The sequence below is a fragment of the Pongo pygmaeus genome, chromosome 1, assembly GCF_028885625.2.
Source record: "Pongo pygmaeus isolate AG05252 chromosome 1, NHGRI_mPonPyg2-v2.0_pri, whole genome shotgun sequence".
Taxonomy (NCBI): Eukaryota; Metazoa; Chordata; class Mammalia; order Primates; family Hominidae; genus Pongo; species Pongo pygmaeus.
Genome location: NC_072373.2, coordinates 161,004,381 through 161,076,469, shown reverse-complemented (window position 1 = coordinate 161,076,469; position 72,089 = coordinate 161,004,381). Strand labels below are relative to the sequence as shown.

Genomic DNA, 72,089 nt, shown 5'->3' with positions numbered 1-72,089 from the left:
GAAGTACAAACTAATGAACCAATCAGCAATGTCTGCCACACCATGAGACCCTAATTTAGTGAAACATGTTTCGAATGATGTTGATTCAATTATAGTTTATCTTTTACAAATAGAAATGCCTGTTAATTCTACCAAACACACCACAAATGTCTCCTGCTTTATGTCTTCCAACATAGAACCTTATGCCTCCGGACTAGCATTTTAATTCACGAGTTTATTTTTTCATTTTTATTACTGAACTGTGAACTCCACAAGCACAGAGAAAGTTTACCTCTGAAGCAATATTATCTTGGTAGCTAAATCAGATTCTGATTATGGGTCACTTTAGAACCTCCTTGCTTAATTCTCCTTCTCTCAAGGCTGTAGCCTGCTTTCCTCTCAAAGCAGCACTCCCAGTGGCTCACACAGTTTGCTTGGTCATCAGCCAACCTACTGGGGAAGCTGCCTGCTGGTTTGAAAGAGCACCCAACGATCTGGAAGACTGTCTACTGCAACTGTACGTGGTTGCACCAGATCCACAGAGCCCTTGAATTGCCCTTTGGCAACCTTAAAAGGACGTAGAAGTATGAAAAAATCATCAATGTCACTTGGGATGGACTTTGAACAAGGTAGGAGACAGCCAGTGGATACATTTGTTTCTTTTCTCCCCTGGACAACCTGTTCAAAGATGTGATACTTCACAGTCACTCTGAAGATGCTCTCCATGAGAGAGCATTCATCTGCCTTTAGTGGGAAGCTGTGGTGAGTTCAGTAATGCACACTTTTTTATTCCCTTCTTCTCTGTCTCACTTCCCTTCTCCCTCACTTCAGTTTTTATGTGATTTCATACCCCAGTAGCGTGTTAACTCATAGCTTTTGCCTCAATCCTATTTTCTAGGGGGACCAAGCTAAGACAATATTTGCTGAATGAATACATGAAAGAATAAAGAAAGTATAGCTAAGAGTATAGTATTGACCTGCTTAAGGTCCAAAGACAGCTAGGGAAAAGCCAGAACACAGTCTCCACTCAATTTTAAGACCACTGAGGAGGGAGACATTGGTTATGATTTTACATTCAACATTTTACACAGGGCCTGGCAGATAGCAAGAACTGGAAAACAGTTGATTAGTAAAGGAAGAAAGGCAGGTAGTCAGGAAGGAAAGAAGGGCAAAGAAAGGGAATAGATAATCAAAGTAAGAATTAAAAATGAAGCTCAGAGAACTCCAGGATTTGAGAGGTGGGATCTAAGTAGCAGGTTGAAGTGGACTCCACCTTAGCGTTGGATCAGGCTATGGTTTAGAGTTTCAGGGCCAATGCTCAGGCTTATAGGGGTTATAATACATCTCTGAACTTCCAGAATATAACAAAGGACTCCAGACACTAGCAATCTCATGAGAACAAAATGCCCAAGTGTGGAATTACAGAATAATACAGGCTGAAAGAGCTTAAAAAATGCGTGGAGCCTCCACTCTACTCCTCCTTTCCCCACCACATCTCCAATACATCCCAGATTCTAATTCCATGTCCTTATTCTTTTCTACTAAGCTCCTAGGGATCCTCAGAATCTTTCACAGAGTACTCAAGGCAATCATGTACACAATCATTTGGCGTTTGTACGTAACAAGAATTTTATCTGTCTTCCTGAATCTTACATAATTTGCTCATTTACAGAGGTCAAGAATATAGACCAGAGATGGGAGGAAAAAATCCCAGTATCACACCACACACATCCTACTTTAATATCAGTGCCTTCTCTTAGTCTTCTGAAATATTTTGTTTATGATTTCAGCCACTTAGAATTTTGTGATAACTGACTTATCTTTCATTGATGATCTCCTTAAAATGTAGGCTGTCATCTTAACCTATACTGAATTTAGAGTTCTCTTCCATCAGTTATTTTTTTCTGAAGGTCTATTCCACTTGAAGTATAGAGATGAATCTGTTCAGCCTTTCAGATTTTCATAACTTGACGTTAGTTTACATTTTTAATAATCTTGTTTCAAGGAAAGATTGGTGATTCTGGATCTTCAATCTGGTGTTTTTGTTTTATTTGAGTCTCATGCTAGAATTCTCTTTTTTTTAAGATTTACTATGTTTTATTTTATTGATACATACTATTTTACATATTTATGGGGTACATGTGAGTGTTTGTTAATACATGGCATGTGAAATTATCAAGTCAATCACGGTATTTGGGGTATCCATCACTTTGAGTATTTATCCTTTCTAAGTGTTGGTATCATTTAATGCTAGAATACTTGAGCAATTTGGAATGGGGATTACTAGACTTCTGGTCAATTGGCAACTGAGCGTCAGATATAGTTTTGAATATATTAGGGAATTATACTCATATAATTACATCTATATAATACATATAACATACTGGAGTTATTTCTTTATTACTTATATTATATATGTACACAATATATATTACACATATTGTATATATGTTTATAGATATACACACACCAATAAAAACAAGGAGGAAGGAAGGAAGAAAGGAAGGAAAGAAGGAAGGAAGGAAAAGAGGAAGGGAGGAAGGGAGGGAAGGAGGAAGGGAGGGAGGGAAGGAAAAGAAGAAAAGGATAAAGCCAGGATGTGGTAAAGACCATCGCCATCTCAAATACATCCATGCTCCTCTACGTTTCTCACCCTCATTGAAATTATGTTCAAGGAACTTGTGATTGGGTTCAGCCTGATGAGATGCAGATACAATTGATATCAGCTGCATACAGACCAGGACTTTCTAAAACCACAGAAAATATCCAGCCTCTTTTGCAATGATTTTGTAATGATATGATTGAGAACTAAACTTTCAGTGTGGTAAACCACTGAAATTTCAAGGCTAATCTGTTGCAGAAGCTAATGTTAATTGCCTTAACTAACATATAAATTGCTTTCTGGGAATTGGTGCTGGCATAGAAAGACCCAAAATATTTGTCAGTGGCTTTGCAGTCATGGGGCAGGTGGCAATGAAATTGATTTTGGAATCTGAAAGGTAGTGATATAAGTCAGAGACAAAATATTTAGTGAAGCCATCGCCTGTGATAACTCAAAGTCAGGCTCTATATCTATTGAATTTTTATCTCTGGAGGGCTAGCATGGAAAACAACATGCTAGGAATGTGCTCTGGTTACTTATGATTTCATTCAGGAAGGACTGAGGAGAAAGATATGAGCTCAGGAAAAAATTAGCTGGTTTGCAAGTATAATCAAAGTGAATAACAAGAGACCAAATTTGAGATCTTGCCCAGTTGGAAAATCTATTTGGCATGTTTTCTGAATTTTTAAAAATGTCTTATATTGAACATGAACAGGCATACCTTGGAGATAGTGGGTTTATTTCCAGACCACTGCAATAAAATGAATATTGTAATAAAGTGAGTCACACAGATTTTTTGGCTTCCCAGTACATGCAAAAGCTATATTTACACTATACTGTAGTCTATTAAGTGTGCAATAGCAGTAGATCTTTAAAAACAATGTATATACCTTAACTGAAAATACATTATTGCTTAAAACAACAACAAAAAAAGGTAACAACTATCTGAGCCTTCAGTAAGTCATCATCTTTTTGCTGAGGGTCTTGCCTTGATGCTGATACCTGCTGACTGACCAGGATGGTGGTTGCTGAAGATTTGATTGTTGTGGAAATTTTTAGAAATAATATAGTAATAAAGTTTGCTGCATCAATCAAATCTTCCTTTCATGAAACATTTCTCAAGAGCATGCAATGCTGTTCGATAGCTTTGTTTTTTAACATTAGAACTTCTTTTAAGATTGGAGTGAATCCTCATAAACCCTGCTACTGCTTTATTAACTAAATTTATGTAATATTCTAAATCTTTTATTGTTGTTTCAGCAAAGATTATGACATCTTCAATAGGAGTATATTCCATCTAAAAGACCCACTTGTTCATCAATAAGAAGTAATTTCTCATGCATTCAAGTTTTATCATGAGATGACAGCAATTCAGTCACTTCTTCAGGCTCCACACCTAATGATAGTTCCCTTGGTATTTCTACTACATCTGCAGTAACTTCTTCCACTGAAGTCTCGAACCCCTCAAAATTATTCATGATGATTGGAATCAACTTATTCAAAACTCCTGTTAATGTTGATATTTTTTATCTCCTCCCATGCCATGAACCATAAATATTCCTAATGATATCTAGAATGGTGAGCCCTTTCCAGTGGGTTTTCAAATTATTTTGCCCAGATCCATCAGAGGAATCATTATCTATGGCAGTTATAGCTTTAAAATTGTTTTTTTAAATAATAAAACTTGATCAAAAGTACTCCTTGATTTTATGGGCTACAGAAAGGATTTTGTGTTAGCAAGCATGAAAATAGCATTAATTTCCTTGTACATATCCATCAGGCACTTGGGTGCATCAGTGTATTGTCAATGAGTAACACTATTTTGAAAGGAATCTTTTATATTCTGAGCAGTAGGTCTCAACAGTGGGCTTAAAATATTTAGTAAACTATACTGCCAACAGATGTGCTGTCATCCAGGCTTTGTTGTTCCATTGATAAAGCACCAGCAGAGTAAATGCAGCATAATGCTTAATAGTCTTAGGGTTTTTGAAGTGGCAAATCAGCATTGGCTTCCCCATAAAGTCACCAGCTGCATTAGTCCCTAATGAGAAAGTTAACTTGTCCTTTGAAGCTTTGAAGCCAGTCATTGACTTCTCCTCTCTAGCTATGAAAGTCATAAATGCCATCTTCTTCCAATAGAAGGCTGTTTCATCTACATTGAAAATCTGTTTATTGTAGCCACCTTTATCAATGATGTCAGTTAGCTCATCTGGACAACTTGCTGCAGCTTCTACATTAGCACTTGCTACTTCACCTTGCACTTTTATGTTATGGAGATGGCTTTTCTCCTTTAAACTCATGAATCAATCTCCGCTAGATTCCAACTTTTCTTCTGCAACTTTCTTGTCTCTCTCAGCCTTTATAGATTTGAAGAGGTGGAGACTTGCTCTGAATTATGCTTTGGCTTAAGGGAATGTTGTAGCTAATTTGTTCTTCTATCCAGACCACTAAAAATTTATCCTCATCAGCCAAAAGGCTATTTTACTTTCTTATCATTCATGTGTTCAATGGAGTGGCAATTTTAATTGGCCAAATTTCAATATTGTTGTGTCTCATGGAATAGAAAGGCCCTATGAGAGGGAGAGACAAGGTGGGGACATCTAGTCAGTGGAGCAGTCAGAACACACAACGTTTATGGATTAAGTTGACTTCCTTATATGGGTGCAGTTTATGGTACCCTATAACAATTACAATAGTAACATCAAAGATTCCTGATCACAGGTCATCATAACAGATAATAATAATGAAAAAGTTTGAAAAATTGTGAGAATTATTAAAATGTAGCACAGAGACACAAAGTGAGCATATGCTGTTGGAGAAATGGCACCAATAGACTTGCTTGATGCAGGGTTGTCACAAACCATCAATTTGTAAAAAAAAAAAAAATACCTGCAAATTGCAATAAAACAAAGCACAATAAAATGAGGTATGCCTGTATTGCTTTTATGATGTAGAAAAATATTTGGAAAGTAAGGAAAGTTTATTTACAACAAAATAAGTAGTTTCCAGAGCACAGAGATGGTGAAGTAGAAGTAAGATTGAACAAAGTAAGGTGAAGAAGAGAAGAAATAATAAGGTAACAGGAATATCAGGTACAGGTCATTGGGAAATGAGCTGGAATAATGATGGACAATACAGTGTTACTACTGAATAAAAGGGAAGTACACAGACCTAATCAGTACTAGCTACAATGACTGGTGGGCTATGTTAGGAAGTGATCTCCTTTAACTCATCCTTACAAATTAGAGTCCTTGACAGCATGGTGGTCAGTCCAGCTGGACCCTAGTTCAGATGCCAAAACTTCAAAAATGGCTCATAGGGCTGGGAGCGGTGGCTCAATCCCATAATCCCAGCATTTTGGGAGGCCAAAGTGGGCAGATCACTTGAGGTCAGGAGTTCATGACCAACCTGGCCAACATGGTGAAACCCAGCATCTACTAAAAATACAAAAATTTGCCAGGCTTGGTGGCGTGTCCCTGTAATCCCAGCTACTTGGCAGGCTGAGGCAGGAGAATTGCTTGAATCGGGAGGTTGCTGTGAGCCAAGATTGTGCCTCTGCACTCCAGCCTGGGTGACAAAGTGAGACCTTGTCGCTCAAAAAAAAAAAAAAAAGTATAGGAAACTGTTATCAAATTCAAGCTTGGGGCAAGGATTTGTCCTCTGTCTCTAAAGGGAAGAAGTGCAAAGACATTTGTTAAAGGTTCTGTAGAAAAGTAGGTTGAAGAATAGGGAAAAACAATGCAATCTACCACATCTGCTTCATTTTTATTTCTCTCCCCAACACTAGAATGTAAACATCATTAACAGGATTGGGTATGCTATATACATTGCCATTTCCCCAGCATCTATAACAGAATCCATTACAACCATCAACAACATTTTTAAATGCATGATATGATCTTGAAAGTGAGCTGGATTATCAACCTGTGAAAATGAATCAAAACTTAATCTTGTAGTTTAAAATTACAACAGTTAAATAAACCTCAATTTTTGGATTACTTTGAAAAACAGGATTTTAGGGTAAAATGTCTATTGGTTAACACGGAAGAGAGTCTAAAAATGGAAGTTTTGATATTGAACACAGACTAGTTTCTGTAGCAATGAAGCAGCCTCAATTCAAGCTTTTATGATTTCAAATTAAAAAGGGCAAGCATCATATTGTCATATTTTATATGTAAGTGGTCAGCATCAAACACATAAAAACATAAATAAACACATCCACAACTTATAAGCATTTATAACATATCATCCAGAAGAAGCAACTTTCTGCTCATGCCCTTGCTATTAATCATTATGGCCATTGTCTTACATTTTATTGATTACATTTTATAGCCTTCTTGTGAGGGAAGGATTTTATGGTTTTCACTGTCTTAGAGAATAATATAGCTTGTGTCCACAGTGATAAGACCAACATAAATCTACCAGATGATTGGTTGTGGTTTTAAGAGGTGGCTTTAAAGAATCTATGTATTTTTAATTTAGCATGCCTCTTCAATACAGTCTCTGTGAAATATAGAAGTATAGAAAATCACTTTTCTGTTGCTCTTATACATAGATTTTATGTGTAGTTCTGTTATAATAATAACAACTGACATTTATTAAGTGTTTACCATATGTTGGGCACACCTTTAAGTACTCTTTATATAAGTTTTGTAAATTTTCATGCTGACACTGAAAAAATGCTATATTTTCCTCTTTTAATAGATATAGACACTGAAGGAGAGGGTTTAATTAAGCTGCAAATGATTTACATGTCTATCATTTATTCACTCATTTAACAAGATTATTGAATACCCCTTTTTGTTAGGTATTATGATAGAGATAGGGAAGCAAGATGTAAATAAGCAGGTAAGTTTCTGGATTTTGGAATACTTAAATGTTTGTGATAAAGACAATACATGAAAACAAACAGCAACAATAAAGAAGATAACTTCCTCTACTGATATATCTATGAAAAACAAATTAAATATAATGATAAATATAGTAAATATGGGTATAGAGTGTGGCTTTAGATAGGAGAGTCAAGGAATGTTTAACAAAGTGAGAGTTGAGTTGAAGCTAAGTGGAACTGAATCCTCTAAGACAAATTAGGCATAGAAGATATAGGGAAAGAGACTTCCAGCCAGGGTGAAGAGTGAGCAGGAACAGAAAGGAGGCCAGTATACTTGCAGCATAATGCATGAAAGACAACAACAAACAGAGGTCAGTCAAGTAAACCCAAGTCCTCTCATTCTGGAGCGTGCCTTCTTATGTAATAACTAAGATTTTGAACTCTTTCAGCCATAGAGTATTCCCAGCTTGGGAATGAACTGAAAGGCCAAGGTAGCTGTCCCAAAGCGTAAAATCTCTGAGAACTCTCCAGCATTCTTAAAACTCATATAAATTTTACATTCTATTTCTAATATATATTTAATTTATCATGAGAATAATACCCCCTTCCTCTTGAATTTCTTGGAAGATGAGCCATATTTCTTCTGAGACTCTGCAGGGAACTGCCTGGAACATTTCTGAGCATACCCGAATGTATATAGGATACATTTTGAGAAACACGATTACCATAGCTCATGGTAAGAACTGGGTAAATGCTTAATGAACAAATGAATGAACTTATTCAGTGTGTTACTCTCTTCTGAGCACATGAAGTGTCACACCATAGCCTTAAAAGTCTTGTTGGGAGGTAGCAAAGAATAGCGTTAAATATGCATATGAATTTCTTATTTAGGTTTATTTAGGTTTGAATTTTGACTAGCATTTGCTAGTATGTGATCTAGGACAGATTATTTAAATTCTGTGTGCCTAAATTTCCTCACCTGTAATAGTTGGGATAATAAAATACTGTAGTACCTTTGAAGAATGAGGATTGTGTAAGAAACTTAGCATGGCACATAGGATACTGTATGAAGCAATGTTAGGTACTGCACAGGGAATTGGAAAATCTCACCATCTGCTAATAACCAGAGAGGAACTTCTTTCAAGGACACATGGATGAGTATTTGGAGACTGAAAAGAGTAAAACTCAGGCAATGCTTACATCTGGGAGTGATATCAGGGGACAATATTAAACTATAGTGTCTTAATCTAGCAGAGCCTGGTCATAGTAGGCTTTTGAACATGTATTAAATCAGTTAATCAGCAAGTAAAGGAATGACCAGTAGCGTGGTGTGTCACATGTGACTGGAACATGAAATAGTTGATACAATAATATTTTAATTCATTCTTTTTTTGTAACTTACAGGGATTTCAATTTTATCTTAACATTGCATCACTGCCAAAAGTATTTCATAGCCAAATATTTTAAAGATATCATGGATATGTATGGATATACTAAAATCTGTGATGACAGTACTCTCACCCTGGCCTATTTCAAAGTACCTATGTAATATCACTGAATGCAGAGATGGAAAAAGACAAATAGAGTTAGCTCTTTTGAGCTGGTATGAACGAACTACAGCAAACCACCACTTTATTCTATCAGGATTTTCTACATGTATATGGTGACCTAAACTCCTCCCATCTTTTGTTACACAGCCTGCCTGTTAGCAAAGTATGGAAATGTTTTGCAAGGCATCTGCCTTATGTCGTATTGCTTTTTATACACTTTCTTGAGTGGGCAACAAGGGAAAACGTTATAGCACATGCATACTTCCTGGGGACAGTATTTCAGGTCCATGAAATTGTTCTATCATGTGTATCACACATAAAATGCATTGAAACCTGATGGTGTAAGAGGAGGCCAATCTAATTTGATCCTCTTTTTTGAAGACACAGAGACTTGCTCATGCCAGTGCCCAGAGAAGATGAAGTCCTAAGAGTTTGACTAACTTGTCCTAACTGAAGTTTCTATGACACGGAGACAGACAGAAAACTGCCATGTCTGCATGACTAGAATAGAAAATATTCTTTTATTAGAAAGCAAAAATGAACCATCAGCTACCAACTGACTTACTATAAAGTTAAGCAAGAGATGCTGAAAGTCCATTGATCAAATGTTTGTTTTTTTTTTGAGTTAATAACTCCACACTTTAACTGGATCAAAACAAGACCTGATGCTCCCATTTCACTTTAGGGTTAGTCTCACCAACGACACTGTTGGTTAAAGTTGCCTTTACCGCAACTAACAGTGGAATGGCTCCTGCCAGAAATTGCTTCGGTTTTCTTTTTCAGTGATCCCATGGCTGATCACACTCATTCCCCAAACATCACTGCACTATTTATGTCTTTTTATATTTTTAATCAACTTATAATCTAATCCTAGGTGATAAAGTATTCTCTCTCAGAGTTACTGAATATCTCCACTCTGATCCATTACATTATACAAGTTAGCCCTTGAACAACACAGGTGTAAATAGTGCAGGTTCTCTTACACACAGATTTTCTCCTGCCTCTGCCACTCCTGAGACACCAAAACCAACTCCTCCTTTTTCTCTTCCTCAGCCCACTCAACATGAAAATGATGAGGATGAAGACCTTTAGGATGATTCACTTAAATATATTTTTGCTAGGCACAGTGACTCACACCTGTAGTCCCAGCTATTAAGGAGGCTGAGTCAGGAGGATTTCTTGAGGCTAGGGGTTCAACACCAGCCTGGGCAACATAGTGAGACCGCAGCTCAAAAAAAAAAAAAATCCTTTAAAAATTAGCTGGAAACAGTGATGTGTGTCTGTGTCCCAGCTGCTTAGGAGGCTGAGGCAGAAGGATCCCTTGAGTCCAAGAATTTGAGGTTGCAGTGAACTGTGATTATACCACTGCACTATAGCCTGGGCAACAGAGTGAAAAACCTGTCTCTTAAATTTTTTTTTCTTTTTCTTATGATTTTCTTAATAATTTTTTTTTTTACTGTAGCTTACTTTATTATAAAAATACAATATATAATACATATAACATACAAAATATATGTTGATTGACTTTTTGTTGTCAATAAAGCTTCTGATTAACAGTAGGTTATTAGTAGCTAACGTTTTTGAGGAGTCAAAAGTTATACATGACTTTTCAACTGCATAGGGTGTCAGCCCCCTTGACTCACATGTTATTTAAAGGTCAAATTTATTTTATTCTCACAAATTCACTGTCAGATGATAATCTTTTCCCATAATTTCCAAGCTGTTGTGGGCATCTCACCATTGCTAAATTTGTAGCAATGTAGAGTTGCTACAAAGTTAGTAGCAAATATAATATTGGAAGGAGTTTGGTTCAGGGTTTTATTTATTCATCCCAAAATACTAACTGTTCATTTACTATGTGCCATATTTTGTGTGGGGCATTGGGAATACAATTATCAGCAAGACAGATGATCCCAGATTTCATGCACATGTAGACCCACTGATTTTACAACTTACTAGCTGTCTAAATGTGCAAATCAGTTCATCTCTTTAAGCCTTGGTTTCCTAGGCTGTAAAAATGAGTATAATATTTACCTTGCAAAGTATATTGGGGAAATAATAAAAAACAAAATCTTCCTTCAACCCAAAGATCCTCTGTATGAAGGTAGTACAGAAAGAAAATAGTTTTATTATTAATTAAACATTAATCCAGAATGTGATTATTCATCATATGAAATCCACTGAGAGGCTGCAAAGACAGGAAGAGCTCTCACCATTTTATATAGCCAAGCAGATACAACCTATTATATACATGTTCACATGATAAAGAACTGGTTCTCAAAAAAGAGGATTTGACAGTACCATTTGTCACACATAGTTCATCCTAACTTTACCTAATAATTGGGGTGACCATCTGAGTTAGGTAATTGGCTTTGGCCACAGCAAAAACAAACTTCTCCTAACTTTCTGAAAGGAACTAGTTCTACAACTTGGAGCAAGGTGCTCAGGGAATTTAGGCTGTTACTCTCTCATGGAAACTGGGAGATAGGAGTTCTATTTCTCTTGATGGTTACATTTCAAAGAGATGGTTTTCAGGTGTTTGAGAAAGACATTGCTGTGTCATTAATTTGACAAAAGCCTAGTTTTCAAAATAATTTATGTACATTTTAAAGAGAGGAGAAAGGTACTTATAATTTTAAGTATTCTAAAGTAAATGCTCCAAGCAAAAGAAGGGGGGAGGGCTCTTCCTTTGTTTGCAATAGGGAATATTAATCCTGTGGTTTTTAATTTTTATTTGTCTTTACAGTTGTTGCCAGAATTGACTAATGTATGTAGAAATGCAAAGGCACTTTGTAAGCTCTTAAATGCTTTTACAAACTGAAAGTATAATTAACTGGAGTGGACATTTTGGTTCAGACATCTAGAAGGCAGATGGGTGAAGAGGGGCACTGTTGGAGAGGACCTAAATTGAGATAGCGAAGCGGGAAGGAGCAAGCCTCTTGAGAACATGGCAGAGCACTTCGCACCATTAGAACAAATGTATTGGGAAAGAGTGGAGAATAATACTGTACCGAGAGTATGTTGGAATTTGAATGTCACTAGGGTAATGTAATATTTTTCTGGTAGTCAAGAGACAAGATGAAGCAATGGTAATTTCCTCACAGAGGAATGACATGAAATTCTCTCTATTACAGTTTGGATGGTTTAGACTTACGGAATGACTGACAGTTGAGAGCCCAGGTGTTATCATCTGATGGATCTGGTTTTAAATTCAAGGTTCAATACTTACCAGCAAGACAAATTCAGACTGATCTCTTAATCTCTCTGCATCTCATTTTCCTTATCACTCTGTGCCTTGGTTTGTTTCCTCATTTATAAAACTGGGATAATACCCACTCAGTAGAATCACTGTAAGATTTCTAAGTGTTTAGTCAGTGACATATAATAAATGTCAGTAATGATGACTATTATGACCACTATCTTCATTATGAATAAAAATAATAAATGAGTTTAGAGGGTTTTGGAATACTTACCTGATCTGTATAAAGGCTGTTGAGTGCCTGGTTTGGTTTCTAGTTTTCTACATTGTATAGAAAGGTAGCAAGTATTGCTGATAGGTTGAAAGTTTAATTAACAGAAATTGGACAATAATTTGGTGAAATAAATAGACAAGATTGTCATCTGTGGTACATGGGTTGCTTTATTGGGCCCAATTCTTCACCCTTTGTTGTGGAACCTTGAAGCTCCTTTTTGTAAGAGGCAGAGTATATTTTGTATATGCATTACTGTGTCCAATGAGGTGTTGATAGAAATGAGCTAACAGAGACTTGCGAAAGCAACTGCGCATTTCTGCTCTCTTACAGCTTTGCTATTACCGTGAGAATAACGTGTCTGGAGTGAGTAGAACAGTCAAATTGCTCCAGTCATCCCAGCTGACAACCAGGAAACCTCCAGACCTGTGAGAAAGCCCAACTAAGAACAGGAGAGCTAATTCCATATGCATAAGCTGTCAACTTTTTGTTGCATATCACTGAGATTTGTGGTTGTTTGTTACTCAAAGGGGACAGCTAACTGATACATCAACAGACAAATATAGTATCAAACCTTCATCAGAAAGAAAAGAAAAAGTAGCAGCTACCTTACAAGATAATTTGTTGTAAATATTAAAACAGAAAAAGTACACAAAGTCCCTGACACTTAGGAGACATTTAGTAAGGTCTAGTTTCTGAGACTAAAAGAGTCAACTTCCAATAAATATCTATAAAATTTTCAAAAAGCATTGCATTTTAAAATTTGTGATTAGTCTTTATTAGACCCAACAAAGAAAAATATGGATATGCTATTTTAGAGCCCTTAATGCTGGATTTCTGTATGTTTATAACTTTGAAAGAGACTTTTTTTCTGAATTTTTATGTATTGCTTTAAAATATCCATTTTATATGACAGACATTAAAATAAGTCTCTCTTTTAACAATGCAGTGCTCAAGATGAGACTTTATTTCCCCCTATTAATGCAATGGCCTTATTTTCCATTCCCACAATGGACTCAAGCAGTCAATGATTGGTTAAATTGTTCATTCTGCCTCTTGGCCTGGGAGGCTTTTGCTGTGAGCAAGCATCAAGCACAAAATCTGACTGCCATGGAACATTAAACAGGTATTCTCCTTTTTAAACTTTGTGATCTCAATTTCCTGGAGTTACCCAATAGAAAACAGATGCAAATTAAGAGCTCAATTCACAAAAATAATAAGTAGCATTTATATTGGCTTCCTATGGAGATACTGCAAAAAAAGTGCAGAAGGCACAGTTAGCACATCCAAATGAAATGTGTGTTCCTGCAGTTTCATAAATAATCTTGTTCTCTTCCAAATATTGACCTTTCTGGGCTGAATGCAAGGTAAGCGTAGTTCCAAACAGGGTAGAATCATAGCCAAAAGCCACCTCTCTTTAGAACATGTCAATGCTTTTATGTGCTCTACTTCTTATTTTCTAGACATACTGGAGAAGAGGAGTATTTTATTCAGTCTGACTCATGCCTACTGAAGAGTGAATTAAAGGGCTGGGAAGCTGACCAGTTTCTGACTCTCTCTCAACTGATAAAAAGACTCTAGCATCCTAGAGAGTCCATTAAGAAGGAGATTCTTTGGTTTGCTGTGTGTGTTTGTGTGTGTGTGTTCATTTTTGTTTTCTGTTTGGTTGTTCACTAGCTTTAGTTTTGCTTTATGAAAGAAAAAGAAAAAATCCTGAAAAAGATAGACTATGCTGCTCTGCGATGATGCATTTATGTCACTCTTTAAGAAAGCTGCGATCATGTATTACCCTACATTAATTAGTGAGAGTTGACACATACACTTTGATTTTCCCTAGAAATTTTGTAAACTTTGGTGGCAATAATGGAAAAAGAAATAGATGCGTGAACCCAAAACGTTGCCTATTATTTAGGAAACTGGAAAAGCAACAGGAAGATTGAATATAGCACCAACTTCCACGTGGAACTTGTTTTAGATGATCATTTGGCCTGAACAATTTGTACAGTCATATCAATTTTATTGAGGACTTTCATCAGGAAAACCTGTTACATATGTAACACAACTAGGCACTCAATACTTACTTATTGAGATGAAGTGAGGCTGAGCCGGGGAGATAGTAAAGCAAAGTATTGGTCACTCGCACAGTAGGACAAGATGGAGATAAACAGTTGGATTCTTTGACATATCCGAGTAGTTGGCTTACAATAGGTGGAATGGCCCCTGATTGTTCATTTTTCTTATAATTATTTTGGGAAGACAAAATCATTAATAAAGAGATCTTGGGTATAAGGAAGGTGTCAACTTCCACTCCAGCTCTTGCATCTTAGATGTCTGCTGGTATCTTATGCCAAAGTGAACTCAATTTATAAATGCAAGAAACAGACTTCAATACCTGTTCTGTCAAATTTCCCCTGACCAGTTTTTATTTATTTTCAATGCTTCTTTTCTGCTTTCCTTTCCACAGCTCTCATACTCCAGGCTCAAAATTTTACTGTTGTTGAGAACTGGCCTATGTCAAGATGTCTGTGTATAATTACTAGGTTATTTGTAGTAGACTTTGGTAGCACCTAAAATTAGATGGAAATGAGAGTTAGCTACTTTCTTTCAAAATCAGTACTTGGATATCAGATTATCATAAAAGCAAGTGTCAGCAAATTCAGCCATACTTAGAGATATTTCTTAGAAATGATATGTATTTCTACATACATATGTATGAGTGAGAACATGTGGTATTTGGTTTTCTCTTCCTGTGTTAGTTTGCTGACAGTGATGGTTTCCAACTTTATCCATGTCCCTGCAAGGACATGAACTCATCCTTTTTTGTGGCTGCATAGTATTCCATGGTGTATATGTGCCACATTTTCTTTATCCAGTTTATCATTGATGGGCATTTGGGTTGGTTCCAAGTCTTTGCTATTGTGAATAGTGCTGCAACAAACATATGTGTGCATGTGTCTTTATAGTGGAATGATTTATAATCCTTTGGGTATATACCTAGTAATGGGATTGCTGGGTCAAATGATATTTCTGGTTCTAGATCCTTGGAGTTGAACAATGAGAACACATGGACACAGAGAGGGGAACATCACACACTGGGGCCTGTTGGGAGGTTGGGTAGGGGAGGGATAGCATTAGGAGAAATACCTAATGTAGATGACAGGTTGATGGGTGCAGCAAACCACCATGGCACATGTATACCTATGTAACAAACATGCATGTTCTGCACATGTATTCCAGAACTTAAAGTATTAAAAAAACTCGAGAGAAAAAAAGAAATGATATTTATTTTAAATGCAGTTCCACAACAGCAGCTCAGTAGCCTATTTCATAAATTCAGAGATGTACCAATTCTCTGTCCTTTAGGTGCTATGAACATAACATACCAAAGAGGTTTACTACAGAACATGCAACAATATAGAAACAGGATACAGCTAGGCTTACAGGCATCATTAGGCAAAGAGAATACTCAGATGTCATAGCTGGATGCAGATCCATTTCAGAATCCAGCCCTCAGTACCATCCTGGGGAGTGATGGGCAGATACCTCACTGGACATTTTCTTCATGCTAGGGAGAGGGATGCCTTCAAATATCTTGAGCAATGCATGGATCTTGAATACTACTAATTCATCACCATTGGGAACCTATTTTAATATTTAAGTTAATTAGCGAAGCCTTTTGTATTAATTGATGATAAATATGGCTGACTCATAACTGCCTCTGAAGACACCTATGAATTCCTAAGTTAACAACTACTCCTAGATTATGAATTGAAACACACACACACATCCATATTGTCTGCAAGTTCATAAATTAAATAACAGAGCTATATACAATACATATATACAATATAATAGTTATCAAACCTTTTTCTGGCCCTCTCAGCTTTTTTAACACTCACCACATTTTGAGCCTGGCTGTTTGGTTAATGAACGCTGGTGTTCAATTTGGGACCTGCTGTGGTTTACAACGTGATTTCAGAAAGCATACCCCCATTTATACCCCTCATCCAAAGTCTTCTGTATCTCTAGCCACAAAAACCCCCTAGGCAATGCCAACCCTCTAGTAGAGGAGGGGAGGCTAACAGAGGAGGGGAGGCTGGAGAGAGTAATACTTCCAATTATTTCCAGAATGTTGAAAAGTGAAGTAGATATGATTAAGTAGCAATGAGAAGTGGTATTGAACAACAGCAACAAAAATTTCTGATTGAGTATAGTACAAATAATATGCAGAGGTTTTGGATTGAGTTTTCTTTGTATTTGAAATCTGACTTCTTCTTTTACTCTATATGGCCTAGTATATATTGCTTAACCTCTTTGAATCTTAGTTTTCTTACCTGTAAAATGGGGGTAATTTTTACTACATTACAACACATATGAAGTGCTTAGGTACTGCCTGAGCATATCTTACTTCAATAAATGGTATTAGTGGCAATGTTAGTAGTACTCTATTATTATTGTTGCTGTTGTCAATATTATTGTACATCCTAAGAACTATATGTGAATTTGTAAGAAATCATTGAGACCCATAAAGTGAATAAGGTTTTTAAGGAGCACATGGAATGAATGGGTATGTGCGTTGGTTACCTATAAACACTAGACACTACTAGTAATTAGTATAAATGAGCAATTCTATGTGCACAGATTGCTTATCACATATGGGTCTTAAAAACCCTACCTGTATTCTGGATTGTCTTCAGTAGTGCTGTTTCCATTCATAAAAGACAGCAAATGCAGATTTATATGTGCATATAAAGTATAATATATTTTTCACATGTGTTTGATCCCAAAGAGAGGAATGCCAAAGGGGATCTTAAGAATCTAAATTATAATCCTAAAAGGAAACAATTCATTATTTTCACAGTAAGTATTCTAGCTCAGCAGTTACTAATTTTAAGTTTTGTGTAGACCAGACCTTTGTTGTAATCTAAAGTCTACCTCTTACAGGCCATGAAACCTCAGTTGTAACATCAATAAAATGGGAAGAACAAAAAAGTTGCTGTGAAGATAAAATGAGGTAATGCATGGAAAGCATTTAATATAGAAGCTGGCATAAAGTAAATGTTAACTATATCAACTTGACAGCTAAGTAGAAAAATAGAAAATCTCTCAAATGTGCCTCTGATATGTTAAACCTGATTTTAAAAAATATTGCTACATGGCATATTTGGGTCCATCAAAAAATTATTAACATTTTGGCTACCGGGAAAATTTTTGACCATGAACACACACTTTCAACAGGCACAATGAAGGTTTGTGATTAATCTCAGATCACTGTGTAGGAGAAGCACAGTGCCATAATCTAAAGATGATCTCGATCGGAACTGAGCTAAAGACCATCTGACCCCACTTAAACACAGCCTCCACCTTAGACTGTCATGTCACCATGAACCACAGCTTAATTTTTCTTCTCAGGCAGGTCCTGTCAACTGATTGTGGAAGGAAAATGAGAATTTCAGATGCCTGCTGAGATCTGTGGATGGAGTGCTGTGTCCATAGGGCACTGAGCTCTGGCCAAACCAAAGACTTGAACTGCATAGATGTTCTTCAATCTCTATAGCTGGGAACTCTCTTCTTTTTGTAGTGCTTGCCCATTGTAGATGTTTAATAAGTTTGCATTACGTACAGGAGAAACTATGAAAGTTCCTTATAAATATAACAACCATAATGATAAAAGGAAATGTGTTTGCTTTTCCAGATACATTCCAGGCCCTGGGCTAAACACTCTTTTAATCCCCACAATGACTATACAAAATAAGCACTATTACTTTCTTCAGTTTTACAGATGAAGACGCTGAGTCTTAAGAAATTAAATATCTGGTCACAGTTGCACATCTAACAGACATATGGATTCAGGCAATATGACTCCAGAAAGTAGATTGTTAACCTTTAATCTACAGTGCTTCTTTTTTTGCAAGTGTCCCTAACCATTAAGTTATAGGAGAACACCAACAACAAATCCTAGAGAAAGTTGCTGTTTAAGACCTGAACAAATGTGTTGTAAGGCCAAAGCCGCTCTATGCATTAAGGTCAAAGCATTGCTCACCCTCAACGAATAATTAAGACAATCCTCTACTACCTTTAAAATTGACTGGAAGCTTTTCACAGTCGCACGCCTATTTTACATTTTTGTCCCATCTCTCTCCACTAGCTCCTCATGCCTTTTCTCCAAGTCTAAGCTCCAAACATATTACATTACTTTAATTTAGTTTCCCAGAACAAGCCTACTTTTTTTTTTTTTTTTTTTTTTTGGAGACAGAGTCTCGCTCTGTCACCCAGGCTGGAGTGCAGTGGCACGATCTCGGCTCACTGCAAGCTCCGTCTCCCAGGTTCACGCCATCTCCTGCCTCAGCCTCCCAAGTAGATGGGACTACAGGCACCTGCCACCACAACTGGCTAATTTTTTGTATTTTTAGTAGAGACAGGGTTTCACCATGTTAGCCAGGATGGTCTCGATCTCCTGACCTTGTGATCTGCCCGCCTTGGCCTCCCAAAGTGCTGGGATTACAGGTGTGAGCCACTGCGCCCGGCTGAACAAGCCTACTTTTACTCCTGTCAAGACTCTGCACTGTCCTTCCCACTGGCCAGAATACAGTCTTCTCCTTTTCTCTTATCAGTATTCCAGTGTTCTGGCTAGTGTAAGCTGGACCTGGAAAGCCAATGGCCTGACTAGAGGATGAGTGATTCTCTCTGATACCTAGCTTTGGTGTTTGCCCCTGACATTAGGGGCCCACATCCAGCCAATTACATTTCCCAGGATTTTATATCTTTTTGAAATAGCACATTTGTCAAGGAAGCAGGAGCAGAAAGTGTTTGGTGCATGCAAAGGTAGAAAAACTCTTGAAGTTAAAAGCACTAAACTAGTTGTCAGGCTCCTAGACACTGGGGTGTGACATCAGTCTGTTTTTGAGCATCTGTGTCCTGGCTAAACAATCACTGGTATGCTTTTGTCACAGTCGATATTGAAGATCCTATAGTTGGAGACTGTGGGAATGATAACATTTAAGGCTCATGCACATTTTCTTTACAATTATTCATTGTTTATCTTTGTCTGTCATCATGGAAGCTACAAAATACCATGTAGATGGCACCTACCGAGCAATAACACTTTGAACAAATGGCCTAAAAGTAGCTGAGAAAAGAAAGACAAGAAAAGATAGAACAATAATGTATCCTGGAAGCCAGATCCTCATTGCATGTATATAGGTTTAAACATTTACAATTAAGAATGGCTTTAGCATTTCATGGGGGAAAATGAGCAACAAAAGAAAAATGCAAACATATCTTTTAAGGTTAGCCTTTACATTTCAACACACTGAATACTTTATCATTTAGGAAAATCTCAAGAAGAGATTATTTAGTGATTTAATAACGTTTAATAATATTTATTTAAATAAATTATAAATAAATTTATTTCAATATTAAATAATATTTAATAATATAATTTAATAATATTATTTAACAATATATGCTTTTAACTTCTCTCTCTCTCTCTCTGGTTTTTTTTTTTTTTTTGAGGTAGGGTCTACCTCTGTCACTCAGGCTGGAGGACAGTGGCATGATCATAGCTCACTATAATTTCAATCTCCTAGGCTCAAGAGATCCTCCCAACTCAGCCTCCCAAAAAGCTGGGACTACAAGTGCAGGCCACCACACCTGGCTAATTAAAAAACAAAAATGTTGTAGAGATATAGTATCTATGTTGCCCAGGCTGGTCTCAAACTTCTGGCCTCAAGCTATCCTCCAGCCTTGGCTTCCCAAAGCACTGCGATTTCAGTTGTGACCCAACATGAGGGGCTGACCTCTTTTTCAATTTTCCCACACTGATGACTGACAAGACAGGGCTTCTCACCACCACCTTTTGTACTTTACAAATGGGAAAAAAGAAATAGGGAGGACGAGTGATTCAGAACATTGAACTGTCAAATTCTTTATCTTCTAATTTCAATGACATTCTCCAAATTTCTCTCTGTGCTCTCCCATGTATCATTAGGCTTTAGAACTAACGCCTCAAAAATCTGGTCTTTATTATGAAAAAAATAGCCACTTGCCAATGGGTCTTATGTTGTGGAAACTCAGCCTCTGTAGTCAGAAAATTATTTTGCCTATTCTTCTCTCTCCCTCTCCCTTATAAGTCTTTGTTAACAATCATCCTTATTTATAAAAGGATAGCAGGCTTCAGAAGCCAGGGGGAGTAAAGAGTGAAAACATTCTCACTGGGTCTTGGCCTGCTTCCAGCCCCAAGAAGGGTATCATTTTCAGTGTCATGCTTCCAGTTTCCCTGGAAAGGTCTCACCTCTTTTCCCACAACCCAGCCCTCCCTAATCTTGCCAGCTTGTGTCTGAATTGTCTCTGTTCATCTCTGCCTTTTCAAAAAACCTAGACGCTTATCTTAGCTATACCATTACAAGCTCCTCTTCTTATCTTTTCTAACTTTTGTCACTGATACCAACCCCTGTTGTCAGGGCTGATTATTGAGATTTTAATCTTTTTTCATATATATATGCCTCTGTTTTCTGAATGAGAGAAAGCCTGGATGCTGATTTTGAAGGACGGTACATATTTGCTCGTCTTGTTTCCTCCAAGGGACACAGAGGCAACATGTTTATGTTTACTATGATGCTATAATTCCAACAGGATTTGCATAACAGAATACATTTCACTATCATCACCTTATATCAGACCCCCATTACCTTGTTGCCTGTATTATGACAATTGCCTCTTAACTGGCTTCCTTGTGTCTTTCCAAGCAGCATGTCTCAGTAATGGCAAATAGAATTATCTTTCTCAAATGGAAATCCTCTTTCTCTTGTTTAAAACCTCTTACTCAGAGTCTCCTAACAGTCTTCAGGACTAGAATCCACATGCTGTAGAATCAGCTCTCAAGCCTTCCATCCTATGGCCCCTGGTTATCTCTTCGGCCTCCCTCCTCTCCTTTCATTCTTTTTTGTCATCCGTATTTCTTGCAATTTCCTAAACATGCTGGCCTCTCTTGTGACTCTAGAGTTTGGCACATGTTGTCTTACTGTTTAGGATGCCCTTACTTCTGCCTGGCCACTCAATTCTGCAGGACTTACTCAAGCATTATCATCTTTAATTACACAAACACCATGGACCTAGGAAAAGAATTCTTTGCCTAGGCTCCAACAGCACAATTTCCTGATAATTTTTTATAGTCTGAGAACAAATGTTCGCATCATTCATTCTGTGCCTCAGTGCCTCACACAAAGTGAATAATCAGCAAATAATAATTGAGTGAACTGCTGATATTCTATGCTCTGTATATGAACATGCACAATACTCCTTCTATAACCCCACCTGCTTAGAAATCGGTCTATTAGCGGTCAAGCAGGATACCACCAAAGCGAGAGGCAGAATTCCATCTCTTTGACTGACTCTTCAGGCTACTCCAGGCCACTTGTCTGAGTCTCCATTTTATTCACATATTTTAAACTATTTATTTATTGAGTTCCTACTAGGTGCTGGTACTGTTCTAGGTGCTAAGGGCAGTGATGAACAAAACAGGTAGAGTCTCTTTCTCCTGGAATTCAAATCGTATTTGGAGAGACAAAAGACAGACATGCAAATCAATAGATACATGTAAATAAATATGCCCAAGTTCTAAGCGTTACAAAAAATGAAACAGGATAAAGAGGTTAAAGAAGCATGGGGGTAAAATTTTTAAAAAGATGGTCAGTAGAGGCATTTCTGCTAAGGTGATATTTAAGCAGAGACCTAAAGGAAATAAAGGAATGAGCATATGCACTTTTTTAGGGATAGAGCCTTCCAGGCAGAGGGAACAGTGAGGTCAAAGAGCCTGAGGCAAACCCATGCTTAATATAGCCACCAAAACAGCAAGGCTGCCTGGGATTGTAGCATAGTCAACAAGGGTCAGATGGTAAAAGACAAGGTCAGAGAGTTGGCAGAGACCACGTCATGCAAGGCACGAAGCTCATGGTGAGGTATTTGCTTTTTACTGGGAGGGGAATCTAATTGGGTAATTTTGAGTAGATGTGTGGCATGATCTGACCACTTTTTAAAACTCTGACTCTTCTATGGAGTGGATACTCTTGTAGGGGGTGGTGGGCAACTGTAAATGCAAATAGGCCAGTTAGGCACTGCTAGTGATATGGACTAGGGTGGTAGCAGGGAAAGCAGGGAAAAATAGTTCTAGATTTATTTTGAAGGTCTATTTCATAGCATGAAATTTTTGCTTAAGAATTGAATTTGAGAATGTGTGAGAAATAGAACAATCAGGGATGACTCAAAAACTTCATTTACTGAGGGGAGGAAAACTGTAAGAACAGTGGACTTAGCATGGGTAGACAAGAAGCAAAGGATCAGAGTTAGATGTTAAAATGTATAGATAAAATATAGATATTGATACAGATACAGTTACACATATATTATAGATAGAGATGCTACGTCTGTATCTATAAGTGGAGATCTTGAGTCAGTAGTAAGATAAATAAGTTTGAGATTAAAATCCAGGAATCATCTAAATATGAGTGGATTTGCAACCATAGGAGTGGAAGGCATCACCAAAGGAATGAGTAGAGGCACACAAGATGCAGGGCAGGAGCACAGGTTTAGAGGCCAGGAGAAGCTGTCAGAAGACACTGAGAAAGAGAAACATCAATTACGAGCAAAACCAAGAGAAAATATTGTCTTAGAAACCAAGTGAAAAAGTAGGTTCAAAGAAAACATTATCAGTTGTTTCAAATGCTGCTAGTAGGCTGAATAAGATGAGGACTGTGATTACCCCAGAATCTGGTAATGTGCAGCTTATTGATGACCCTGACAAGTGCCGCTTGAGGGAGTAGTGGGAACACACCTGCTAGAAGCAGGTTTGTGAGTGACTAGAGAGTAAATAGACAAAGGAATATAGCCAATTCATATAATAAGGCTGTTGGGCTAATTAATTTTTGAATTTCCTTTCATTTTTAATTTTTATTATTTAAAAAATTACATTGATGTTACATATGCCAATATTTGTATGTGTTGCCAGTTCAGAGCATTTGAGTTCAACCTAATATTCTGAGGACTGAATTACAAGGAACGCACTTTATTTTTCCTTTGAGAATTCAGAAGGCACTTTAACTTTTTTGGAGGCTCAGGGACACTTTTAGTCTTATCAGTTATCATTGTGCTGCAGAGCTGGTTAAGTGTCAGTTAATAGAATTCTGGGTAACAGCTTATTGTATATATAGTCTCACCTTGTCTTTTGCTTCATCCTTTCCTGTGTCACGTGGATCCTATCATTGACTCATCCATCTATTTTTCCATGCATCCATCCATTCATCCATATATCCACCCATTCATCCACCCATCTATCCTTCACTTATTCATCAAGCATTGGAAATACTAATATCTCAGAGCATTCTCTGTCCTTTTGTTGGAGACATAGATAGGGAGTCTCTCCTGACTCATAGAAGTCTCCCAAAGCAGGTTGCACAGAACAGGCCCTGGAGGTAAGCAGGTACAGAGCTATTCAAAGAAGAGAATATATGAAGAAAATCTGAGGCATTGTAGTCAGAAGACTATTTTAGTCATAAACCCAGAGTGAACCTTAGTTTGAAACCATAAACATTGTGCTAGGCATCAGATTCAAAAAGAGGCTTTGGAGAAACTTAGGCGTACTGTCCATCCAGCCTGACTCAGCAAAAGAATTTAGGGTGAAGTCTTTATGTGGGGACTGTTAACAGCCCACTTTTATGTTATGAAAGTTTAAGAAAAAGATGCAAGACTGATAGCAAAAGGTAGTATGCAGTACCAGAATAAAACATGACTAAGTAATGAAGACCTTTCTATAATAAAGATATGATTAAGATATAGAGGAACAAATGCTGTCTTTCCTTTTCCTTTTTTTTTTTGAGACAGAGTCTGGCTCTGTGCAGTGGCATGATCTTGGCTCACTGCAACCTCCATCCCCCTGGTTCAAGCAATTCTACTGTCTCAGCCTCCTGAGTAGCTGTGATTATAGGCACATGCCACCATGCCCGGCGAGATTTTGTATTTTTAATAGAGACAGGATTTTGCCATGTTGGCCAGGCTGGTCTCAAACTCCTGAGCTCAAGTGATCTGCCTGCCTCGGCCTCCCAAAGTGCTGGGATTACAGGCATGAGCCACTGCATCTGGCATTTCCTTTCCCTTTATTCCTTCTTTTTCTATTCTCCTTCCCTTGCTGAGTCTATTCTTTTTTCTCACACAGCACACAAAAAAAAAATGTGATACAATCCATGGTGATGAAATTCAGAATAAAAAACACATTTCTTTTTTAAAGCACATTATTGAGTTTAATCTAAATTAAACCACCCCTTTTCATTTAACTTCATTTTTAAGTTATATATCTAATTTTTTTTCTCAAAGACAGTTATTTTCCAGAAGTGACAGTCTTGATACTTTCTCAATGGGTAGAAAACATTGCATTATATGATATTTTAAGTGCAACTTTCAGCACAGCAACATGGATGAGCACAATCAATCCAAGAAAGATAGCAAACTAGAAAAATGGTCTGCAATTTTTTTACTCTTTGGTACTTCAGCAGGTCAAGAGAAATAATAATTTGGCTTTATGTGTAGGGGTTCAGAATCAAAGCCAGTGAAGCAGAATGAAGCCAGGTGATCAGAAGGAAATGCTTGTGGCTCCTACAGGAAGAAACTTTCCCTGCCAAAGAAAGAGGATCCTGACACTCACACCTGCCTCTCTATCAGACACTTAAGACAATTGGAGCAGTGGAACAGATGTGCCTAGAGATATCAGATAGATGTACTTGATAGGGGGAGCATAGAGCAGGTTGGCTTCAAGTTTTTGAGGAAAATAAGTTGCTGCAATTAATGGAATTGAGAAGTCTCATTATGTGGGACACTTCTTAGAGGATGTGGATCTTCGTGAGAGAATTCTCTGCCAGAGCCTTAAGGATTTTTACCTTGCCCAAGAGGATTCTAAGTCTTGAAATTGATTTCTCTTCTAAAATAGGTTAGGCTTTCCCTCTTTCCTTGAAAAAAGATGTTTCTAGTAGTTATGGCTGAGAGAAAGAGAAAAAGACAAATATCTTCAACCCCAGGGCCTGTTTCTGAATTAAAAAGGAGTAGCTATGTTTTACTGATGGATCTCAAGACTAATAACTGAAGGGTAAGATGGCCTAAACTCTAGAGTGTTTTCACTCTTCCCTGTGGCCAGAATCCAACAATGTGGATATATATACCAAAGGACAGGAATGTCAATCACTTTGAAAAAGACATGACCACCTACCAAGTGCACAGTCTGGAAACATTCTCCCCTCTCTGGCATGATCCTATTGACTGCAGAGTGGTATCCTTGAACCCAACGTTTCATCTCAACATTGTAAAATAGCATTTCTGAGCTCAGTTACCCTCATCTAAAACACTCTGATAATTCCTACAGAGTTTACAGTGTGGTGAAAAGATGAAATAGCACCCACATAACTATAGTTAAACTGTAACTTGCTATAAGCTTTTATTAATCTAACTCCACTGTTGACCACTAAGTTGCTCAAGGGTAAGGATAATTATCACTGAATCCCCAGTACCTGGAATATTTTAAATATCAAATAAATACTTCTTAAAGTGAAATGTGAAAAATAATTAGTATGATTACTCTTCTTCTTACACATTTTTTTTTTGTGCTCCTATATCCTCATGTCCCTGCTGGTTCCTAGTACCTGCTGAACTAGTCTATCTCTACCACCCCTAATCCCGGCAAACATTGTACTCAAGAGCTTGTGCTACCCAATCTGTTAGCCACTACCACATGTACCTACAAAGCCCTTGAAATGCTGCTAGTGCAACTGAGAAAACAAATTTTTAACTTTAATTAATTTAAATTTAAAAACTGGCCTTACATTCAGTTATGGAGAACTTTTAAGTGTATTTGAAACATCATAGATACATGCATCAAATTTTTCTCTACATATTATAAAAACTAAATGCAGATCAATTATTTCTGATGAAAATTTAGCATCCTAGTTACGCTATAGTTCTAAAGAAAACATGAAAAAAGCATGTAAAAATTACAGTAATTAAGCATTTTATAATGTAAAATCAATTTTATAATGATTACATATTAAAATATTAGTTTGAATATATTAGGTTAAAAATATATTATTAAAATTAATTTCATCAACTCTTTTTTGCATGTTAAAATGATATTAGTTTGAATATATTAGGTTAAAAATATATTATTAAAATTAATTTCATCAACTCTTTTTTGCATTTTGTTTACATTTCTAAATGTGGCTGCTAGAAAACTAAAAATTGCATATGTTTCTTATATTTTTATTGAACTTTGCTTCTTAAGAGACTCTCCACTGATGGCTACCTTGTGCTCTTCTTTCAATCAATACCCTGAACTTGAAACTCAATTTGAGACTATTTGAAGTAAGGACAATGATGATGATGAAGATCACTGTAACAACAAAGATAGTACCTTGAATTTATTACTTACATGGCATTCTAGAGTTTACAAAGCAATCTTACCTAGATCATTATATTAAACCTTACAATTCCCTGTGATGTACTATAAAATTTATTGAAGCTCAGAAGAGTCAAGAGATTTATCCTGTTATTGTGCTCATTTTGGGCAGGGCTTTTATTGGAACCCACATGTCCTGGTCCTAAAGGGCCTTTTCTACCCATCTCACTAGTCTTTCACTTTTGTATTGTCTGTGATCTTATCGAAGATATGCCAAGTTGATTATTATAGTGTGTTAAGCTTAATTACATACACTTGTAAAACATCTATTGAGATCAATCGTTGTACCATGCCATATAGTGACCAATGGTTAGAATTGATAGCTAGCCCATTGTTGGATCATATTTGGAATGACTTCCTTTTTCCCACAAATCAACAGCAACAAAGTTCAAATCCTAGCACTAAAATTTTTCATAACCCTCTGGAGTGAATCTTTCATAACTCTCTGGAGTGAATCTTTCATTCAAGTGCTGTCAGAGCACCTAAATAACTGAGACCAGGAATTTCCTCCAGCTTACATGGCCATCCATTCATCCTACATGGCCATAAGTGTAGCTGCCTGCTAGTGAATGATTGTCTGTGTTACAAAATTGAGTCTGAAACTTGTTTATGTGACTTGTTAATGTGTGGAAATTGCTAAGGGAAGTACAAGATGTAGAGTCTTCTTGAGAGCCTTTCTGTATCATCTTTAGACATAATTTGAAGACCATATTCTGTAGCCAGCATCTCACAAACTCGCAAGAATGAAAAAGGAAAAGAATTGCTATAAAGTAGGGCAACATATGATCAAAGCAGATTCCTTTAACTTGTGTCCAAGACCTCCCATGTGTTGGGAGATTTCATCATCTCATTTAATTTAAACATAAAATAGTCTCTTAAGAGAGATATTATTACCATTTTATAACTAGAGGCCAAGAGTGGAAAGTAGTAAGGGGTTCAGTCTTACACCTATTGCTATGGTTTGATATCTTTATTTTTCCTTCTGTCTAGAAAGCTACCATTATGGTTCATTGCAATAAATACTAGGCTTTGAATCAGAATTCAATCCAAAATACAGGCACTATACTTAGGATTATCAACACTCAAGATTCAGAAAGATTCAGAATGCTTAAGATTTAGATTCAGGCACAATATTCAATCTCTATCCAACATCATTGTACACTTTTTTCATTCATTCATTTATTCATTCATTCAACAAGTGGTTGCTGATTGTCAAAACCTATGTTAAATTATTGGATGTGATGAAGATAAATGAGATGCATCTGGAAAAGTACTTTATAAAACAACAAATACTTCAAAGTGTTTATTCCTATTTTTCATTAGTAATGATGGAATAGTCTGTGGTCGAGTGCAGAAATACTATTATTACTGGAGTATTAGTGGAGAAATACTATTACCTGGAGGCAAAGATTAAAGGAATAGACACCTTCCTCAGCCAGAATGACCCAGACCAGAAGCCACAGTGTCAACTTGGAAAATTTCTCCTTCCTCATCTCCACATCATGTCTGCAGCCTTAACTGCTTGACACCTGACAACTACTCTCATCCCCATTGCTGTTGTTTTGTTTTGTGTCATGATCTTTTTGAATGGGCAATTGTAATGATCTCTTAACTTGTTTATTGACCTCAAACTTCACCTGTTTTCCACACTGCTGCCAGAGTCAGGACCCCTTAGTGTGGGCTCAAAGGTGATGATTTGTATCTCTAGCTGCTGTAAACCCCACCCACTCACCCCTGCATTCCAGATACACTCAGACACTTTCCCAAACAAGTCAGATTGATTGAAATCTCCATGCCCTGATCATGTGTCTGCCTGTACTCAGAATGCCCTTTCTCTGGTTCTTCACCTAATGAGCTCTTACTGATCTTTCAGAAGTTATCTCATCAGCCACTTTTAGCTTTTATCTCCAAATCCCTTACCTCCAACACTTAGGTTAAATTGACCAACCTCTCATCCTTCTTTATTATCCTTAAATAAGTATAAAATATGATGTTACTATAGCACTACCAATAAATACTTAGCTGCAGTTTTTAATTTACACAAGAGGCTCACCCTCCGAACTGTATGCTCCTTGGGATAGAGCGCTGTATGTTATCCATCCCTAATGCTTGGCAAGAAGAAGGCACTCAGTCCATGTTTACTGAAGAAGTGAATTAATAATTATCTTGTTACTGCCTAAAATCTTTCAGTGGATGTCCGTTTTATATGAAATAAAGTCTGAACTCATTTCAAAGCGATACCAGGCCCTTCCTCCCAAGGTTCTTGCATAATATAGAGTCTCATCTCTTGCTGTGTCCACACAGTTATTCAAAATCCTATTATACTAAAATATAAGCAATTCTCCCAGTGAGCCTTAGGGTTTCAGGCTTCCAGGCCTTGACTCATCTAAGTTCACAGTTGAATTATTTCAGGGTCTGGTTAGTCACGCTGTCCCTGCACTAAGGGCCAGATGAGAAAGGGCTTGTGGGAGCTCTTTGTTACCTACAGATCTAAAGAGAGTGGGTGTGCTGAAATGTAGGCCAACCTTTAAAAAGAGAAACCTAAAATGTTTCTGGACCATTTTATATACCCTAGGTCTTGCCAATTCTGTCTCTTTCCAGCTGAAGTTCTCTAAAGCTTCCCTGCCCTCTACTCTCATACCCTACTTGGTGCTCAGGTCTTTTTCTGTGGATGCAAATGACTCTAGCTGTTTTCTAGCCCTGCCTATATTTGCATCACAAGGTTCTAACTGGAATCTTAGGTTGCAAGTGTCACCCACTTTTATCACCCCATCTTGACTACTTTCCTCTCTTTATGACTACTTGATGGATGCAGTGTAGATAGGCCACTTTATTCCCCATTAAATGTGTGGGTGCTTGGAAATGAGAAGGTGTGCTTTCCAAGAGAAGAGATCGAGTGAGTTTTCTGCAAATCCCTTATAGCTAGTGAGTTCATTTGACGTTCCCTGCGCTGTGTAGGCTAAAGCTGGCACATAGCAGTACCAGCATTTCCTCTGCTGCTAGCATGCAGTTAAAAGCTTTGTAAAGCATTTGGGAATGTTTAGTTATGGGAAAAAAATTACAAAAATGAAGATTGCTTTTGTCTTTGTTCTTTAGTCTAAGGTAGCTTGTTTCCTACCTTCATTTGGTAATCTTTCTTTCAAGTATTTATTGATCCCTAAGAAGCCTGAGTTGGACATTCAGGCAGGGAGATTTTGTTTTTCAGTTTGGGAAATCTCTAATTATTGTATCAGCTGCAAGTGGAGCAATGGCTATTCATTATCCCATTTCTCATTTCTATTCTCTGATATTATCTGGTAGAAGAGTAACAGGCTGCAGTTTTAGGTGAACTTAATTTCTAGCTGACTCTGCCTTTCCGAACCCCTCTTCACCTGCCCCTTTCTCTGAGCCAATTATGGCAAAGTCAGAGGCTATGTAAGAAGCTCTATGTTTATCATGTGATGGGCTTTGGATTGTGTAATAAGTAGGCCCAGTGTCTGGTGTGCCAATAGATATGCGTTTGGTTAAGATCAGGTAGATTCCAAGTCACAGTTTTCTCTGCTCCCTGACTCCTACAGCATGTTGACACTTACTTCCAGAGGACAAGGCAGGCCTGTTCCATTTGCCTGATGAGACAATGATCTTTCCTGAAACCAACACGGTTGTGAAACCTGTGCAGCTCTTACCAGGTGATTATTTTCCTCTCTTTGATGTCTCCTTGATTTTCTACCCAAGGCTGTAAGATACATGACATTGTCCTTAGACCAACAACTAGATTATATCAGTTAACAGCCCTTCACACTGCCACACAGGCCAGATTTGACATTCTTCTTGTCTCCATGTGCCCCAAGCAAAGGTGCTGACATCCGCCCAAACCGTGCCAGGGCTTGCATGTTGACTAGACTCAGTGTCACAGAGCCAGGCCCTGTCTCCTTTAATTCTAATTTCTTTCCTCAACTCACTGTCCTTGTTGCCAAGGCTTAAGTATGCCATATAGTGAGGTCACTCCAGTTATGATAGGTATCACCTCAGAATAGTCTTCTATTATTTTCCATGGACAAATATATTCCTTTTTATATGTCATGTTCATGTTTAGTATTAAAAATACTAGCAGAGTGTTCCTCAAATTTGAAGACTTGAACATATTTATAACTGTGTTCAAAAATACTTTGAGTTCTACTCATTATTTATTATCTTGTTGATTATTTTGTTGAAAAGACTACTTTAAGAGGCTACATATGTATATATTTATACATATGTAATTAAGTACTTATACATATTTAAGACATATAGTACACAAATATATATAACATAAATATAATATATTTATACTATAATATTACTAATACAGGTAAGAACCTTCATTTTCACAAATTTTTAGTAAAGGAGAAGAACATAATTCAGTGTTAAATATACAGTAATATTATTTCATAAAAATTTTGGCTATTTCTTCAATTAAAAGACTATAATATTGAAAGCCTGACTTCATCACAGTATATATGAAATATAAAGTACAGCCAAAAATGTTCCAGTAATTCAAAGAAAAGAAAGCAATAGGACTAGCCTTTGCTTTACCACAGGAGGCACAGACAAAATTTGTAGCGATGCTTAATTATACCCTTTGCATCAACTCAGCCTAGATTACATAATGAGAATGATGCTCCCAACAGACAGACTATTTCATCTAGAAATAATAGTCTTCTATTCCACTATGTAAGAGGCACATCAGCTACCTGCTTATCTAGAAGGGCAAAGATTACCTCCATTTGCCAGTAGTCATAGGCCCACTACATTCTAAAAAATCAGATTGGAATTTTTTAAAGAACACTTTAGGTTTCAGTTGTTATCCTGGATAGTACATTATGTGTCATTTGGTGCAACAAAAAGATGACACTGTTCCCAAAACACACCTGAAATGGAGTTAATAAGGGAAGATGTTCAAAGTCATTATTTAATAATATGCTCCCTGGTAAAACGGCTAAACACAAACACACACATGCTTTTCTTGAAATATAATTAGCCTTTTTAGACTACAATATCAGAGGTGTTGTGTGGAAGTAAGACACTGAACTTCTCTGAATCTCAGTTTCTACGTCTGTAATAGGGGGATTATAATGCCCATTTATTCACATAGCTATTATGCCGGTGGAGAACATATTAAAACCTTATAATGGCCTTTATAGGGCTACTAATAAGAATGTGACAGATAGCAATCATTAAATAACTTTTATCTACTTCCCTATTCTCTTGCATATGAAATTTAAAGGGCTCTTGACAGTAGTTCTTTCTACAAGCAGACAGTGTCCCAAGGACAAGTCTGGTTTTGGTGGACATACCACTGTATTAACTTAGTCATCTAAATTAATCCTCCAGTCTGAATTGGTTTAAAACAATCTTGACTGCTTTCACATTAGCTAATATTTTATATTATGCTATAATAATAATAGTAATAATAATAATGGTTTTCATCTATCGATAATTGTGCATTATCTCTATACCTAAAAGCGTTCCAAAAGCTGAAAATTTATTCCCTTCATTTTGCAAATGAAAACTTTTAGGCACCATTAGATTAGAAGGCATATCCAAGCCTCTACCACTAGCACACGCCAAAGCTGGTAACCAAGCAGCTGTGCTGGCACTCAAGCATGGGCATTTCCATGACACCACATGGCCTCTCTTTTGTTTTCTCATCTATCTACCTCAGCAGTCTATGAGACAGAACTTGCATTATATTCATGCTATTATCTTTACTGCAAGACACAATTCCAAGTATAGAGTAAATCCTAAATAATTTCATGAAGGAAGAAAGTATTATTCAGCTCACCTAATCATGTCATTCATTTAAGCTTAATACATACCTTCAAAGATATTACAATAGGCCCTATAAAATTCTCATTAGAAAACTATAATCCCAACAAGAAAGATTACTGTAGTTAAAGTTACCTAAAATAAGTTTTAGGTTGTTTTCCTCAAGGAACTTGCAATATATCGGGAGACTCCATATGTATAATACTAAAGTATTCCAAAACTGAATATATTAAGCTAAGAGTGATGTGAAATGCTTTGGTTATGCACTGGATTCTGCTTTGGCTGATCAGAAAAGTACCCACAGGGAGGTGATATCTGACTTGGACTTTAAATTATGAGCAGAATTTCAGGGGGAGCCAAGATGGCCGAATAGGAACAGCTCCGGTCTACAGCTCCCAGTGTGAGCAACGCAGAAGACGGGTGATTTCTGCATTTCCATCTGAGGTACCGGGTTCATCTCACTAGGGAGTGCCAGACAGTGGGCACAGGTCAGTGGGTGCGCGCACCGTGCGCGAGCCGAAGAAGGGCGAGGCATTGCCTCACTCGGGAAGCGCAAGGGGTCAGGGAGTTCCCTTTCCTAGTCAAAGAAAGGGGTGACAGACGGCACCTGGAAAATCGGGTCACCCCTACCCAAATACTGCGCTTTTCCGACGGGCTGAAAAAACGGCGCACCAGGAGATTAATATCCCGCACCTGGCTCAGAGGGTCCTACACCCACGGAGTCTCACTGATTGCTAGCACAGCAGTCTGAGATCAAACTGCAAGGCAGCAGCGAGGCTGCGGGAGGGGCGCCCGCCATTGCCCAGGCTCGCTTAGGTAAACAAAGCAGCCAGGAAGCTCGAACTGGGTGGAGCCCACCACAGCTCAAGGAGGCCTGCCTGCCTCTGTAGGCTCCACCTCTGGGGGCAGGGCACAGACAAACAAAAACACAGCAGTAACCTCTGCAGACTTAAATGTCCCTGTCTGACAGCTTTGAAGAGAGCAGTGGTTCTCCCAGCACGCAGCTGGAGATCTGAGAACGGGCAGACTGCCTCCTCAAGTGGGTCCCTGACCCCTGACCCCCGAGCAGCCTAACTGGGAGGCACCCCCCAGCAGGGGCAGACTGACACCTCACATGGCCGGCCGGGTACTCCAACAGACCTGCAGCTGAGGGTCCTGTCTGTTAGAAGGAAAACTAACAAACAGAAAGGACATCCACACCAAAACCCATCTGTACATCACCATCATCAAGACCAAAAGTAGATAAAACCACAAAGATGGAGAAAAAACAGAGCAGAAAAACTGGAAACTCTAAAAAGCAGAGTGCCTCTCCTCCTCCAAAGGAATGCAGTTCCTCACCAGCAACGGAACAAAGCTGGACGGAGAATGACTTTGACCAGCTGAGAGAAGAAGGCTTCAGATGATCAAATTACTCCGAGCTACGGGAGGTTATTCAAACCAAAGGCAAAGAAGTCGAAAACTTTGAAAAAAATTTAGAAGAATGTATAACTAGAATAACCAATACAGAGAAGTGCTTAAAGGAGCTGATGGAGCTGAAAACCAAGGCTCGAGAACTACGTGAAGAATGCAGAAGCCTCAGGAGCTGATGCGATCAAATGGAAGAAAGGGTATCAGCAATGGAAGATGAAATGAATGAAATGAAGCAAGAAGGGAAGTTTAGAGAAAAAAGAATAAAAAGAAATGAGCAAAGCCTCCAAGAAATATGGGACTATGTGAAAAGACCAAATCTACGTCTGATTGGTGTACCTGAAAGTGACGGGGAGAATGGAACCAAGCTGGAAAACACTCTGCATGATATTATCCAGGAGAACTTCCCCAATCTAGCAAGGCAGGCCAACATTCAGATTCAGGAAATACAGAGAACACCACAAAGATACTCCTTGAGAACAGCAACTCCAAGACACATAATTGTCAGATTCACCAAAGTTGAAATGAAGGAAAAAATGTTAAGGGCAGCCAGAGAGAAAGGTCAGGTTACCCTCAAAGGGAAGCCCATCAGACTAACAGCGGATCTCTCGGCAGAAACTCTACAAGCCAGAAGAGAGTGGGGGCCGATATTCAACATTCTTAAAGAAAAGAATTTTCAACCCAGAATTTCATATCCAGCCAAACTAAGCTTCATAAGTGAAGGTGAAATAAAATACTTTACAGACAAGCAAATGCTGAGAGATTTTGTCACCACCAGGCCTGCCCTAAAAGAGCTCCTGAAGGAAGTGCTAAACATGGAAAGGAACAACCGGTACCAGACGCTGCAAAATCATGCTAAAATGTAAAGACCATTGAGACTAGGAAGAGACTGCATCAACTAACGAGCAAAATAGCCAGCTAACATCATAATGACAGGATCAAATTCACACATAACAATATTAACTTTAAATGTAAGTGGACTAAATTCTCCAATTAAAAGACACAGACTGGCAAATTGGATAAAGAGTCAAGACCCATCAGTGTGCTGTATTCAGGAAACCCATCTCATGTGCAGAGACACACATAGGCTCAAAATAAAAGGATAGAGGAAGATCTATCAAGCAAATGGAAAACAAAAAAAGGCAGGGGTTGCAATCCTAGTCTCTGATAAAACAGACTTTAAACCAACAAAGATCAAAAGAGACAAAGAAGGCCATTACATAATGGTAAAGGGATTAATTCAACAAGAAGAGCTAACTATCCTAAATATATATGCACCCAATACAGGAGCACCCAGATTCATAAAGCAAGTCCTGAGTGACCTACAAAGAGACTTAGACTCCCACACATTAATAATGGGAGACTTTAACACCCCACTGTCAACATTAGACAGATCAACGAGAGAGAAAGTCAACAAGGATACCCAGGAATTGAACTCAGCTCTGCGCCAAGCAGACCTAATAGACATCTACAGAACTCTCCACCCCAAATCAACAGAATATGCATTTTTTTCAGCAGCACACCACACCTATTCCAAAATTGACCACATACTTGGAAGTAAAGCTTTCCTCAGTAAATGTAAAAGAACAGAAATTGTAACAAACTATCTCTCAGATCACAGTGCAATCAAGCTAGAACTCAGGATTAAGAATCTCACTAAAAACTGCTCAACTACATGGAAACTGAACAACCTGCTCCTGAATGACGACTGGGTACATAACGAAATGAAGGCAGAAATAAAGACGTTCTTTGAAACCAACGAGAACAAAGACACAAGATACCAGAATCTCTGGGATGCATTCAAAGCAGTGTGTAGAGGGAAATTTATAGCACTAAATGCCCACAACAGAAAGCAGGAAAGATCCAAAATAGACACCCTAACATCACAATTAAAAGAACTAGAAAAGCAAGAGCAAACACATTCAAAAGCTAGCAGAAGGCAAGAAATAACTAAAATCAGAGCAGAACTGAAGGAAATAGAGACACAAAAAACCCTTCAAAAAATTAATGAATCCAGGAGCTTGTTTTTTGAAAGGATCAACAAAATTGATAGACTGCTAGCAAGATTAATAAAGAAAAAAAGAGAGAAGAATCAAATAGATGCAATAAAAAATGATAAAGGTGATATCACCACCGATCCCACAGAAATACAAACTACCATCAGAGAATACTACAAACACCTCTACGCAAATAAACTAGAAAATCTAGAAGAAATGGATAAATTCCTCGCCACATACACTTTCCCAAGACTAAACCAGGAAGAAGTTGAATCTCTGAATAGACCAATAACAGGCTCTGAAATTGAGGTAATAATTAATAGCTTACCAACCAAAAAAAGTCCAGGACCAGACGGATTCACAGCCAAGTTCAAACAGAGGTACAAGGAGAAGCTGGTACCATTCCTTCTGAAACTATTCCAATCAATAGAAAAAGAGGGAATCCTCCCTAACTCATTTTATGAGGCCAGCATCATCCTGATACCAAAGCCTGGCAGAGACACAACAAAAAAAGAGAATTTTATCTCTTGATGAACATTGATGCAAAAATCCTCAATAAAATACTGGCAAACTGAATCCAGCAGCACATCAAAAAGCTTATCCACCATGATCAAGTGGGCTTCATCCCTGGGATAGAAGGCTGGTTCAATATACCCAAATCTATAAATGTAATCCAGCATATAAACAGAACCAAAGACAAAACCCACAAGATTATCTCAATAGATGCAGAAAAGGCCTTTGACAAAATTCAACAACCCTTCATGCTAAAAACTCTCAATAAATTAGGTATTGATGGGACGTATCTCAAAATAATAAGAGCTATCTATGACAAACCCACAGCCAATATCATACTGAATGGGCAAAAACTGGAAGCATTCCCTTTGAAAACTGGCACAAGACAGGGATGCCCTTTCTCACCACTTCTATTCAACATAGTGTTGGAAGTTCTGGCCAGGGCAATTAGGCAGGAGAAGGAAATAAAGGGTATTCGATTAGGAAAAGAGGAAGTCAAATTGTCCCTGTTTGCAGACGACATGATTGTATATCTAGAAAACCCCATCGTCTCAGCCCAAAATCTCCTTAAGCTGATAAGCAACTTCAGCAAAGTCTCAGGATACAAAATCAATGTGCAAAAATCACAAGCATTCTTATACACCAACAACAGACAAACAGAGAGCCAAATCTTGAGTGAACTCCCATTCACAATTGCTTCAAACAGAATAAAATACCTAGGAATCCAACTTACAAGGGATGTGAAGGACCTCTTCAAGGAGAACTACAAACCACTGCTCAAGGAAATAAAAGAGGATACAAAGAAATGGAAGAACATTCCATGCTCATGAGTAGGAAGAATCAATATCGTGAAAATGGCCATACTGCCCAAGGTAATTTACAGATTCAATGCCATCGCCATCAAGCTACCAATGACTTTCTTCACAGAATTGGAAAAAACTACTTTAAAGTTCATATGGAACCAAAAAAGAGCCTGCATCGCCAAGTCAATCCTAAGCCAAAAGAACAAAGCTGGAGGCATCATGCTACCTGACTTCAAACTATACTACAAGGCTACAGTAACCAAAACAGCATGGTACTGGTACCAAAACAGAGATATAGATCAATGGAACAGAACAGAGCCCTCAGAAATAACGCTGCATATCTACAACTATCTGATCTTTGACAAACCTGACAAAAACAAGCAATGGGGAAAGGATTCCCTATTTAATAAATGGTGCTGGGAAAACTGGCTAGCCATATGTAGAAAGCTGAAACTGGATCCCTTACTTACACCTTATACAAAAATCAATTCAAGATGGATTAAAGACTTAAACGTTAGACCTAAAACCATAAAAACCCTAGAAGAAAACCTAAGCATTACCGTTCAGGACATAGGCATGGGCAAGGACTTCGTGTCTAAAACACCAAAAGCAATGGCAACAAAAGCCAAAATTGACAAATGGGATCTAATTAAACTCAAGAGCTTCTGCACAGCAAAAGAAACTACCATCAGAGTGAACAGGCAACCTACAAAATGGGAGAAAATTTTCACAACTTACTCATCTGACAAAGGGCTAATATCCAGAATCTACAATGAACTCCAACAAATTTACAAGAAAAAAACAAACAACCCCATCAAAAAGTGGGCGAAGGATATGAACACACTTCTCAGAAGAAGACATGCATGCAGCCAAAAGACACATGAAAAAATGCTCACCATCACTGGCCATCAGAGAAATGCAAATCAAAACCACAATGAGATACCATCTCACACCAGTTAGAATGGCGATCATTAAAAAGTCAGGAAACAACAGGTGCTGGAGAGGATGTGGAGAAATAGGAACACTTTTACACCGTTGGTGGGACTGTAAACTAGTTCAACCCTTGTGGAAGTCAATGTGGCGATTCCTCAGGGATCTAGAACTAGAAATTCCATTTGACCCAGCCATCCCATTACTGGGTATATACCCAAAGGACTATAAATCATGCTTCTATAAAGACACATGCACACGTATGTTTATTGTGGCATTATTCACAACAGCAAAGACTTGGAACCAACCCAAATGTCCAACAATGATAGACTGGATTAAGAAAATGTGGCACATATACACCATGGAATACTATGCAGCCATAAAAAATAATGAGTTCATGTCCTTTGCAGGGACATGGATGAAATTGGAAATCATCATTCTCAGTAAACTATCACAAGAACAAAAAACCAAACACCGCATATTCTCACTCATAGGTGGGAATTGAACAATGAGAACACATGGACACAGGAAGGGGAAAATCACACTCTGGGGACTGTTGTGGGGTGGGGGGAGGGGGGAGGGATAGCACTGGGAGATATACGTAATGCTAGATAACGAGTTAGTGGGTGCAGTGCACCAGCATGGCACATGTATACATATGTAACTAACCTGCACATTGTGCACATGTACCCTAAAACCTAAAGTATAATAATAATAAATAAATAAATAAAGTAAAAAAAAATAAAAAATAAATTATGAGCAGAATTTCAGTAGGTGACCATAGGACAAATGGCATTTTGAGCAGGGAGAGATGTATTAGCAAAACCAAAAGAGTAATTTGTATGCATGACAATTGTACTTAGAGCTAATTTAGGCTGAATCACAGACCTTCAAAAACTCCAGAAATGACTTAGGTTTGCTTCATTGAAAGCCAAACTAACCACAAAACTGAGCATTTATAATTCATCTTTAAGAGTAAGAAACAGTGGACAACTTTTATCAAAAAGTTTACCTTTATCTCTGTCCTAGCAAGGCATGGCAGGGAAGAGTCAGCTATTATCTTTGACTTGTATAGAACTAGCTGAGTGTGAATTAAATGGAAGAAGCAGTAAAAGATGAGCCCAAGGAGGAGGAAAGGAGTGACATCAAAGAAATCCTTGAAGTGTTAATTGCAATCATTGAAAAAGAGGTAACAAGAAGCTGAGAGTAAGATGATCTGCTATAAATAGCATTTGAATGTACAATATTGGAAGGTCAGCAGACGGGACTCTAAGAGGTAAAAATTACATATAAATTCAGACTAAGAAATAAGACTGTGATAAATTCAGAGAAACATGACATCAGATGAATTCAGAATTAAGAGAGAAATTTTTACTTTGTGGGTTAAACCAGTTACGTAGAAAGAATATGGCTAAAACCAGCTCTCTGCAAAAGTAACTAAAGAGTAAAATGGTTCCCCAAAGCAAAGAGAAAGGAGACTTTGTAGAAACAGAATCATAAGACCAGGATGTGGTGCCAGGAAGATGGGCCATAGTAAGGAAAATGTATGAACTCTGGTATAAAGCATGTTGAATTTTGCATATTCTCTGTAGGTAGCTCTTACTGATTGTGTTACTTTAGACAAGTCACTTCATTTCCCTCAATATCCATTACTGCATCTGTATAGTTGCTGTAGTTACACCTGAGGAGGCAGCATCCAGAGCGAGACTGCCTGGGTTCAATTTCAAGCTCTATGATTTACCATCTGTGAACCTTGAGCGAGGCAATTAATCACCTTGTGTCATTTTTTTTCGTCTGTAAAATGTAAATGATTTTCTATATGTCACATCATTCATAAAAATCATTTCCAGGGGGTGAAAGTCAAAACTATAAAGCCTTTTGAAAGCAATATGGAATATCATCATTATAAACTCAAAAATGAGTAGAACTTTTTTCAACAAGAAACATAGGCTGTAAATCACAAAGAGAAAAATTGATAAATTTGACTGCATTAAAATTAATTATGAAGGATACAGTGAACAGAAAAAAGCCAGAAAATGGGAGAAGATATCAGCAATTCACAGAAAACATGAAATCCTATATTGATATTCAGGATAAAGTAAAAAAAAAAGAAAGCCTTAGGGAAGAAAGAAGTTATTAACACATTCAAAATAATGGTTCAGTAAGATGGGACAGGAGAGGAAGGTGATGTGTGTTTTATTTCTTAAGAGGGATAGTGAATACTTAGGTGTTCATTTTGTCATTATTCACATTTTATACATTCTTCTGTGAAGAGTACTCATTTCTCAGTGTATCTTTAAAAATGCAGATTGTAAAAAGTACCTACTTCATAAGGTTGTTGTGAAGATAAGCGAGTTCCTTATGCCTGCAGTATAGTAGGTATTTGAAAGTGTTAACTGTTATTATATTAAGACATTAATAACATTGTAGAAACTTAATAGAAGGTAGCTATTATTTTTAAGCTATTGTCTCATGAAAGAATATGTTAACAGAGAGAAAGTGGTCTGCATTCCACCACTTTCCAAGGGAAGGCCTGAAACTCACTTGGCATGTTTGACCCAACAGTGGAGGTGTTTATCACAGTATTAAAGGTCTATTATACTGGCCTTAACAATACCCCTTGCGGTCATAGTTTCTCATATGGCTGTTCTCAGAAGAACAGAATGTGTAAATCAAATATTCTGCTCCTTTGGTGAGTTTTATCTCATTTTATTTATTAACAGAAAAACATTTTTCTCAGTCTCTTGTGAGTAGAAGTCTTAGCTTCCTCACTTCAGAGGGCATCAATCAGAGTGTGTTTCTAGACTGATGAAGCAGAGGACTTCGGTCATGATCCAGCCTCAGGATAAAGCTTTGCCTGATCAGCCCAGCAGGCCCCTCTCTGATCAGTCTCTAACCACAAAAAAATTGAAGAAAAAAAGTTTTGATAAGAGATTATGTTTAGGGTTCTTATTAATGATATATGTCATCTCTTGAGATCATTTCAGTGTACTAGAATGGCCACCAGGCATTCTTTCTTGTGAAGAGCTCTGAAGTATTCCTCAGAGAATGTAAGTGAGTTAACCACGTAATGTAAGCAAGTTACATGCGTTGAGTGCACATGACCTAATGAGAACGATGCTCCTGACAAACAGACTATTTCATCTAGTCATAATATTCTAGATTGTTAGAAATACTCTTATAGATTATTAACCACAGGAAAAGGGAAGGCCTTGTGATAGCAAATGGGTCCTGAAATGACGGAAAAGCACTAATCACCAAACCAAAGAGAGGAGTAGTTTTTCATATGTTCCTTTTAGAAAGACATAAAATATCAGGAGAAATGCCACAGCTATTATAAGACAAGAATGAACATTAGGCTTGGACCAGAAATGCAAGAGAGAGAAGATTGCCTAGAGAGCATAGTACTTGCTCTGTGTACAACTTAGAGCATGAAACATGAAGTAAATCTACCTACTTCTGGGCTTTAGGTTTAGAAATAAACAAGTGATCAGAGGAACTACACATTTAGGTATGATTTGTACATGAATGGGATTACAGAATCCAGATTTGAATATCTATGCTCATATGTTGGTCAGTATTATCAAAAATGTGAAGTAATCCCCAAGGAAAGTGATATAGTTTATGTAAACAGATACTGTAATAAAGAAAGAAACATTGTGTTTTCTGACCATAATATGATAGTAGTTGAAATTTATTTCAAAAGCTGGAAAATTTGACAGAGATAAATACAAGGAGATCAAATTCCCATTAGAACAGACAAATTGTTCTTAATAGCAAGCAGGTTGATAAATAGGAAAGAAGGTTCTCTCTCCATTCAAAATATCCAGGAGTGGTAATACTTGGTGATAAATGATGTAAAAAAAACTCGCAGAAGAAGTAATAAGCCCCAAACTCTAAACATTTAAGCAGAAATTATGGGGGGTCCTCCAATTAATTTTAATTATGAAGAAATTGGAGTGAAAGTTATACACAGCACCAAAAGTAAATGAGGCAAGTATGATAACTCCAGGTTGATGAGGAAAGAGAGAAGATAGAGATAGATAGATAGATAGATAGATAGATAGATAGATAGATACATACATACATACATACATACATACATACATACATAGATACATAGATGGATGTACAGATATTAATAGAACCTTCATAGGGCATACAAGAGAACAAACATACAAAGAACATGTTAAAAAATAATGGATTAGAGAACAGTTTATTTTGGAATAGTTTTAGAAGACAAAGCACACAGAAAGAATCATTTATTCATTCCTTCATTGTTAGATAGTTATTGTACAAAAGCAGGATGAATCCACACCCAAATTTGCTTTGGATGTCAAGACCAATGGTGAACACACACACACACACATGCACACACACCAAGAGAATATGAATAGATTTATTACTTATATAATAAGCTTTAATAGATTTATTACTTATATAATAAGGTTTTTTTGAGAGAGCAAGGTAGACTTCCCAAGCTGGCCCACAGATGGCTTCACAGAACAAGAAAAGGAGACTGGCTTGGAGTTTTAAATTGTGGTTAGGCTTGGGGCTGGGGCACAGATCTTGATTTGAATCTTTTACCTGCATCAAAGGAGAGAGCAGCTGAGCTTCCTAATTAGTTTGCCCAGATATTTGGGAGTGGGTGATGGGCCCTAGATGTGCACCATGGAATGAAGCTGATATATTTTTTCTGACTGCAACAGGAAGGTATTGGAGCATTGGGAGATTTTGAGCAATCAGAATATGATCTAATTTATATGTTTAAAAGCTGAATTCCTTTGCTTCTGTATTGAGAATAAATGGAGGGAACAAGATTAAAAGCAGAGACATTAACTGGAAGGATTCCGAAGCAATCCAGGTTGTTTTTACTTGGCAAGTAGCAATGAAGGTGGTAGCAAGAGGTTAAATTTAAAACATATTTTAAGAATAAAACTGACTTGACTTGGTGACAGATTGCATTTAATGTATAGGGGAAAAAAAGGAGCATAGAATGATTCCTAAGTGTTAAGTTTTGGTCAAGTAGGTGAATAGTGGTTCCATTTAATGAAATGGAGAAGACAGCGGTTGGAAGCAACAGGAGAAGTTGTGTTGGGACATGTTAAGTTTCAGATACCAGTGAGACGGATGTCAGTTACGTATTTTGGTATACCAGAGGCAATACACTAAGAATTCCATATATTTTAATGTCATCATTGGGTAAAGATCAATCAAAAATTATGATATGCCAATACATGTAAAAAACACAATGTTTTCTCATGTGTGTAAGCTGTTTGAATGTCTTCTTTTGAAAAGTGTTGGTTCATGTCCTTTGCCCATTTTTAAATTTTTTTTTATTATTATTATTTTTTTTTGAGACAGCGTCTCACTCTGTTGCCCAGGCTGGAGTGCAGTGGTGTGATCTCGGCTCACTGCAAGCTCTGCCTCCCAGGTTCACGCCATTCTCCTACCTCAGCCTCCCGAGTAGCTGGGACTACAGGCACCCGCCACCATGCCCGGCTAATTTTTTGTATTTTTAGTAGAGACGGGGTTTCACGTGTTAGCCAGGATGGTCTTGATCTCCTGACCTCGTGATCTGCCTGCCTCAGCCTCCCAAAGTGCTGGGATTACAGGTGTATTATTATTATTATTATTTTGAGATGGAGTCTCGCTCTGTCACCAGGCTGGAGTGCAGTGGTGCAATCTCAGCTCACTGCAACCTCTGACTCCCTAGTTCAATCTATTCTCCTGCCTCAGCCTCCCGAGTAACTGGGATTACAGGCATGTACCACCAGGCCCAGCTAATTTTTATATTTTTAGTAGAGACAGGGTTTCACTATGTTGGCCAGGATGGTCTCAATCTCCTGACCTCTTGATCCGCCCGCCTCGGCCTCCCAAAGTGCTGGGATTACAGGTGTGAGCCAACGCACCCAGCCAAGGTTATTTATTTTTTGCTTGTTGATTTAAGTTCCTTATAGATTCTGGATATTAGACATTTGTCAGATGCATAGTTTGTAAATATTTTCAGCTTTTCTGTAGGCTATCTGTTTATTGTGTTGATAATTTCTTTTGCTGTACAGAACATCTTTAGTTGGCCCCACTTGTCAATTTTTGTTTTTGTTGCAGTTGCTTTTGAGGACTTAGCCAAAGATTCTTTGCCAAGCCCAGTGTTGAGGAGGGTGTTTTCTAGGTTTTCTTTTAGGATTTTTATAGTTTGAGGTCTTATGTTTACATTTTTAATTCATCTTGAGTTAATTTTTGTAAATGGTGAAAGGTAAGGGTCTAATGCTTATTATCACTAATCAACAGAGAAATGCAAATCAACCACAATGAGATACCATCTCATACCAGTCAGAATGGTTATTATTAAAAAGTAAAAAACAACAGATGCTGGTGAGGATGTGGAAAAAAGAGAACACTTATACATTGTTAGTGGGAATGTAAATTAGTTCAGCCACCGTGGAAAGCAATTTGGAGATTTCTCAAATAACGTAACGCAGCAATCTCATTACTGGGTATATACCCAAAGGAAAATAGATTGTTACACCAAACAGATGCCTGCTCCTAAGTTTCTTGTCACACTATTCACAATAGCAAAGACTAGGTACCCATCAATGGGGAATTGGATAAAGAAAACGTGGCACATATTAGTATATATTATAGAGTACTACACAACCGTAAGAAAAGAATGAAATCATGTCCTTTGCAGCAACATAGATGGAGCTGCAGGCCATATCCTAAGTGAATTAAAAAAGGAACAGAAAACCAAATACTGCATGTTCTCACTTATAAGTGAGAGCTAAACATTGAGCACACATGGATGTTAACAGGAACGATAGACACTATAGACTACTAGAGGCGGGAGGCAGGGATGATATGGGTTGAAAAACTACCAATTGGGTACTGTGCTCACTACCTTGGTGTGATATACCCATGTGGCAAACCTGCACATACACCCCTTGTATCTAAAATTAAAGTTGAAATTAAAAATAAAAAACTCAGGTACTTTAATTTACTTCAGCAACAGTAATCAACAAACATCATGAATTTGTTCAAAAGAAAGAATTCCTAGGATGAAGCTAAAATCCCTACTCAGGTTCATTAGGCCAATAAGTGGAGGAAAAGCCTCTGTGATGCCACTCAATCTGATTGAGATCATTTCTGAGTTCTCTCAAACATCTGAGAACGGCTTTGAGCCAACTCTTGGCTGCACTTTTAATGGCATATGGGTCAAAGATGTAATGACCAGCATGATGAAACAAGAGATGTCAATAATAGTATTCAAACAAAGGTAAAAGAGAGAAGATTTTATAAAGTAGAGGCAAGAAGGCTTACTTACCATTGACTACATCATTTGGGGGTGGCATCTTGTTCACAGTCTGGCAAGACAACAGAAGACAAGATGCTAAAGTTAACAGATAGCACAAACTTAAGGTAAGTGCATATAAATGTTAACAGAATACACTAGGAAGAATTTAGATTTTTTTGTTGGTGAAATAAATTAGAATTTTTCCTGTTATGATTACATTATGCTGTTCAAAGGGAGAGGGAATGTGTGAGGATGTTACATTCAAGTGACTACATGTTCAAAGCTCTTGGGTACATAAAAATAAATTAGCTTGGGAAAGGACATAATGTTCAGGCTGCCCTTGAAAAATCTAAGATTGGCGAGTAGATGCTTTCACAGGAAAAGTTGTTCACCACTTGCTTTCCTATCCACATGCCACTCTCCTCATGCTTGCAGACGTCTTCCAGTTGCAAAAATCATATGTTATTTCTCCCATTTCTCAAAAACTTTATCAAATCCCTCCATTATCTAACATCAAACTGTTTTTTCCGGCCGGGCGTGGTAGCTCATGTCTGTAATCCTAGCACTTTGGGAGGCCGAGGCAGGCGGATCACGAGGTCAGGAGATTGAGACCATCCTGGTTAACATGGTGAAACCCCATCTCTACTAAAAATACAAAAGAAATTAGCCGGGCGTGGTGGCGGGCGCCTGTAGTCCCAGCTACTCCGGAGGCTGAGGCAGGAGAATGGCGTGAACCCGGGAGGTGGAGCTTGCAGTGAGCCGAGATTGCGCCACTGCACTCCAGCCTGGGCGACAGAGCGAGACTCTGTCTCAAAAAAAAAAAAAAACCTGTTTTTTCACCTCCAACATTCCACTCATTATATTTCATCATATATATTTCTACTAAGCAGTCCTTCTCTTATGTTCTGCCTCAATCTTTTAGAAAATATTTTGCTGTAAAATTCTCATCCTTCACCATCCATGCTAACTATCTTCTTCTCCGTGAAGCTTTCCTTGATTATCCAGACATAGTGAGCCTTTGCTTGCTGTGCTTCTCTTCAATAACTAACTTTGACTTAATGAGCAAGTACTATAGCTGTTATATAGTTGTTAATATCTACTTTTCCAGTGACTATAAGCACCATGGGGCCAGACACCATGTTTCATTCCATGTTTTAGCTTTTTGTCAGCCCTTTGCAGAGTGCCATGGTAGTTATGTGCAAGAGCAGCTTAAAATAATGAAATTTCAAATGTTTTAGCAGTGCTGTTATAGAATTAGGATTCAATTAATCTTAGTTCTTAATATTAATATCAGTAATTTTTTTTTTTTTTGGAACAGAGTTGCACTCTTATTGTCCAGGCTGGATTGCAATGGCACAGCCTCGGCTCACTGCAACCTCCACCTCCTGGGTTCAAGAAATTCTCCTGCCTCAGCCTACCGAGTAGCTGGGATTACACACGCCCACTACCACACCTGGCTAATTTTTTGTATTATTAGTAGAGATAGGGCATCATCGTGTTAGCCAGGCTGGTCTTGAACTCCTGACCTCAGTTGTTCCACCCGCCTTGGCCTCCCAAAGTGCTGAGGTTACAGGCGTGAGCCACCATCCCAGGCCTATCAGTAATTTTACACAAAACCACAGGGGCTGAATTTTTTTTCTTAATTCATTTTTCCCTATTATCTAACTATGCATTGAAGTATGATCCAGAAGTCTGGGGAAGACCTGGTCCTAATTCTTCCCAATTTATGTAGCATATTCAAAGGGTGAGCAGAACATAGGTGCCTACACATGGATCTAAATATCCTTGAAAAAGCTTCTATGTCATTCTCCTTGTTCCACAGTCTGGTTGCAAGATCCGAAGATTTTAAATGTGAATACAGGGCACTATGGTTTGAATATGTCCTCCAAAGTTCATGAATTGGAAGCTTAATCCCCAATGCAACAGTTTTGAGGGCGGGGCCTTTCAAAGGTGATAAGATTCATGAGGAATCTGCCCTCATGAATGGATTTATGTGATTATCACTGGAGTGGGTTTGTTGTAAAAACAAGATAACCCCCCACCCCTTGCTCTAGTGAGCTCTCTTGTACTTCTGCCTTCTGCTGTGGGATGACACAGCATAAAAAACTTTTGCCAGTGTGGGTCCCTCCACCTTGGACTTCCAGCCTCCAGAACTGTAAGAAATCTCTCTTCTTTGTAAATTATCCAGTCTGTCTCTTCTGATATAGTAGCACAAAATGCACTAAGACAAGAGGGAATTTTCAAGGTGCAGTGCATCACATAACTAATGAGCATTTATGAAGTTCTTGATGTCTCCATACAAAGATGCTGTAAAAGAACAAATGATTTTTCTTCATAGCTTCACTTAATTACTTTTCATTCATAGTTATTTGTGCCAAAGGTAACAGGCTTTATCTTTATTCTTACTCTCTAACAGTGTTCAGCTTTATTAAAACAAGCTGTTCTCCAGAAGAAAAATTTTATGGGACTTTAGAATCCCACATCACATAGAACTATAACAAAACAAATCTTTAATAAAATGTAATTCTTATAATTTAAAAAAATAATTTTTTTTAACATGGATGAAGCTGGAATCCATCATTCTGAGCAAACTATCACAAGGACAGAAAACCAAACACCGCATGTTCTCACTCATAGGTGGGAATTGCACAATGAGAACACCTGGACACAGGGTGGGGAACATCACATTTCATTTTTATTGGCATTGCTGGAATGATTAGCCACATTGGAACATTTTGAATTTACTGGAATTTAATGGGTCTATCAAGTAACCGTATGGCAAATGGCCATTTTAAGGTAGACTTGGCAAGTCCCCATTTTGCTTGCATACATCATTGAGTCTATAAGCTGTAAGCTGCAGGTTTGATCCTCATTGTGAAGGCACCTTAACTCCTGAAAAAGCTAAGAGGCAAGATTTTTTAAAATGAAAATAAATAAGTAAGTTAGCAAAGTGTTAATTGCAATGAAAAATCTATAGGTATTACTGTGCTGTTAAGGTGAACTTATTGTTATGAGCTAAACTGTATCCCCTCAAAAATTATATAGTGAAGCCCTAACCTCTGGTATCTTAAAATGTGACTGTATTTAAAGATAGGGCCTTTCAAGGGGGGATTAAGTTAAGTGAGACCGATAGAGTGGGCCCTAATGCGATCTGACTGGTGTCCTTATTAGAGAAAATTTGAACATGCACAGAAAGAGAGAGAAAGAGAGTGACTGGGGGTGTGCAAACACACAGAAGAAACACCAGGACTACATTAGGACAAAGGACAAGGTGGCCATCCGCAAGCCAAAGAGACAGGCCACAGAAGAAACAAAACCTGCCAATACCTTGATCTTGTACTTCTAGCTTCCAGAACTGTGACAAAATATATTACTTTTGTTTACGCCACCCAGTCGGGTATTTTGTCATGATAACCCTAGCAAACCAGCACACTTATTTCACACTAAGGTAGACTACCATCCATTGGATTAAGACTTACTGGCCTCTCTTACTACCTCTTTATCTGATTGGTACTTAGGGAAATAAGCTGAGAATGCATGGCTTGACCCTTCTCTTATAGCTTCTTTAGTTTTGTATTTGCTTGTCTCCAAAGAATACATGCTCCTGTCTGCTGTTGGCCAGAGCAGGTACTGGCCTTAGACATCTCAGTTGCTCTCTCCTTTCTTTGTCCTTGGAAGCCACCTGCCTGCTGTGAGCGTGCTTTCTGTTCTTCTCATTCCTGCTGTGAGTTTTATACTGGTAATCTCTTCCCCTGAGGAGAGAAGGCTGCTCTCTTCCAGTGCTGCCCAGGACTGGGTGTTTATATTTGCCTAATAATGGGGTACAGTTTTTAAAATCTGTTACCCCAAACAACATTCTTAAGAGCTAATTATTTAAGTCATTAATTAAACTGACTTTTTGTCTCCATCTGATTACTACTTTCTTTATTTCCTTTTGATTCGAGGTGGGTTGGAAAGGGATATACTTTGTTTTATCTTTAAACCTCAACATAAAAGAAATTAAACACCAAATTAGAATAATCCTATAGGACTCTGGATCTGCTCATGATAAATAATTTATTATGCACTAATTGATTATGGTCCGAAAGCTACACAAGCCAATGAACGAACTGCTTATAGACATACTCTGACTCTTCTCAACTAGAAATGACTGGTTGGTTGGTTTTTTTCAATATCCCACCTAAAAATCAAGTTTCCAGTTTGTGCTTTTTCTTAATATTTTATTCTCTTATCTATTCTCTGGATTTTGGACATTTTATTACTAATCCACTTTTTCCAAAGGTAAACAACAAGCGCAAGAAGAAGGAGAACTACAAGCAGCCCAATTTATACCTGGTTGGCTGTTCTGCTAAGAGACTTGATTTTAGTAAAAAGAGAAATATTGGCTTAACAGTGCTGTCGAATTATCCAAGCTATAAAATTAATATAATAATACTACTTGTAATTGGATTCACTGAGGTTGTATTACGTGCCAGTATGTGTGCCTTATAGCAGAAGTCTAAGTGCAGCACATGCATTGTCTAACTTAATTCTTATAACAACTTTATGATGAAAAGAGGTGCAGGGGACTTAAAGTATCTTGTGAAATTTCACCCAATTGGCAAGCAATGGAGTTGAGAATTAAAATTGGGCTTTCTCATTCCAAAGTCTGTGTTCATCACAACTTGCCACTTGCTCTATGCCAGGAATAAGCATTGAGAGCCACTAAAAATTTTTCAATAAGGGGAAGAAATATATCAATTTGGGAAGTCACAGTCAACTGGAGAAGATTGACTGCTGAACAAGTGACTTCTTTTGTTTCACATTTTTAAAAAAGGAAGACTTTGAGTCATAATTTATAGATCTTCGCTCATTTTTTCCCTAAAAGTACACCTACATTTTCCTTCTTTTGTGAAATAGAAGAAAATGGTGATTTAGCCATTACTATAGTTGCTTTAAGCAAATTAGTGGCTCTTGAATCACATTTTATAGTTCAACAAAACAAAAAGTCAAACTGATTTTGCCAGAAACATAATCTTAAAAGATTTTTAAGTGTTTTAAGATTCCTAAGTAGACTGTCTTAGAAAACAAATGCTAAAATTAAATTACTTGGCAAAACTAAACTCATATATGAGAGCTAACCTAAAAGTTACCCTGCACAGACAAGTAACCATAGGGGCATTTTATATTAAACTTTGTTTACAGAACAAAAATTCCCACTTGGTTCTTCTTTCTTATAAATAAATTTCCCAAGTATTAGCACTTTTTTTTAATTGCCATTGGAATCATGCTATTCTCTATTAAAATCTAAATCTAGATCATGTGAAAATAACAGTGTAAGCAAAAGTGAGTCTTATTTCATGTGCTAGATGAGCTAAGTATAGTTCTCAAAATGCATATTCTCTGATAAGATGGTCATTCACAAAAAAATAAAAAGAAACATCAAATATGATATGAAGACCTCCAAAACCATGTGCAGGGAAATTTAATGAGTATTAATGATATTCTAAAAGAGATGCTAGACTTGTTAGTGGTGAGCAAGGATGCTTAGATCATGCTAATGTTAAAACCTAACAGATTTCCTAAATGCCTTTCATGTTGAGGTGAGATTCCTGTTTCTATGGCAACCTGCAGTGAGTTAAGAAGGGTACTGTTAAACTGTATGGCAGTTTTGCTTAGTCTCTCTGAAAGAAAAATATCAGAAGAAACCATTTCTCTACCCATGATTGTAATCAGAGATCCTCCGCCCCCAACCACAAGCTTCTATTGCTGTTCCTGAAGAAGATATTAAGGGCAGTAAATCAGAAATCTATTTAATGATCTATTATGCTCTGCATGAGCTGCAGACCCTTTGCTGGTCCAAAAATCACATTTGCAGCAAATTAACATTGGCAAGTCTGTAGGAAGGGATCAAAACAAATAAAGGTGCCAAATAATGAGCAGGAGAAATAATGAGGAAAATATCTGTGATGCCTTGATTCCTAGAGACTGCTTTAATTGTGTTAAAACAACTTCCTTTAGGATAGTGCCTCACTCTCCTGTTTTTGAAACTCTGCTATTCTTTGCATTTGAGAAATGAAAATATAATGAATATTTCTGTTGTTCTTCAAGGAATCCAAATCAAAGCTCTGACAAGAAATATCCACCCACATGTTTGCTTCAGTTTTTCCTAATACACTCATTACCCTGCGCAAAGCTCAAGACCAAGTGATCTCACCCAGAATGACAGAGGCAGCATGTCCACTGGCAATTATCCCAGTGTATTCAATGGGAACAGTGCAACTGAAAATCAAAGATCCTGAAACAGGGCATCTGCTACTCAGAGAAACTCAAAATCAATTTTTAAAACTACATCTATTTTGCTGTCATAGAACACTTGTAGCTAACATTTATTGCACACCTATGAGTACCAGTCATTATGCTAAATGTTTTATATGCAGCATCTTAGTGATTGTCATAAAACCACAAAAGATAGGAATTACAAATATTATATCTGGTTTTACAAATGAGAAAATTGCCTAAGATCACACCTATTCCAGGAACATTTTTAAAGTAATCAGAGGTAGACTTGGAGGCTGCCTCTCCCTCCCTTTTAAGCATTCGTCTGCTGTTTAAAAATTAATTTTTTTTTATTTACAAATGTATACATACATGCCTTTAGGAGTCATTCCAGCATCTTAACTGAGTAAAGCAGTCTGGCAGGCATGGAGAGACAATAGAGCCTGGTGGAGACTTAGGCAGTTGGAGTTCACATGTCCCAGCTTCTGCTGAGGTTGATCATGCAGAAATGTGGGTTCAGTGTGACCAGATTTTATTTCTTTTCAAGACAACCCACTAATCCCAATTTTCAAGTGAAATTTACACATTTAAAAAATGAGTACCATGAAAAAAGTGTGAGAACCAAGAGGAAGATCTGCCCCAGGCTGCCTGATTGTTTTCTCTGTGTTAGAAATTATTCATCCTTCTCTCCAAAAACAAAAGTATTTCAGAAGAAGATTCCCCCACCACCATGAAAACATAACACAAGGCCAAAATTTAGCAAGGCAGTAGGAGTGGGAAAATTCTAGGTTTTGGTGAGCCTTTTTGGTAAATAAAATGAAAAGAATAGTTGCATAAATAACATCTAAGGGTAGTGCCTCTTTCCAATTTTAATTTTATTTACTGAATTTCTCACAGAAACTTAATGCTTTCCCTTTTATTCAATGTTGTATATTTTATATCAAACAATTGAAGCAAAGCAGAATTCTATTTACTCTTTAATTAAATGAAATATCATTATTAAAAACATGTTCTATAATTTGGTTCTGTGTGATGATGCAAGTGGCAAGTTTAATTTCATTCAACTGAATGACAGCAATAATCATACAGAATAGAGATGAGTAATTTAGATTTTCAAAGCTCCTGTTCTTGAAGTTACCCAAAGTGTCAAAAGTAGGAACATTCTTGAAGATATACATCTCCCCCAGCAACAGCTCCTTTCAGACAGCAAGCAAGAACGAAGCTGAAGATAACACTGAAAAATGTTTACCATTGATTCCCTTAATACATTTACTTTTGATGACAGGGGGCAAATTACATGACTATTTTTATATATCGGAAAGAAAAACTAAATCTGACCCCCTGTTTTAACTTAACTGTTTCATTAACATGACAATGAACAACAAAATCCCTTCTTGGGAAGAAGGTGTGGATATGTATGTTCAATACATTTGCTAGATATTTTCTAAAGCAATGTTACTGTTACATTAAACATTAACAAATTATTTTATTGGAATATTGGTGTTATGTGACTTTCCACATTATTTTACTACAGTCATTAATTGACCAAATGAAAGACCCAAAGTTACATTAAAGTGAGCATGACTACAAAAATAAATTTGAGTGCTCACAGTGGTCCAGCAACACCTGTGACGATTTATAAATATAGCCCCACAATGATATTTCAGGGATTTTTTTCCTAACCTTACAAAGCTATAACGAGAGACTGTAAAGCAACCAAGCTCAAGCAGCTTTTTGGCATTAATAGCAGATGATCAGAACTAATAAATCCTTGAAATGCAAGCACATATGGGTGTAAGTAAAAATTTGTTTCTAGGAATCTGAATTTGAGGGCCATGGCAAGGCATTGGAATAAATATCTGAATCTCCATTTTCCTTCATTTGCAGACTGTACTTCCCATTGACATTTGTTACTAAACAATAATGATGTTAGAGGGGTAGTGCCATTTATATGTTTTCTTATTTAATCTACACAACTCTGAGAGATAGTGATTGTTATCTCGATGTTACAGAGTAGGAGACTTGTGCCCAAAGAGCTGAAGTAATTGACCTAAGAATCTAATGAGGAAGGGCCAGAGCAAAGACATAAGGCCACCCTTTTTCATGCCAATGTCCCCATAATTCCAATATTAGAATCCTACTACTGTATTATTATTGTGGCCTGTGAATCCAGGACTTCACCGAGTTCCGGAGAGCTAAATAGGCTGAGAGAGCTACTCCATCATTTGAGAAAGAATCTTACCTGTAAAATGTCAATAATGCCTTTGCCTTGCCAATTCCATGGGATTATCGTGAAGCTCAAAGGAGTAAATGTGTATGTAAATGAGATTTGAGCAGTAGAGATCACCAACAAACAAACTGTTAAATGACATCATTGGTTCATCCCATCAGTTAAATACAGGAGTATTTACTTCGCAAGAGGCAATAAATGATATTCCTTTTCTCTTACGATTTGAAGCAATCTAGAGACAGACATGAGAGCTAGGCAGAAAGAGATCAAACTATGAGTATGAGAAGGTAACAGCATGGAGAACATGGCTTAGATGTGTGGTAACAGTGGAATTCCTAATTGTTCCTGCACTCTAGTTTAGATCTCTGAATAAACAAACAGGGGGAAATTTAAATTTTCAGAGAACTCCCTTACTCTGTAGCCCAGGCTGGAGTGCAGTGGCGCCATCTGGGCTCACTGCAAGCTCCGCCTCCTGGGTTCACGCCATTCTCCTGCCTCAGCCTCCCGAGTAGCTGGGACTACAGGTGCCCACCACCACGCCCGACTAATTTTTTTGTATTTTTAGTAGAAACGGGGTTTCACCGTGTCAGCCAGGATAGTTTCAATCTCCTGACCTCGTGATCCGCCTGCCTCGGCCTCCCGAAGTGCTGGGATTACAGGCGTGAGCCACCACGCCCGACCAGAACTCCCTTACTCTTTATCGGCAACATACTGGCCTGAGGAAAAGAGGTCAGAAAGAAATGGAATCCCTCACATTTAGAACTATTGGACTAGGTGAGCTCCACTTGATACAAAATCACAGACTGAAGGCTCTACTTGCTTTTCCTACAAACTTGCTGGGAAAAATGAGGGATGGGGATAAAAGCATGGAGGGTTTAGGAATAAGCTCTCCTAATGTAAATCAGATTAGTGGATGACAAAAATCTCCCAAATAGTAATCTCAGTCTCAACTGTGTATTTGTTGTGGGATCATAGGCCACTATTTCAGTCTAAATAAAAACAAGTAATGAACACCGAAACTTGACTAAGGCAAGTGATAAGATCGTCATGTTTAAAACTGTGAAAAGACTCTGCTTAAGACAAAACTTCCCAGATTGTATTGCATTATTCAGTTTGCCCTTCTAGTTCCTGATCAATTAAATATGTTGGCATTTATTGTGCATCTGCAGTGTACGCTCCTTTTAATCGTTCTTCTCCTCTTCCCTAAACAGAATTAAAGAGTGTGTTAGGAATAAAGATAGATGGAAATTTAGCTTTACTGAGAGACAGTTGGAAAAATTTTGACTGAAAATATCTCAGAATAGTTGTCACTCTGAATTTGGTCTCATTCTTTTCTTCTAGTCTCACTTTCCCAAGCTGCCTCCCACATACACACATTGTCACACAACTTGTGCCCCAAGCATATTATGCTTCCCACAATCACCCAAGAACTCCAAGCTTCTTCACACATGCAACCTTTCGCATTTCTGATTCCCTTTGTCCAACATGCCATAATGTCTCTTTGTTGAACAATGAACTCTTGCTCATTTTTGAAGATTGAGCCTATGAGTTACTACCTCAAGAAAGCTTTCTATGACTCCCAGAGTTCAACCACTGTTCATTTCTCCATTATAGCACTTACCATGTTCTATGTGTAGCAGGATGTTGTACCTAAGTCAGGCTCTGTGCATTATTAGTGGGTTGATGGACACAATTTGCATATTTTGGATGAGACTTTTAGTTTTTTGGCTAAAGGAGAAGGAAATGTTGTGTTTTTGTTTCACTGGTTATTTCAAGCTCTTGAGAGATAAACAGAAATGGAAAATAATGGAGCATATTTCCCTGCCTAATTCCTTGAATAGGTTGTTGACTTTTTAGAGAGAAGAGTGAAAGTCATGGCTGGAGACTGTTTTTCTGAAAGTCTGTGAGACCCTGGGCATCGATGGCTCTGTTTCAGACACCATATTGATTAAACTCAACTAAGACCAAAGCAGGGGCAATTTTCCTACCCCACTCTGGCACAGAAAAGCAGAGTGGCTTAGGAACAACATCAACAGTAACCACAGTGAAGTTCCCACCAGCAATTTTATAAGAACAGGACCATGTTATGCCTCTCTTCCTGTGGCTTGCTTTATCAATGTGTCTACGATAAAGTCCCTGCAGCTGATAGATCAGTTTATGTACTAGAAGAACCATGCACTGGCTATTTCTGGGAATCTTTGGAGATGTTTCAAAGGAGGCAGAACAGTTGAGTGGCCAGGTGGGTGAAAGAGCAGGGCTGGAAATTTGAGGGACACAGAGTTACATATTCTATGGAGCATTAAAAGTTAGCACACAACTGGGTAGCTTTCATTGCCAATTTGATTACTATCATAATTGTTTTCTTGCATATCTCTATATTCTTATATGCTGTGCACTTCTTCTGTTCAGAAACAATGTCTTGATAACCAAAGTTGTGCACTTCATCCAGTAGGCACTCCATGCATGAGTGTTCAATGAAAAAATGAATGGAAATAGATTAAATCAAAGCACAGAGGTGATCGTTGCTTTGGGCAAGTATTGTTTACAATCACACATACTATTCTTTATGTAGCATGAATCCTTGTAAAGTTACCTAGAATCATGAAACAGCAACACAAAACTGAGAAAGCTGCTAGACTTGAACATCTTACCAAGGCAAAGCAACCCACACTATTCTACATTCATATTTTGTAGGCCACAAAATTTTCTCCGCTATTAAATGGCATTTCACCCCCAGAATAAGAGTAGTATAATAGTTAAAAGTGCAGTTTGGAGTAAAATTGCCTGGGTTGAATATTCAGTCTGCTACTCTCAAGCCATGTGACAATGGCTCTCTATATTTCAATTATCTCATTTGTAAAACAGTAAGAATAATAGTACCTACCTTATAGGATTATTATGAGTATTAAATAGTTATAATTAAAGTGTTGATAACAGTTTTGGCACATAGTAAGCATTCATCAAACATTAGCCAGAGTAGATATTGGTTTACTGAATGCTATTTCACTTAGCAAGGTCTTGCCTTGGCCCAAAAGGTAGTGATTTTAGCCACTTACTCAGGTCAGATTTTCTATACCTCAGTTTCATTTTTGTAATATTGAGGCTAGGACTGAATGGACAGATTGAACATTGGAAATAGCGCATGTTAAAAATTTGGGGTAGAAAGGTGTTTTAAAATACCTATTTGTACTGGAGCCACATTTCTTGTTCTGTGGAGGGAAAATAAAAGTCAAATGCTTTTTCAAACTTTATCCTTAGCCTTTTCTCTTTTATTTTAACATTGCCCCAACCACTCATGATTATTGAACTCCTGTGGAGAGCCTGGTTTCCTAGTGATACGTGTACTCACACAGTTGCAAGCCCATAAATTGACCGATCGGTAGGTGAGAGCAACTCATTCCAATTTGACCATTACTGAGTCCTAGAGAGTTGCAATTAGAACTCTAACAATTGCTATATGAGAGAACTCCCAAGGAAAAGTTTACAGCAAAGGAGCACAGAGATATTTAGGAAACACGTGGAGTCATAATGAAAAATAAGAATCTGTGTTGAGAAAATGCATATTAAATAAGGAGAATAGTTTCTGCTCACTGGCAATGTGCCCATTTCTTTTGCAGGTAGCATGGGATGCTGTTTTTCCCTTGATGGATCATGTTTTAGTAATTGCAGTGTCAGTCCACTTGAAACACCTTGCTGTGAGTCAGAGATGACTATGAACTCAGCAGAAGTCATGGCGTTCTGAAAAGTCAGGCACAATAAACACAGGTTTTGTAGAAGACTGGGGAGGTGTGGAAGTTAGATTTCAAAGGAGGCCAAATAAGTGTGCTCAGTTTTGCAAGTGAAATTGTTGTCAGTCACTTTTGTGCATTGCCTTTTTCTCTGCAGAACATGAATGCCAAGAGAGATAATCCAAATTCCTATTTTTTGTTAAACTCAGCCTTGTTTGCTGTATTATTGAGACTGCAATTTATCTTCATCAGGCTGTATTTACAGTAGTACCATGTGTTGCAAAATATAGCAGGTTTTTATTATTATTGGTTTTATGATGAGACCATATTGAAAAGGGGCCCTTAAGAAACTTGAACACTTGGAAAGAGATATTTGCCTTTTGCTGCATGACTAGTTTTCTTTCTCTCTAATTTCTCATCATATTACTTCAACATTTTCAAGCCTTCAGTGTTTTGCCATTTCCCTTAGGAAATGTTGTGAAGGTAAAATACAGGAAAAGTTGCAAGATAAAATACAGAGCACCCAGTTAAATTTGAATTTCAAATAAACAATGAATACTTTTTCAGTATAAGTATGCCCCATATATTGCAAGTGTTATATGACACATACTTGTACTAAAAAAATTTTTGTTTTTTATCTCAAATTCAAATTAAACTGGTAATCTTATATTTTTATTTGCTTAATCTGGCAAACCTGCCTTTGGACAAATGTCTTAAATCCATAGCTACATAGAATACAGTGTTTCTCCTGTATACAGTTCCAATTTCATTAAAAGCAACTCACACTCCACCTTTTGTAGTCCAACCATATTCAGCTTAGTTCATTAAATATACAGTCATGTGGCTCACAATGATGTTTCAATAAATGGAAGACCCTATATATGATGGTGGTGCCATAAGATTAAAATGGAGCTGAAAAATTCCTACCACCTAACGGCACCATAGCCATCCTAATGTTATAGAGCAACGCATCACTCATGTGCTTGTGGTGATGCTAGTGTAAATGAACTTACTGCACTGCCAATCATATAAAAGTATAGCGCATGGCACATACAATTATCTTCAGTATATAATACTGGGTAATGATAATAAATGACTATGTTACTTGTTTATGTATTTACTGTACTATACTCTTTATCATTATTTTACTATGATCCTTCTACTTATTAAAAAAAAAAGTTAACTGCAAAACAGCCTCAGGCAGGTCCTTCAGGAGGTATTCCAGAAGAAAGTATTATTATCATAGGAGATGACAGCTCCATGTGTGTTATTGTTCCTGATGACCTTCCAGTGGGATAAGATATGGAGGTGGAAGGCAGTGATATTGATGATCCTGACATTGTGTAGGCCTAGACAAATGTGTGTGTTTGTGCCTTAGTTTTTTTTTAAGTTTAAAAAATAAATAAACAATTTTTAAAATAGGAAAAAGCTTATAGAATAAGAATATAAAGAAAAATTATTTTGTACAGCCATACAATGTTTGTATTTTAAGCTTAGTGTTATACAAAAGAGTTAAGAAGTTTAAAAAATTAAAAAGTTTATAAAGTGAAAAGTTACAGTAAGTTAAGGTTAATTTATTGAAGAAAAAAACATTTTAAATAAATTTAGCAAAGTCTAAAGTAAACAGTATTTACAAAGTCTGCAGTAGTATACAGTAAGTAATGTCCTAGGCCTTCACATTCATTTACAGTTCACTCACTGACTTACACAGAGAGATTTCCAGTCCTGCAAGCTCCAGTCATGTATGTGCCCCATACAAGTATACCATTTTTTAAATCTTTTGTACCACAATTTTACTGTACCTTTTCTATGCTTAGCTATGTTGAGATACACAAATACTTCCTAGACTACAGGTTTGTAGTCTAGGAGCAATAAGCTATACTATATAGCATAGGTGTGTAGCAGGCTATACCATGTAGGTTTGTGTAAGTATAGTCTATGATGTTTGCACAAGTACTAAATTGCCCAATGATGCATTTCTCAAAATATATTCCTGTCCTTAGGTGACTCATGATTGTATTATATGTTCTCTGTGCCATGCCTTTGCAATGCTATCCTCTTAGCCTAGACAATTCCTACTTCCACCACCAACAACCTATTTATTTGCCCAGCGAACTGATATTTGTTCAAATCTTTGAAAGTTTCATTAGGAAGACCAATTTTTTAGTCTTGTCCTAGTTAGGGTTTTAGTAGAATAATAACCCTGCCAGCACTTTGGGAGGCCGAGGTGGGTGGATCACTTGAAGTCAGGAGTTTGAGACCAGCCTGGTCGACATGGTGAAACTCTGTCCCTACTAAAAATACAAAAATTAGCTGGGCATGGTGGCGAATGCCTGTAATCCCAGCTACTTGGTTGGGAGGCTGAGGCAGGAGAATCACTTGAACCTGGGAGGTGGAGGTTGCAGTGAGCTAAGATGGCGTCACTGTACACCAGTCTGGGCAACAGAGTGGGACTCCATCTCAAAAACAAACAAAAAAAAAAACCCTGTCTTGACCTCTTAAATTTGGATTCAGTTGAGAAATAAGGCATAGAGGACAAACAGAAAGAAATCAAAATTGACTAAAGAATATGATTATAAATTTGCAGCCAGATAGACCTCTACTCTCCTTGAATTTGACCTAATCTCCCAAATTGGAGGCCTTAAGAGGCAAAACAAAAAGTCTGAGTTGAGTGTTTTCTCCCTAACTGATGAGTCAGATAAGTCACTCTTCCTTCCTTGGGGCTGGAGAGAAACTTGGAGGCTTTCTGCTAAAGCTTTCCTTTGAAGGGAGTTGAGTGGAAATTATCTCTGCTCTCCACTCTGACTTTGAAAAATTGGGAATGTGAAATAAGTGCATATCCACCAGACAAAAATCTGGCCACCAGATTTTTATTCTTTTAATAAGATTGTCCATTAGGTCTATGGTCAACTATTGGTGTGGTCAGTTCATTAGTGGGAGGTAAGGATGATCATGCTATTATCTTCATGAAGTCACTTCACCATATAGACCACTGATCTTTTGTGATTCTTCCAGGCAACTGGTGGGCAGGGTAGCTTTGCCCTCTAGAAGACCCCGAAATGGGTCACAATTGAATTAACTTGGAATTCCTTCTGAATCCTGAGTAGAGCATACATTCTTTATTTAATTTTACATCCTGATTTATATCTAGCCATGTTGTCTAGGAATAATCCTAAAAAATGTAAATTTGAATAAAATCATCTATTATGAAGAACATGAGTAAAAAAGGGAGTCCAATGATTACATCTCTTTTTCTAAATGTTAAGACCTAACAAAGTGCAAAATACACTTAGTCATGATCAGTCACTTTCTTATTCTGCTTAATCTTAACACAGAGGCATCCCCAGTTTGAGAACTGTGTGGAGTTGGGATAGGGTAGATAGCCACCTGGGCTATCTTCTGCTAAATAGTATAGTTTCTGCGGCATGTTCACAGTGGAAATAATTCAGAACAAACCCTCTCATAGGCCATGATTTTTCTAATATTTTGACACAAAAGACTGTTATAACATCAACCTCACCTTATAAAATTTAAAAACTCAAGTCAAGTCTGGCCTCTGTAGAAACATTGTTCCCAAAACCCAGTACTCTGTATTATCCAGGTCCATGTAATTGTTAATGGAAATGAGAGCAGATATTCAGTAACTGAGGGAAAGAGGAGACATACAGGGAAATATTGTCTTTGAGTCTGGCCAGGTTGCATGCAGCTCATGTCAGTTACAGGAAGGCTACAGCCCATAAAAATTAAACTAAAGAAAAATCTCCCATAAGCTCAATTGTAGCACTATGTTTGCCATTTAGAGAGAGAAAGTTAGGGGAAGGATGCACTCCTGCAAACCATCTCAACTCTCAGAGAATAGCACTTGAGACATTCCTGCCCTCTTTCAAAGACTTTGGAACTGGACATAAGTGGCAGTTTCAGCCATCAAATCTTATTAGACATGCCTTTTCTTCCCATCTGGCATATGCAAAATCTATTTGCATTTTATTCCAAATTCCTGGCACTTAGGAGTGGGGGGTTATGTTATATGTTTTGTCTAGTAATATAGACTCCACTCTTTTCTTATGAGCAGGCATTTTTGTCTTGTGACATAGCAGTCATTGCCACTGCCTCTTGCTATTAAAGTCCTTGACACTTGAAACCTGTCTTCTCCACTTTTGTTTATGCTGGGAAATCACATGCAGTTTCCTGCATTGTAAATGCTATCGGTGCTTCTGAACCCTGAGCTCCCTGGGCCCAGTGAGCACCAAGATGGCTGCCATTTTCCACTTACCTTTCCAGGCTCCCTTCAGAGAAGCAACCCCAGTCTTCTTTCTAAAACCCCAACTGTCTATTTCATTCTTTACATTTCATCATCCTTACCTACCCAGAGATAATACAACTATCATGCTTTTAATACATTTAGATTGTTTTGAATTTTTATTTTTTCTATTGTTACTGTTCTAATAGTCAGAAATAAAAAATAAAAATATTTTATGACAATTTATCCCTCCTTGATTTGCTTGACAAGCTTGACTTCTAAAGGCTGAATATTCTGAATACATTTCTTCTCAGCTCATGGGTTTGCAAAAAATTCATGGAATTGTTTCTCCACATCAATCCAAGAAGAGCCCCCATTCCTTTCAAGATATTAACTAATTGTTACTTAACAGAAATTAACACACTTCTGTGGTCAATACCATAGTATAAGTCTCCAATTTAAAGCCATAGTCAAGGCTTATGTAACCAACAAATCAGAGAGCTAACCTAAGACAGCTTGGTAGAGGGGATGATGACCCAGGAGCTTATGGACAACCTAAATGAATCCTAGAATTTAGGTAGGGTATGTTTCCCAGTTAGCCCTGTGCTATGATCAAAGCTACATAAAGAACAGAATGTGGAGCTCCTGAACCTACATTCCTTCCCTGTACCTGACACAAACACATCAGTGTTCAGTGATCCTCAATGCACTTAGCTGCCTTTAGAATTTAAAAGTTGTCTATAATCTTTACTTAGAAATTCAGTAAATGCAGGAAAAATGTTGTTCTGCCCACCAAAATGTCAAAAAGCCCGTGTATCGAAGCTCTGCCTATCTTAAGGTGCTGTTCCGGTAGAATGATACTCTTTCCTCTATTATGTGATCCTTTAGTTGTGCCTTCTTAAAAAAAATCCAAGTCAGTCACAAAGATCCCCACAGTCCCAGCTTACAATCTCCCAAGTGTCACCATCCTCAGTCACCAAGGGCAAGGCCCCACAAGTTTAAATTGACTAATTCCCTGATCTATTTCAATGCCTCCTCAGTTTAAGCCCAAGTTCTCAATTTCTCTATTTGCCAGCGGGTTAATTTGATTCTTAAATGCAAGTTTTTTGCAACTATTTCTTTGATATCTGACAAAGGCATCAAGATGAAGGGCTTTAAGAGATATTGATAAATAACATTTATTTTCTCTTCTGGGTTGAGAATTATTGCAAAATAAGGCTGGATGGAGGAATGTAGAAATGTCAGCTCAATTTTAGTTCCATAGAAATGATTAGAAAATATGATTTAGCTCTGATGCTGATGCCTGAATTGAACCAACTCTTCACCATTTCTGGCTTTCTCCCAGCAGCGCCAGAGAGTCTGTGCTGAACTAACCAATTAGAGAAGTGGTGATCATGGTAAACCCTCCCTGGAGGTTTTTTATTCAAAAGAAAGAGCCAGGGAGGTTGAGCATGCGCTGCCTGACCCCACTGCACTGCACCATCCAGTCAGCCATTCCTTTGTTGGGGAAGATGTGAGTGAGCGGGTAGAGAGAAAATAAAAATCAAAGGAGTAGAGAATTAAAGGCCTGGCCCCAATTCCCCTGATAAAGTCAATGTTCCCTGTTATGAAAGTTCTAGCAACTCTATTTCTTATTTTATCTGTCTTCAAAGATATAACATCCTTGAAGGTAGGGATTCTGTTTGCTTTGTTTGTCCCTATATCCTTGACAACCAGCTGGCACTCAGTAAATATTTGCAGAATGAATAAAAGATGGCATGGGTTCACTAGTGTGGAATTCTGGGAGAAACTTAGGTTGCGGCAACTGGCAATGGTATTACCTGGAGACCCAGATGTAAGACATACTTTCTGCTCTCTTTCCATAGCACAGGAGAAAATAGCATGACTCTGATATAAGGATATTCACCGTGTCACTGGCCCCTCTGCATCCTATTTCTGGCATTGCAGAGTATCAGTGTATAGCCCCAGGGACCCATCAGTCATTCTCTTCCTATGCAGTGGCAGCAGGATAATATTCTAGTTATCTGTCTCCTGAGACAACTGAGTAGTTCCAAGAAACCTCCTCACAGAGTGACAAGTTAACTGAATATCTTCAATTAGAGAACATTGTATACAATGTTTTTTATTTTATTTTTCTTAAACTCTATTTTTAATGTAAAGCTATAACTCAAAATCTTTCATATTGGTGACCAAATAGTTCAGAAACTAGTTTTTCAATATGTATAAGCGTTATTAAGAGAAATGGTATTGATCACAAACTTCCTTCTTTGCTATAATTCTGTGTGGAAATGATGGCAAGGAGGACATATGGGGAAAAAAAATTGAATCATGAGAGTGCCATGGAAGATAACTCCTTATATCCTTTCAAAAGACTGGAAGTGAAATCCTCAATGGAAAAAAATTAAGTAGATCCTACATAAAATCGGATGGAGGCCATTCACTCAATCCTATCCATCAGCTGGTATTATATAATCAGTATTCACTGAGGAGTGGGCTTCCTTGGATAATAATTACTGTCAATTATAAAGTACTCACTGTGTATGCCAGACGTGGTACATTATGCTTACTACACAAGATCTCAATCATCCTATATAAGCTATGAATCAGATACTATGATTCTCATTGTAAAGATGAGAAAACAGAGGTTTAAAGAGGTCACCTAAAGAACTCAAGTTTACAAAACCAGTAATTTGCAGCAGGATTAATAACACGGGTCTGTCTCTTTCTGAAGCCCATACTCATTACTGATAAACTACAATTCACCCAAGATACTTCAAAGAGAAAAGTAAGTATAACATATTGGAACTGGCTGTAATTTAGTGTTGAAAGGACAAAGCCAAAAGATGGGGCACCAAAAGTTTTTAAAGGATTCTATCCTACTTGCCTGGTAGGGGTGAGTTCCAGTAGAAATAAAAAATGTGCAATTGTTAAAGTTTCCTCGGCCATAAGATCCTCAGCAAACAGGCATGGAGGGAGTAGAAGGCTGTACAAAGATGTGGAGCAGAGCATAATATTGAAGGACTTGTGAGGACTGGACTGGATGAAATGACAGCCCAGAGCTCTAAGTAGAAATAGTCCTAAAAAAGCTATCCACCTGTCTCATGTAGCAGATGGCAGAACCGGGGGCTCCTGCTTCAGAATGCAGTCTGGTCCTGTGGGCCATCCTTGGTAATCAAGGCACTTTTTAAAAACTTTTAAGTTCAGGGGTACAAGTTCAGGTTTGTTACATAGGTAAATCAATCTACATGTCCATCGGTGATAGGCTAAAGAAAATGTGGTACATATACACCATGGAATACTATGCAACCATAAAGAAGAACAAGATCATGTCATTTGTAGGGACATGGATGGAGCTGAAGGCCATTATTTTTAGCAAACTAACACAGGAACAGAAAATCAAATACCACATATGCTCACTTATAAGTAGAAGCTAACTGATGAGAACACATGGACACCCAGAGGGGAACAACACACACTGGGGCCTTTCAGAGGGTGGAGGGGGAATGAGGGAGAGGATCACGAAAAATAATGAATGGGTACTAGGCTTAATACCTGCATAATAAAATAATCTGTGCAACAATCAAGGCATGTTCATAGCAGGGAAGGTTGAGCGGGGCAGCTCATTTGAGAGGTTTTTAAGTTTAAAACACAATGTTTCTGAGATTCCATCATAAGTACTATTTGTTAATAGAGTACATACATATTACATACTAGTAGCACATCTAAACTCCACAAAATAAAACTTGTCCTTCTTTTGAATGGGTGTATATATATATATATATATATATATATATATACACACACACACACATATATGTGTGTGTGTATACACATATACATATACATATACATATACATATATTCCTTAGCTCTTGAGAAAGTTTAAAGCACACAGAACCATGCTTGTGTTTTTAAATTTCTTCTGAATTTCTCTTTTAAGCCTAAGTTGCAGTTTAATTACTTTATATTGCCATAAAAGGTAGACTGAATCCAGTCTATGCGTTTGACAATAACAGCCTATAAAACTATAGACCAACCAGAGATCTATCCTAAGGAGGCACAATGCTAGCTAAAGCTTAGATTTTTAAAAAATTAAATGTATGGCTTCTGAGAGGACTGCATTTTTTTTCAAAAGAGTCATTTTCAGAACATCAGAATTAAGATAGGCATTAGTATAACCTCTGATCAAATTAAAAAATGCTTTGTACAGTGTCTTGAGAAGTAGTCATATAGATCCTTAAACACTGAAACCCCTGCTGGATAGGGAAATAATCAACTCCTCAAACAGCCATTTTCTTTTGGAGCTGTGCTGATCATTATAAAATTCTTATATCAATTTGAAAGATTCCTTTATAAGTTAGGATAGTGAAACTGGAAAAGGCCTTACAATTCACTTGGCAAAAACTCTTGTTATAATTAGTTCATCAAGTCACTCTACGAAGAAGCACTGTCAATCTGCTATGTGCCCCATATTGTTCTTAGAATGAAGGATATAGCAATGACTACAATAAACAGAGGTCCCTAATCTATGGAGCATATTTCTTTTAAATTAACTTGTTCAAAGTTACACTGAATTGGAGGGAAATGAAACAAACTTTGCATGCGCTATGCTACATACATATATTGTCTCCTTTATTCAGACTGCCTTCCCTTCCTTCATTCCCCCATCATGTTCTACTAGGCATCAAAACATTGTCGGAGTAACTACTACCATTCCTTCTGAAACTATTCCAATCAATAGAAAAAGAGGGAATCCTCCCTAACTCATTTTATGAGGCCAGCATCATCCTGATACCAAAGCCGGGCAGAGACACAACCAAAAAAGAGAATTTTAGACCAATATCCTCGATGAACATTGATGCAAAAATCCTCAATAAAATACTGGCAAACCGAATCCAGCAGCACACCAAAAAGCTTATCCACCATGATCAAGTGGGCTTCATCCTTGGGATGCAAGGCTGGTTCAATATATGCAAATCAATAAATGTAATCCAGCATATAAACAGGACCAAAGACAAAAACCACATGATTATCTCAACAGATGCAGAAAAGGCCTTTGACAAAATTCAACAACCCTTCATGCTAAAAACTCTCAATAAATTAGGTATTGATGGGACGTATCTCAAAATAATAAGAGCTATCTATGACAAACCCACAGCCAATATCATACTGAATGGGCAAAAACTGGAAGCATTCCCTTTGAAAACTGGCACAAGACAGGGATGCCCTCTCTCACCACTTCTATTCAACATAGTGTTGGAAGTTCTGGCCAGGGCAATTAGGCAGGAGAAGGAAATAAAGGGTATTCAATTAGGAAAAGAGGAAGTCAAATTGTCCCTGTTTGCAGACGACATGGTTGTATATCTAGAAAACCCCATCGTCTCAGCCCAAAATCTCCTTAAGCTGATAAGCAACTTCAGCAAAGTCTCAGGATACAAAATCAATGTACAAAAATCACAAGCATTCTTATACACCAACAACAGACAAACAGAGAGCCAAATCATGAGTGAACTCCCATTCACAATTGCTTCAAAGAGAATAAAATACCTAGGAATCCAACTTACAAGGGATGTGAAGGACCTCTTCAAGGAGAACTATAAACCACTGCTCAAGGAAATAAAAGAGGATACAAACAAATGGAAGAACATTCCATGCTCATGGGCAGGAAGAATCAATATCGTGAAAATGGCCACACTGCCCAAGGTAATTTACAGATTCAATGCCATCGCCATCAAGCTACCAATGACTTTCTTCACAGAATTGGAAAAAACCTCTTTAAAGTTCATATGGAACCAAAAAAGGGCCCACATCGCCAAATCAATCCTAAGTCAAAAGAACAAAGCTGGAGGCATCACACTACCTTACTTCAAACTATACTACAAGGCTACAGTAACCAAAACAGCATGGTACTGGTACCAAAACAGAGATACAGATCAATGGAACAGAACAGAGCCCTCAGAAATAACGCCGCATGTCTACAACTATCTGATCTTTGACAAACCTGAGAAAAACAAGCAATGGGGAAAGCATTCCCTATTTAATAAATGGTGCTGGGAAAACTGGCTAGCCATATGTAGAAAGCTGAAACTGGATCCCTTCCTTACATCTTATACAAAAATTAATTCAAGATGGATTAAAGACTTAAACGTTAGACCTAAAACCATAAAAACCCTAGAAGAAAACCTAGGCATTACCATTCAGGACATAGGCATGGGCAAGGACTTCATGTCTAAAACACCAAAAGCAATGTCAACAAAAGCCAAAATTGACAAATGGGATCTAATTAAACTCAAGAGCTTCTGCACAGCAAAGGAAACTACCATCAGAGTGAACAGGCAACCTACAAAATGGGAGAAAATTTTCACAACTTACTATCTGACAAAGGGCTAATATCCAGAATCTACAATGAACTCAAACAAATTTACAAGAAAAAAACCAACAACCCCATCAAAAAGTGGGTGAAGGATATGAACAGACACTTCTCAGAAGAAGACATGCATGCAGCCAAAAGACACATGAAAAAATGCTCATCATCACTGGCCATCAGAGAAATGCAAATCAAAACCACAATGAGATACCATCTCACACCAGTTAGAATGGCAATCATTAAGAAGTCAGGAAACAACAGGTGCTGGAGAGGATGTGGAGAAATAGGAACACTTTTACACTGTTGGTGGGACTGTAAACTAGTTCAACCATTGTGGAAGACAGTGTGGCGATTCCTCAGGGATCTAGAACTAGAAATACCATTTGACCCAGCCATCCCATTACTGGGTATATACCCAAAGGACTATAAATCATGCTGCTATAAAGACACATGCACACGTATGTTTATTGTGGTACTATTCACAATAGCAAAGACTTGGAACCAACCCAAATGTCCAACAATGATAGACTGGATTAAGAAAATGTGGCACATATACACCATGGAATACTATGCAGCCATAAAAAAGGATGAGTTCATGTCCTTTGTAGGGACATGGATGAAATTGGAAATCATCATTCTCAGTAAACTATCGCAAGGACAAAAAAACAAACACCGCATGTTCTCACTCATAGATGGGAACTGAACAATGAGAACACATGGACACAGGAAGGGGAACATCACACTCTGGGGACTACTGTGGGGTGAGGGGGGAGGGGTAGCATTAGGAGATATACCTAATGCTAAATGACGACTTAATGGGTTCAGCACACCAGCATGGCACATGTATATATATGTAACTAACCTGCACATTGTGCACATGTACCCTAAAACTTAAAGTATAATAATAATAAAAAAAATTGTCACCCATATTTTCAAGATCAGTCTCCTATATTTTCCCCACGTCCTTTGTTTATAATGACGATGTGAGGTGACAGCAAAGGCTCTAAGACGTGGTTGAATTCTGGATATAGAATTTGCTATTTGGAAATGATGTGATAGAAAAATGATTTTAAATGATTTTACAACGATGATTTTAAGACTAGGTCTGCATGACTGAAAGAAAGAAGTTGCCATCAACTAAGATTTAGAATGCAATCAATAAAGCAGGTTGTGGAGGATGATGAGGAGGCAGCAATTTTTGATATAAGGCTGAGATACCTATTTGGTGTTCAAGTGGAGATACCATGCTGGTTCTTAATTATAAGAAAGCTTGAGGGAAAGCAGTAGGAGAAGAGACGATCTTAGATGTGTATGTTTGTGTACGCATGTGTGTGCATGGCATCAGCATATAGGTAACATTTAAAGCCATGAGTCTGGATAAGTTGACCAAGAGGCAAAGCCCAGGCCGAAAATGAAAGAGAATGGTTGGTGTTATGTTGTTTAAGAGAGAGAGAAAAGTGTCAAATGGTTATTTAGGAGAATGGAGACAGTAGACAGAGTAAGAAAACAGTATGATTTCCAGACAGCATTAAAGGCACACTTCAGATTCATCCTCATGAATCTAAAGGGAGATTAGTTAGTATGGTTTTTGTTTCCTTCTAGCCACATTCTGTTGCATGAGTGCAGGTAAAGTATAGACGAAAGATTGAGTTTAACATTTCAGACATCCTTAAATACATCCTGCATGAACTCTAGCTATCTGGGAAATACATGGATAACTAGTGTCAGACTTGTGTGTAAGAAGAAAATATATTGTTTGGTTATCCCTTTACATGTAGAAGGTGGGACTCTAAGTACATGAGTTAAAAGGATAAAATAAATATGCACAGAGAAAAAAATGTACTCTGCATAAGAAATTACAAGTGTTAAGTAATGGAGAAAGTGGAAAGTGAAGAGGGTGCTGGTGAAAGAACAGATCAGCAACATGGTGGGAACCAGAGTCTGATGAGGAGCACAACGAAGGGAAAACTTCTGGTGGCCAGGCAGCAAGTGGATCAGATAAACCAAAATGACCAGTTTCCATTATTTTAAATATTTTAGGATAATACAACCCAGTTACTCTAAACATTTAATAAAGTCAGCCATACACACAAAAACCTGAATGAATGGGCAGAAAAATTATAGGAAAACCAGAGATGAGAGAAGAGAACAGCCATGTTAAATAAGACGTGAGTCAGAGATCAAGAGCAGCAAAAGCTTAGAACGGGAAATATTCAAGAGGCCATAAACACACAGGGTTGTACAGAAATTCGAGAAGGACATTAGACATAATGTTGAGTGTGTGGGTTCACTTAGGTTTTTTATTTGTTTTTTTTGTTTTTCTTTTTTCATGCATGCTTTCTCTTTAAAATGTACATTTTAAACAATAGCAATAGCTGATGTTTCAGTTAAATAATGATAATAGCCACCATTTTTCAATGCTTACTATGTGCCATGCACACCTACATAACATACATGTCTACTATGAAATAACTTTTCTCATTACAACACCTTGCAAAATAGGCATTATTAAGTTTTGATAATACTATTAATGAAACATCTATTTATGGCTGACTTTTTATAATTGGTGTCTGCATTGCAGTTGATATAATTTATCATATTTTGTGAAATGCTATTAAGTTGCTGACATGTCTGCTTGATATCATCTTAAAATTTAAAAAATACAGCAATATTCTCACTTTATAAGTGATAAAACTAAAGTTCAAAAAGGTTAATTAACTTGTCCAATTTCCCACAAATCACTGTGCCAAGGATTCAAACTCATGTCTCTAGACTTCAAATTTCTGACCGTTTCCTCCTGTAAATTCTGATTATTTCTTCCACTATTTTAAAACAAGCCCTGATTCAACCTAGCAAGCCTAATTCCATTTGCATACCCAGGAATACATGTTCATGTCATAAAAGCAAAACATTTTCACACAGCTACAATTCATCAGACTACAAAATTCTTGGTGTCAGCAATGACACAGAAAGCTTCTCAGTGGCGGAAACAAAAGCAAGTAATATAGCTATATGATTTATTTTAAAAAGCAGAGGGGTCACAGAGAATAAGATAAACTCTGAAGGACGGAAAGAAATCTTGTTTTCTTACAGAAGCAAAGAGATGATGGGGAGTGGGGGAATCAACCAGAAGTAACTGCTAAATTTGAAATACAAAAGTGATGCCATCAGTTGGGGAAAACAAAATTCAGCCAAAGTGGTTGTTCCATGTGGTGAAACAAGTATTTACAAAACCATCAATCGCTCATCACGTAACCTCAATGATACCTTTCAACACCATGTCCTTTTATGGATCTAATCCACTGCAGCCAGCCTGGGAATCTTATTATTTCCCTAAATGCACCATACAGTTTGGGTCCTAGACAAAGAACTGGTGGACCAGGTCCAAAGCTGTGGCAGGAGAGCTAAGTCATAGGAGGGGGAATTTGGAGCAGAGCCATGCTTGCTGAATTATAGCAGTCAGCCAAGGGAAGAAAATACCTAGTAATAAAAGCAGAGCCCCTGGGGAAAACCTATTACCAGGAATATTAAGCCAAGGGAATACGCAAAATAGCTAGTGGTAGAATGTTTTAGAAGGCAAATTCAGGACAAGCTTGAAATAAAAAGATTGATGGC

General features: G+C 37.6%; 1 long non-coding RNA gene across 1 annotated transcript; it reads right to left on the bottom strand.

Annotated features, from left to right (window-relative positions):
- Window positions 1–14,830: 14,830 nt before the first annotated feature.
- On the bottom strand, window positions 14,831–54,467 carry LOC129013822 (uncharacterized). Its single transcript, XR_008494085.1, has 3 exons — window positions 54,152–54,467; window positions 45,682–45,721; window positions 14,831–14,999 (listed from the first exon to the last, which is right to left on the bottom strand). It is a non-coding gene; the product is annotated as an uncharacterized LOC129013822 (long non-coding RNA).
- Between the last annotated feature and the right edge of the window lie 17,622 nt (window positions 54,468–72,089).